Genomic DNA, 72,089 nt, shown 5'->3' with positions numbered 1-72,089 from the left:
GGCCACAACGTCATTTCCCCTTATATTGTATGCTCTCTCCAGTGATGCATACTGGGCGCTGTAGTCGCACAAGTTTATCCCTTCCAGTAGAGTTCGTCTAAATGCCTTAATTAATTCTTGCCTTGATTGTTTGTTTTTCACAGCCCTCCGGTGGGCCCCGAAACTCCAAATGTAGATGCCCAAATTTAAAGAGTTCATGTGCGCTGCACTTGCACTGAAGGATCACAGGCAAGCAGACCCATTTCTTAGGTATTGGGTGGTGCATCCCCCACGGCTGAGGCCGCCGCGTCGCAAATCAAAACCAAAGTGCCTCTGATCTTAGGAACGCTACTACACACAGAACAGGTTTCAAACCTTTTTATTCATGGCATCTGCATTTCAAAGGTGGGTAATAATGTCCCCTATGCGTTTCAAAGCAACATGCTTCTTCTTCATGGGGTGGGCAGCAATTGACGAAACCAGCCACAACGTTATTTCTCCTTATATTGTATGCTCTCTCCAGTGATGCATACTGGGCGCTGTAGTCGCACAAGTTTATCCCTTCCAGTAGAGTTCGTCTAAAAGCCTTAATTAATTCTTGCCTTGATTGTTTGTTTTTCACAGCCCTCCGGTGGGCCCCGAAACTCCAAATGTAGATGACCAAATTTAAAGAGTTCATGTGCGCTGCACTTGCACTGAAGGTTCACAGGCAAGCAGACCCATTTCTTAGGTATTGGGCGGTGCATCCCCCACGGCTGAGGCCGCCGCGTCGCAAAGCAAAACCAAAGTGCCTCTGATCTTAGGAACGCTACTCCACACAGAACAGGTTTCAAACCTTTTTATTCATGGCATCTGCATTTCAAAGGTCGGTAATAATGTCCCCTACGCGTTTCAAAGCAACATGCTTCTTCTTCATGGGTTGGGCAGCAATTGATGAAACCGGCCACAACGTCATTTCCCCTTATATTATATGCTCTCTCCAGTGATGCATACTGGGCGCTGTAGTCGCACAAGTTTATCCCTTCCAGTAGAGTTCGTCTAAAAGCCTTAATTAATTCTTGCCGTGATTGTTTGTTTTTCACAGCCCTCCGGTGGGCCCCGAAACTCCAAATGTAGATGCCCAAATTTAAAGAGTTCATGTGCGCTGCACTTGCACTGAAGGATCACAGGCAAGCAGACCCATTTCTTAGGTATTGGGCGGTGCATCCCCCACGGCTGAGGCCACCGCGTCGCAAATCAAAACCAAAGTGCCTCTGATCTTAGGAACGCTACTCCACACAGAACAGGTTTCAAACCTTTTTATTCATGGCATCTGCATTTCAAAGGTCGGTAATAATGTCCCCTACGCGTTTCAAAGCAACATGCTTCTTCATGGGGTGGGCAGCAATTGACGAAACCGGCCACAACGTCATTTCCCCTTATATTGTATGCTCTCTCCAGTGATGCATACTGGGCGCTGTAGTCGCACAAGTTTATCCCTTCCAGTAGAGTTCGTCTAAAAGCCTTAATTAATTCTTGCCTTGATTGTTTGTTTTTCACAGCCCTCCGGTGGGCCCCGAAACTCCAAATGTAGATGCCCAAATTTAAAGAGTTCATGTGCGCTGCACTTGCACTGAAGGATCACAGGCAAGCAGACCCATTTCTTAGGTATTGGGCGGTGCATCCCCCACGGCTGAGGCCGCCGCGACGCAAATCAAAACCAAAGTGCCTCTGACCTTAGGAACGCTACTCCACACAGAACAGGTTTCAACCTTTTTATTCATGTCATCTGCATTTCAAAGGTCGGTAATAATGTCCCCTACGCGTTTCAAAGCAACATGCTTCTTCTTCATTGGGTGGGCAGCAATTGACGAAACCGACCACAACGTCATTTCCCCTTATATTGTATGCTCTCTCCAGTGATGCATACTGGGCGCTGTAGTCGCACAAGTTTATCCCTTCCAGTAGAGTTCGTCTAAAAGCCTTAATTAATTCTTGCCTTGATTGTTTGTTTTTTCACAGCCCTATATATATATACATATACATATATATATATCGCGCTCTATGGGGAAATGTCCAAAACACAAGCTGCACTCGAAAGCAAGTTGTTATTCCCCACGGAGCTCCCAGAAAGGAGAGTTCACGCAGTGGAGAGCAAGTATGGATTGAGGGTATACGAGTCCAGAGTGGCTCATGTGGTGCTTCTATCAGCATCGGACTGAGGGTGCATCCATCCAGGATTTATAACGGACTTTGACTCCTGAAATGCTATGTGCGAATAAGGATAAGCAGCCCAATTGGGCAAACGATATCGCCATATTATGGAATGCAAGTACCACAATGCACCTTTCTGACTCTAAACGCCCATAAAGAAGGAAATAAATGAAACGCGTCGGCATGAGTCAGGTGTCTGTAATTGACATTTGCTCTCATGTGGCCGTACCAATAAAGGCTAATGGGGAATAGCAACTTGCTCTCGAGTGCAGATCGTGTTTTGGACATTTCCCCACAGAGCGCGATATATATATATATATATTCACTGAAAAAACCATAGGTTTCACACATGTTATAGTTAGCGGAAATTTTACTGATAAAAAACCAATGAAATTCCCCCGTTATAGTTACTGCAGGCAACTATAACTCACGCGACCGCAATCCTCTGCTGATGCTAATACTGTATTTAGACACTGATTTGCCCATGTCTTCTTCCATACATTTTTAGCTATACATATATTACAATTTTTTTTTTTTCATAAAGACACATATGTCATCAGCAGAAGATTGCGGTTGCGTGAGTTATAGTTGCCTGCAGTAACTATAACGGGGGAATTTCATTGGTTTTTTATCAGTAAAATTTCCGCTAACTATAGCATGTGTGAAACCTATGGTTTTTTCAGTGAATTTGCAAGGTTTTTTAAATGCTAATTCCTAACTATAACGTGTGTGAAACCTATGGTTTTTTCAGTGAATTTGTACGGTTTTTTAAATGCTAAGTTACTTTACGCCATTCGTGGCGTGCGCGCCCACTTAACGCAGTTCGTTCCGTGCACGGTTTTTATCAACTATAATAAGCCCTGTACATTTGGTGGCCTTCGGACACCAAAAGCACAGGGGGTGGGGTCAATGTGGATAGTGTTTTTTTTATTTCGATTTTATAATTTAATTATAATTTAATGCAAAAAATTTTTATGTCATTTTTTGTAAGCCTTTTTTAAATAATTTATGTACTATATCCTGCATTATGGAAAGGTTTTTTTTTTATGCATTTTTTTCCGTGCACGTACGGTAAGCTGACGCTACGCGCTTGTAGAATACGCGTACGGTAAGCTGACGCTACGCGCTCTGGACGTAATTAGTGCAGCGCGCCTACGTGATACGTGCGTGCCGTACGCGTATACCCGGAAGCAACGTCGCGGTTACGCAGGGGCGTGTAATGCGCATGCGCGATACGTGATACGTGCGTGCCGTACGCGTACACCCGGAAGCAACATCGCGGTTACGCAGGGGCGTGTAATGCGCATGCGCGAAAGTGACGTAAGCGCTGCGTAAGCGCACCGTAAGCGTCACGTGCGCGCACGGTAGGTCATGTGACTTACAAAGAACACTTTTTATTGGTTGAAATTACTTTCACTTCCAGAAACTTCCCACACCACACCCATTCCCCTCATTACTGCTTGAAAGAACACTTTTCATTGGTTGAAACTACTTTCAGTTCCAGATTCTTCCCACACCACACCCATTCCCCTTATTTCTGCTTGTGATTCTCTAGGAGCAGGAGCTGGATTGACATTGGGATACAATGGCGGAACAGCAGGGCTCTTCTGAGAGTGAGGCCAGCAGCACCACCATGATCCAGAGAAGGAGGAAACAAAAGACTTCTTTTGTATGGGAGTATTTCACTTTTCCAGAGGGGGAGAAAAAGGTGAATGCTCAATTGGTCACTTGCATACTTTGTGATCGTGTTTTATCAAGAGGAAATCCAAGGAAGAAATATTCCTTTGGAAATCACTCTATGACGAGACACCTTCAGGACAAACACCCAAGGACCTTTGCTCGACATACTGGAGAAAAATCTTCAGTAAGTCACCAGAGCCCAACCTCAGATGCTCAGCCGAGTACATCATCGGCAGCTCAGCTGAGCCCTTCCTCTGTTGTTGGAGCATCACCTTCTTCTTTTCCTTTGGACATCAACCCTCGATTTGCGAGTGTTGAAATGAGGTGTACAAAATGTGGTGGTCTTATTGTTTTTGGGGAGGTCAGTCTTCCCCTTATTAACAATAAGATAGACCAGCATGTTTGTAGACGCTCATAATACTCCCATTCTTTCTTTCCTCCATCCCTGTATGAACCCAACGGCTCTTATAAGAGCCAACCTTACCTCACAATTTTTTTTATTTTTTTTTAAGCTTTCCTTTTTGCAAATTTTTTTTTGCCGTGCGCGCACGGTACGCGTAATTCCGCGAATTTCGCGGAATTCCGCAGGTCACCGTGCGCGTACGCTACGCGCATACGGCGATTTTTCGAAAAAAAAAAATATATATTTTTGCCCTTGAGGGTCCTTCTGGGACCCCCTGACCAAGGCTAGGGGGTCAGGAACTGTCGAGCCTGCCCCCTTTTCACATTATCCACCTTTTTTATTCACCCCCCTGACAGTTCGAGAGAGAAAATGGCGGCCGCCGCTTCCTGGTTTCGACCGATTCGAATGTTTACTATGATCTAACAGCCAATCAGAATCGCGCTCGCGCACGGCACCGTACGCGTACCGTAAGCTTACCGTAAGCGCACGGTAAGCGCACCGTAAGCTGCCACAGATATATATATTGATTTAAAGGCTATTTTCTCAGGATCTACTGAACAGATTTACACCAAACCTACAAAAGGCACTTCCTTGACCTGAGGACTACCTCTCTGCCAAATTTCTAGTAATTCTGTTCAGCCGTTCGGGCTGCAGCCCTGTCTAAAGGTCCTATGGAAAAATGCATGGGAAAAACGCGTTTTGGGACCCCCCTTTTATCTCAGCCCCCGCTTGACGAATCCCCCCGAGACTTTCAGGGTAGGAGCGGAGCGTAGCGCCCCACCTATTTTGAGAAATTCACGAGGATTCGTCGACCGGCGCCAAAGTTATTCAAAATAGAATGTTGAGGTTTTCCTATGGAAAAGGGGTCCTAACTATAACTACCTACTGGCGACCGCCAGTAGGTAATATATATATATATATGTCAAACGTTACGGTGATTAACAAAAACGTGGCGCAAACTCTTCAAAGATAATTATATTTTTTTATTCTGCTCCAACGGCAGACAAATGCTTTTCGCCCATGCTGGCTTTCGTCACTGTCGATCAATGCAAAAAAATAAATAAATATATATATATATATATATATATATATATATATATATATATATATATATATATATATATTATCTACTGGCGGTCGCCAGTAGATAGTTATAGTTAGGACCGTGTTTCCATAGGAGATCTCAAAATTCTATTTTGAATAACTTTGGCGCCGGTTGACGAATCCTCGCGAATTTTTCAAAACTAATAGAGCGCTCCGTTCAGCTCCTACCCTGAAAGTCTCGGGGTGATTCGTCAAGCGGGGGCCGAGAAAAAAGGGGGGTCCCAAAACGCGTTTTCCCCATGCATTTTTCCATAGGACCTTTAGACGCAGCTACAGCCCGAACGGCTGAACAGAATTACTTGAAATTTGGCAGAGAGGTAGCCATAAGGTCAAGGAAGTGCCTTTTGCAGGTCTGGTGTAAATCTGTTCAGTATTTCCTGAGAAAATAGTATTTAAAAGCATATCAATATCTATACGCGCGCAGGGTGCGCGCACTGTGCGCGCACCGTGCGAGCACCCTAACGTGCGCGAGCGTTATTCTGATTGGTGGTTACATGTTAGTCAACGTTCGAATCGGTCGAAATCAGGAAGTGTCGGCCGCCATTTTGTTTGTTTTCAGTGCGAGAGTGAAAAAGGAAGGTGGCGAACGTGAAAAGGGGGCAGGGTAGAGAGTTCCTGACCCCCATAGCCTTTGTCAGGGGGTCCCTGAAGGACCCCGAAGGCAAAAAAAATTATTATTTTTTTTAAATCGCGGGGGTGCGCGCACCCTGAAACCCCCCCCCAAAAAATTATATTTTTTTTTTATATCGCGGGGTCCGTGAAAACCAAAAAAAAAAAAACAATAATTTTTAATACGTAGTTTATTGTAAAATAAATATATAAAAAAAATAATAATACATAAATAAATTAGAATTTTAAAAAACGTACAAATTCACTGAAAAAACCATAGGTTTCACACACGTTATAGTTAGGAATTAGCATTTAAAAAACCTTGCAAATTCACTTAAAAAACCATAGGTTTCACACATGTTATAGTTAGGTGGATATTTCACTCGTAAAAAACCAATGAAATTCCCCCGTTATAGTTAGTTCAGATAACTATAACTCACGCGACCGCCACTCTATCACAAGGATGATGTCATCAGTGATGTCATGAGTGATGCCACTGACCATGTCATGAGTGATGTAATATGTGACGTCATCAGCAGTGGATTGCGGGTGCGCGAGTGATACTTATCTGAACTAACTATAACATGTGTGAAACCTATGGTTTTTTAAGTGAATTTGCAAGGTTTTTTAAATGCTATTTCGTAACTATAACGTGTGTGAAACCTGTGGTTTTTTCAGTGAATATATATATATATATATATATATCCAAAAGACGCTTCTCCCCTTCCGGACATCTTGGGACCCGCGTAGAGTGGTGCACGCACCGGCAGGGAAATCCGGTTCGTAATATCAACAAAGCAACATTCCAAATATGTGCACTCTCGGAAACACAGACTCCGTCCACCAAGGTGAAATTGCCGTTTATTCACAAATAAGTGAATAAACGGAAATTTCACCTTGGTGGACGGAGTCTGTGTTTCCGAGAGTGCACATATTTGGAATGTTGCTTTGTTGATATATATATATATATATATATATATATATGGATTTACAGAAAATAAGCTCTCAGTTTAGCTTATAGATCACCTTCCAAACCTCTGTGGGAAAAGCATGAGAAAATATTTTTCTCTCAATCATGATATCCCAGCAGAAGGCTTTTTCACATGGTGAAATCACCTTAGAACATACCACAATTCCTAAAATGAGTATGGTACCATCAACAAATGATTTATAATGTAACTAAAGTCTTAAAACCTTCTATTAACTGCAATGCTTTTTAATGAGGTGCTATCATGTATATTGGTCCCAAGATGGCTGCCAACACTTCTTGGATGAAGTGCTGACAGCCAATCAGATCTCAGGATGAGATGTGTGGTTAGGCTCCGCCCCCACATATATATATGATTTTACTTTTGATTTTCTCAGGAACTACTGAACAGATTGACACCAGACCTGCAAAAGGCACATCCCTGACCTGAGGACTACCTCTCTGCCAAATTTCAAGTAATTCTGTTCAGCCGTTCGGGCTGTACCTTGGACTAAAGGTCCCTATGGAAAATTGCATGGGGAAAACGCATTTTGGGACCCCCCTTTTTTCTCAGCCCCCGCTTGATGAATCCCCCCGAGACTTTCAGGGTAGGAGCGGGGCGGAGCGCCCCACCTATTTCGAAAATTTTGCGAGGATTCGTCAACCGGCGCCAAAGTTATTCCAAATAGAATGTTGCGGATTTCCTATGGAAACACGGTCCTAACTATAACTATCTACTGGCGACCGCCAGTAGATAATATATTCAATAAGGAAAAAACCCATTACAGGAATGTCATAGTTAAGCGCACATTTTCCTCATACAAAACCATTGAAATTCAGCAGTTATAGTTTCCTAAGCTAACTATAACTTATGCCCCCACAATGCACTGCGAATCACCTCACATATTACATTACTCATGACATGGTCGGTGCCATCACTGATGAAATCTCAAATTATATCACTGATGACACCATTTCAGCAGGTGGAACTGTCTCCTAAATGTCTCTGAGATTCAATATAGTAAGCTACTGCATATGTTAAAGTAATACGTTTTCTAAACTAGTAATGAGTGATACTGTTTCTAACATATGTAATCTGAGTGGCTGTGTGACTGTAGAAGTGTGGGAGTGGGTGTCTGAGTGATATATGTGTGTGAGAAGTGTGTGTGAGTGGATGCATAGGTAAATAAGGGTGTGTGTGTGTGAGTAGCTGTATGGGTATGTGAGTGACTGTGTCAGTGGCTATATTGGTGATTTAGTGTGATTGGCTGTATGGTTTAGTGAGTGCCTGTCTTAGTGGCTATATGGGTGGGGGAGTCGGTAAGTGCCTGTTTTGGCTACTGAGTGACTGTGTTGGTGGCTCTATGGGTGGCTTTGTGGGTGCGTTAGTGTCTGTATGGATAAGTTACTAGCTGTTTGAATGGATGTATGTGCATTCCTTCACCTAAGTGCACTTCAACACTGTTTGACGAAGGAGGAGCTTTCCATACGTCAGTGCGTCAGTTTGTCAGCCCGTCAGGATGCCATAGGCGAAGGCCACCACCAAATCCTCTCCCACTGCCCCGTCTGTTGCTCCGTCCATTCTCCCCTTGCTGGCAAATCACATTTTGCCACCTCTACAATTCTCTACCAGACTACATACATATACATATATATATATCGCGCTCTATGGGGAAATGTCCAAAACACAAGCTGCACTCGAAAGCAAGTTGTTATTCCCCACGGAGCTCCCAGAAAGGAGAGTTCACGCAGTGGAGAGCAAGTATGGATTGAGGGTATACGAGTCCAGAGTGGCTCATGTGGTGCTTCTATCAGCATCGGACTGAGGGTGCATCCATCCAGGATTTATAACGGACTTTGACTCCTGAAATGCTATGTGCGAATAAGGATAAGCAGCCCAATTGGGCAAACGATATCGCCATATTATGGAATGCAAGTACCACAATGCACCTTTCTGACTCTAAACGCCCATAAAGAAGGAAATAAATGAAACGCGTCGGCATGAGTCAGGTGTCTGTAATTGACATTTGCTCTCATGTGGCCGTACCAATAAAGGCTAATGGGGAATAGCAACTTGCTCTCGAGTGCAGATCGTGTTTTGGACATTTCCCCACAGAGCGCGATATATATATATATATATTCACTGAAAAAACCATAGGTTTCACATATGTTATAGTTAGCGGAAATTTTACTGATAAAAAACCAATGAAATTCCCCCGTTATAGTTACTGCAGGCAACTATAACTCACGCGACCGCAATCCTCTGCTGATGCTAATACTGTATTTAGACACTTATTTGCCCATGTCTTCTTCCATACATTTTTAGCTATACATATATTACAATTTTTTTTTTTTCATAAAGACACATATGTCATCAGCAGAAGATTGCGGTTGCGTGAGTTATAGTTGCCTGCAGTAACTATAACGGGGGAATTTCATTGGTTTTTTATCAGTAAAATTTCCGCTAACTATAGCATGTGTGAAACCTATGGTTTTTTCAGTGAATTTGCAAGGTTTTTTAAATGCTAATTCCTAACTATAACGTGTGTGAAACCTATGTTTTTTTCAGTGAATTTGTACGGTTTTTTAAATGCTAAGTTACTTTACGCCATTCGTGGCGTGCGCGCCCACTTAACGCAGTTCGTTCCGTGCACGGTTTTTATCAACTATAATAAGCCCTGTACATTTGGTGGCCTTCGGACACCAAAAGCACAGGGGGTGGGGTCAATGTGGATAGTGTTTTTTTTATTTCGATTTTATAATTTAATTATAATTTAATGCAAAAAATTTTTATGTCATTTTTTGTAAGCCTTTTTTAAATAATTTATGTACTATATCCTGCATTATGGAAAGGTTTTTTTTTTATGCATTTTTTTCCGTGCATGTACGGTAAGCTGACGCTACGCGCTTGTAGAATACGCGTACGGTAAGCTGACGCTACGCGCTCTGGACGTAATTAGTGCAGCGCGCCTACGTGATACGTGCGTGCCGTACGCGTATACCCGGAAGCAACGTCGCGGTTACGCAGGGGCGTGTAATGCGCATGCGCGATACGTGATACGTGCGTGCCGTACGCGTACACCCGGAAGCAACATCGCGGTTACGCAGGGGCGTGTAATGCGCATGCGCGAAATTGACGTAAGCGCTGCGTAAGCGCACCGTAAGCGTCACGTGCGCGCACGGTAGGTCATGTGACTTACAAAGAACACTTTTTATTGGTTGAAATTACTTTCACTTCCAGAAACTTCCCACACCACACCCATTCCCCTCATTACTGCTTGAAAGAACACTTTACATTGGTTGAAACTACTTTCAGTTCCAGATTCTTCCCACACCACACCCATTCCCCTCATTTCTGCTTGTGATTCTCTAGGAGCAGGAGCTGGATTGACATTGGGATACAATGGCAGAACAGCAGGGCTCTTCTGAGAGTGAGGCCAGCAGCACCACCATGATCCAGAGAAGGAGGAAACAAAAGACTTCTTTTGTATGGGAGTATTTCACTTTTCCAGAGGGGGAGAAAAAGGTGAATGCTCAATTGGTCACTTGCATACTTTGTGATCGTGTTTTATCAAGAGGAAATCCAAGGAAGAAATATTCCTTTGGAAATCACTCTATGACGAGACACCTTCAGGACAAACACCCAAGGACCTTTGCTCGACATACTGGAGAAAAATCTTCAGTAAGTCACCAGAGCCCAACCTCAGATGCTCAGCCGAGTACATCATCGGCAGCTCAGCTGAGCCCTTCCTCTGTTGTTGGAGCATCACCTTCTTCTTTTCCTTTGGACATCAACCCTCGATTTGCGAGTGTTGAAATGAGGTGTACAAAATGTGGTGGTCTTATTGTTTTTGGGGAGGTCAGTCTTCCCCTTATTAACAATAAGATAGACCAGCATGTTTGTAGACGCTCATAATACTCCCATTCTTTCTTTCCTCCATCCCTGTATGAACCCAACGGCTCTTATAAGAGCCAACCTTACCTCACAATTTTTTTTATTTTTTTTTAAGCTTTCCTTTTTGCAAATTTTTTTTTGCCGTGTGCGCACGGTACGCGTAATTCCGCGAATTTCGCGGAATTCCGCAGGTCACCGTGCGCGTACGCTACGCGCATACGGCGATTTTTCGAAAAAAAAAAAAATATATTTTTGCCCTTGAGGGTCCTTCTGGGACCCCCTGACCAAGGCTAGGGGGTCAGGAACTGTCGAGCCTGCCCCCTTTTCACATTATCCACCTTTTTTATTCACCCCCCTGACAGTTCGAGAGAGAAAATGGCGGCCGCCGCTTCCTGGTTTCGACCGATTCGAATGTTTACTATGATCTAACAGCCAATCAGAATCGCGCTCGCGCACGGCACCGTACGCGTACCGTAAGCTTACCGTAAGCGCACGGTAAGCGCACCGTAAGCTGCCACAGATATATATATTGATTTAAAGGCTATTTTCACAGGATCTACTGAACAGATTTACACCAAACCTACAAAAGGCACTTCCTTGACCTGAGGACTACCTCTCTGCCAAATTTCTAGTAATTCTGTTCAGCCGTTCGGGCTGTAGCCCTGTCTAAAGGTCCTATGGAAAAATGCATGGGAAAAACGCGTTTTGGGACCCCCCTTTTATCTCAGCCCCCGCTTGACGAATCCCCCCGAGGCTTTCAGGGTAGGAGCGGAGCGTAGCGCCCCACCTATTTTGAGAAATTCGCGAGGATTCGTCGACCGGCGCCAAAGTTATTCAAAATAGAATGTTGAGGTTTTCCTATGGAAAAGGGGTCCTAACTATAACTACCTACTGGCGACCGCCAGTAGGTAATATATATATATATATGTCAAACGTTACGGTGATTAACAAAAACGTGGCGCAAACTCTTCAAAGATAATTATATTTTTTTATTCTGCTCCAACGGCAGACAAATGCTTTTCGCCCATGCTGGCTTTCGTCACTGTCGATCAATGCAAAAAAATAAATATATATATATATATATATATATATATATATATATATTATCTACTGGCGGTCGCCAGTAGATAGTTATAGTTAGGACCGTGTTTCCATAGGAGATCTCAAAATTCTATTTTGAATAACTTTGGCGCCGGTTGACGAATCCTCGCGAATTTTTCAAAACTAATAGAGCGCTCCGTTCAGCTCCTACCCTGAAAGTCTCGGGGTGATTCGTCAAGCGGGGGCCGAGAAAAAAGGGGGGTCCCAAAACGCGTTTTCCCCATGCATTTTTCCATAGGACCTTTAGACGCAGCTACAGCCCGAACGGCTGAACAGAATTACTTGAAATTTGGCAGAGAGGTAGCCATAAGGTCAAGGAAGTGCCTTTTGCAGGTCTGGTGTAAATCTGTTCAGTATTTCCTGAGAAAATAGTATTTAAAAGCATATCAATATCTATACGCGCGCAGGGTGCGCGCACTGTGCGCGCACCGTGCGAGCACCCTAACGTGCGCGAGCGTTATTCTGATTGGTGGTTACATGTTAGTCAACGTTCGAATCGGTCGAAATCAGGAAGTGTCGGCCGCCATTTTGTTTGTTTTCAGTGCGAGAGTGAAAAAGGAAGGTGGCGAACGTGAAAAGGGGGCAGGGTAGAGAGTTCCTGACCCCCATAGCCTTTGTCAGGGGGTCCCTGAAGGACCCCGAAGGCAAAAAAAAATATTATTTTTTTTAAATCGCGGGGGTGCGCGCACCCTGAAAACCCCCCCCAAAAAAATATATTTTTTTTTTATATCGCGGGGTCCGTGAAAACCAAAAAAAAAAAAACAATAATTTTTAATACGTAGTTTATTGTAAAATAAATATATAAAAAAAATAATAATACAGAAATAAATTAGAATTTAAAAAAACGTACAAATTCACTGAAAAAACCATAGGTTTCACACACGTTATAGTTAGGAATTAGCATTTAAAAAACCTTGCAAATTCACTTAAAAAACCATAGGTTTCACACATGTTATAGTTAGGTGGATATTTCACTCGTAAAAAACCAATGAAATTCCCCCGTTATAGTTAGTTCAGATAACTATAACTCGCGCGACCGCCACTCTATCACAAGGATGATGTCATCAGTGATGTCATGAGTGATGCCACTGACCATGTCATGAGTGATGTAATATGTGACGTCATCAGCAGTGGATTGCGGGTGCGCGAGTGATACTTATCTGAACTAACTATAACATGTGTGAAACCTATGGTTTTTTAAGTGAATTTGCAAGGTTTTTTAAATGCTATTTCGTAACTATAACGTGTGTGAAACCTGTGGTTTTTTCAGTGAATATATATATATATATATATATATCCAAAAGACGCTTCTCCCCTTCCGGACATCTTGGGACCCGCGTAGAGTGGTGCACGCACCGGCAGGGAAATCCGGTTCGTAATATCAACAAAGCAACATTCCAAATATGTGCACTCTCGGAAACACAGACTCCGTCCACCAAGGTGAAATTGCCGTTTATTCACAAATAAGTGAATAAACGGAAATTTCACCTTGGTGGACGGAGTCTGTGTTTCCGAGAGTGCACATATTTGGAATGTTGCTTTGTTGATATATATATATATATATATATATGGATTTACAGAAAATAAGCTCTCAGTTTAGCTTATAGATCACCTTCCAAACCTCTGTGGGAAAAGCATGAGAAAATATTTTTCTCTCAATCATGATATCCCAGCAGAAGGCTTTTTCACATGGTGAAATCACCTTAGAACATACCACAATTCCTAAAATGAGTATGGTACCATCAACAAATGATTTATAATGTAACTAAAGTCTTAAAACCTTCTATTAACTGCAATGCTTTTTAATGAGGTGCTATCATGTATATTGGTCCCAAGATGGCTGCCAACACTTCTTGGAGGAAGTGCTGACAGCCAATCAGATCTCAGGATGAGATGTGTGGTTAGGCTCCGCCCCCACATATATATATGATTTTACTTTTGATTTTCTCAGGAACTACTGAACAGATTGACACCAGACCTGCAAAAGGCACATCCCTGACCTGAGGACTACCTCTCTGCCAAATTTCAAGTAATTCTGTTCAGCCGTTCGGGCTGTACCTTGGACTAAAGGTCCCTATGGAAAATTGCATGGGGAAAACGCATTTTGGGACCCCCCTTTTTTCTCAGCCCCCGCTTGATGAATCCCCCCGAGACTTTTAGGGTAGGAGCGGGGCGGAGCGCCCCACCTATTTCGAAAATTTCGCGAGGATTCGTCAACCGGCGCCAAAGTTATTCCAAATAGAATGTTGCGGATTTCCTATGGAAACACGGTCCTAACTATAACTATCTACTGGCGACCGCCAGTAGATAATATATTCAATAAGGAAAAAACCCATTACAGGAATGTCATAGTTAAGCGCACATTTTCCTCATACAAAACCATTGAAATTCAGCAGTTATAGTTTCCTAAGCTAACTATAACTTATGCCCCCACAATGCACTGCGAATCACCTCACATATTACATTACTCATGACATGGTCGGTGCCATCACTGATGAAATCTCAAATTATATCACTGATGACACCATTTCAGCAGGTGGAACTGTCTCCTAAATGTCTCTGAGATTCAATATAGTAAGCTACTGCATATGTTAAAGTAATACGTTTTCTAAACTAGTAATGAGTGATACTGTTTCTAACATATGTAATCTGAGTGGCTGTGTGACTGTAGAAGTGTGGGAGTGGGTGTCTGAGTGATATATGTGTGTGAGAAGTGTGTGTGAGTGGATGCATAGGTAAATAAGGGTGTGTGTGTGTGAGTAGCTGTATGGGTATGTGAGTGACTGTGTCAGTGGCTATATTGGTGATTTAGTGTGATTGGCTGTATGGTTTAGTGAGTGCCTGTCTTAGTGGCTATATGGGTGGGGGAGTCGGTAAGTGCCTGTTTTGGCTACTGAGTGACTGTGTTGGTGGCTCTATGGGTGGCTTTGTGGGTGCGTTAGTGTCTGTATGGATAAGTTACTAGCTGTTTGAATGGATGTATGTGCATTCCTTCACCTAAGTGCACTTCAACACTGTTTGACGAAGGAGGAGCTTTCCATACGTCAGTGCGTCAGTTTGTCAGCCCGTCAGGATGCCATAGGCGAAGGCCACCACCAAATCCTCTCCCACTGCCCCGTCTGTTGCTCCGTCCATTCTCCCCTCGCTGGCAAATCACATTTTGCCACCTCTACAATTCTCTACCAGACTGGACCAGACCTTCTATCAGCATTGTCGGTGCTCTGTCACCACCGTGTGAGCAGGAAAGAGGCGCGGTCACAGACAAGGTGGAGCAAGCAACATGGAGGTAAGGTTCAGAGCCGCTAAGGCCCCCAGATTGAGCAGAAGCAGCAAGTGGTAGGTTGGTGCAGATTGCTCTCCCTGTGGAGGCCCTGCCCTGCCCTTGGGAGCCTGGTCTGTCCTACAGTCTTGCTGACCCAAACCTAATTATCCTTGAAGTGCTAGACCAGAAACAGGTCTTTCGTTGTCATCCATGGCGGCATCTTCCTATTACTCCTCCACTTCCCGCTTCCTGCATCGGGGTATTTAGGGGACCTGGGAGCTTTTGGAACCTTTTACTTTCCACCAACTACCCCAGCTCCCTTAATCCCCTCAGTCTCCAGCTCTTCACTGTACCCTTGGTAGTGCCAGAGGAGACCAGAGGACTGGGGAAGGGAGTAGAAAAGAAAAGAAAAAAGAACGGGGAAGAGGAGGTTTATTGCCAAGCCAGTCCTGGCCCCAGGGAATGGCCAGGCCAGGCCAGGCCTGTTGAGCTGAAACTGCATTCCTCACTTGGATAGCTACGCTGCTGCAGATCCCCCCTAGCGGCCAGGCAGCCATACCGTAACTTTTTTTCTCGTATGCCCCTGCAACCTTTTTCATTTTTAGCTCTATTTATAAACACAGCAGTAGCATAGTTGTGGTGTGGTGTGGTGTGCTTTCCTGTTGCTTCCCTGATGGTATTTGGTCTGGGCCTGACAGCGGCATGGAAAAGGCTAGCAGTCTACCATCTTTGTGACCTTATATAAGGCCCTGCAACCGCTGCGACCACTAGTGCTACCAGCCGAACCATTGTGTCCCCCAGAGACTTGGTGCATTGCTAAGTGAGCTAGGAAAAGGGGGCCAACTTGTTGTTTGCTACTCAACGCGAACCTCTGCTCCCTGGAGGTAAATTATTATACCATGATTTCTGGCCTTCTATGAGGGTTGTTACAGCCACAGTCTCAAAAAAGGCAGACAACTGTTAAGAAAATCCTCAAGCTCAAAAGGATGCATCACTCGGTAACGAGATGGTACTTGAGAAAACTCTAGCCCACATTGAGGCACCATCAAGTATGGAACATGTGAAAATGGTCCCTGATCAAGCACCTAAGATTGTTACCGACATTGGGGCACAGCTCTCCCAGTCCCGTATTATGGACTATTTTAAACAACCAGATAAAGTTCAATCCGAGGGTGGGATGTCTTTATCCACACCTGCCCTAGTAACTTTATGCTCACCACCAATAGATCGGGCTGTATGCAATAGCGTGTTATTTCAGGGAGACGAGACAAGAGATTGTTTGCAACAGTCTGCCGATAATACTATCTCCTGTTCAAAAGCTACTGATGTAAAAGATATTCCATCTGAAGGAGGGTACTCTCAGTCAACAGTGGTTAAAGTCCAAGTTCATTTTAAGCCAGTTCCTGAAGTTTGTTGATTAAACATGTCAACAGTTTAATTAATGCTGCCAGCTCAAAATATCCGTCCCCTACAAGCGGAAGGCAAAGCTCAGGTTGTAACTGATTTTTATAGGGATCCAAAGGAATGTAATATCTCAGTCATTTGTTTGGTTCCATCTTTTAAAGAGTCCACTCATGGTTCAATAATTGATTACACCTTTATCTCAGATAAACTGGGTTCTAAAATTGTTGAATATAAGATGACTCTTCAACTCGAAAGTGACCACAACCACCAGATATTAACTTTATAACTACCAATAAGTTATAACCCCAAATCTAATGAGCTTCTAAATATGGTTCATGCTTCATACATCTTGAAAAGGCTGGTATGGCATTCGGATAAACAAGTAGGAATAATGAAGTTTGCTGAAACCTTAATAAAGGATAGTGATCAGGCCAGGTAGAGGTAAGTTCAATGCTAGATAGGTGGAACTATATCACCTCTTCCTTGATGGGAAAATTTCCAGCACGAAATCGAAGAAAAACGAATCCATCACTGACCTCCCCTAATAAATGATATTAATTTCAATTACTTAAATTAAAACGATCCCTCAATAGAGCTGTACGGGAAGTTTTTCCCATAGATACCGGCAATCTTACTATGCTCCTAATAATAAAATTATGTGACTAAGAAGGTCATATAGATGAGAAGTGTGGTTGGCTAAATCACTTAATCAGGGCTTACAGTATTAATATTATGGAGGATGATTGGGGAAGGTTCATTAACAACTTGTTTGGAATACTCTGTCACAAACATGATGGATATCCTGTCTGCCGTATTACGATCTCCACAGGATATAATGGGCTCATAAAACAGTGGGCAGGATATCCGTCACGATTGTAACAGAGTATTCCCCTCCGCCAAGATCTAAATCAGGCCCCAAGTTTCCATAGGAGAAGTGTTTTTTTGAATTGCCTATATCTTTAAATATTCACAAAACTTTCACATAAAAAAGTGCCCTGGTGATTCTAGCTGTGCACGAAAGCTTCAGGGTGATCCGTCAAGCAAGGGATGAGAAAAAAGGGCATAAAAAACAGCATTTTCCATGTTAATTCCCATATGAATTTTAGACATAACTACAGCCCTAACCAAATTTGGCAGAAAGCTGTCTCTTGGTCCAGAAAGCGGCCTTTTTATGAATTGGTGTAAATCCGTTCAGTAGTTTGGGAGATATTAAAGAAAACCCAAATTAGGATATCTAGGGACGCGAAGGCTCCATGAACCCTCCCGACCTTGACTGAGATCTGACTGGCCTTCAATCAAGAAGTGTTGGCAGCCAGCTTGGGACTCGGCTTCAGCCGACTCGCCAAAAAAAAGTTTAAAAAAAGAAAAGGGGGCAGGGTAGGAATACCCTGACCCCTTAGCCCAGGCCATGGGGTTCCCACCAGGGCAAAAAACAGCACTTTTTAAAAACATTTTGCCACACAATTCTTATAGAGCTACAAATTTGCGGCAATTTCTTTTTTTTTAAAGTAAAAGCGCAATCAACCACATAAAACCAACAAACTCACCCACACACTGATATAAATTATGGAGTTAGCAGACAGGTTATTGCTTAACAGTAATTGCCGTGCACGAATCTGGAACACCATATACCACCCACTGGAACAGTGACAGCTACAGTGGGTACTGCTAAAGAATGCCCTGCGCAAACAATAACATCCTCAAAATATTACCATAAACAGATCCACACTCAGTATGGGTCATAGGTCGCACAGCTCTAGTGCACACTGACACACAAGCCTAGAATCTTAGCTAGTTGAAGCGTTAGAAAGAGCTATGGTGGTATACGATTACTAAAATGAACTTTACACATGCCAGTAACTGTAAATATCTTCTAGACCAGAAACAAACCTGTAATACTCACATGTTGATGGGCACTCACAACTCAAATGTGCTCAGAATGGGCATTTTTATTTCGAGGTGCATTGAAATCATATGCATGCTGCCAGCGTGCACAAATAATTTAACCCTCAAAACGGACATAAATAAACCCTAGAAACTGCCAACCATAACAAACATTTCATGAGAATAAGAGAGATTTAAGGGGGCGTGGTGAGTAGGATGCCCGTTCGCAAAATTGCCAAAGGCGGCACAATTAAATTCTACTAGCATAAGACGCCTGGGTTGAAGCAAGCACAAGGTGGAGGGTGGTGATGAGAGCTTGCGGGGGTACAAAGAAACCTAAATATGAAATCCGACATTGGCTCTCTCTCTTATAAAGTCGACTATCTAAAGCACCACATGCCAACCGTAGCAAAAACTCTCACCTCTCTAATCCCGTGAAAAGCCAGACCACTGCCCAACAGCCACAGACAAAACAGGCATTACTGGAGAAGGCAAAGGTATGCCTTGTACACAGGACAACAGCCAAGGGGGGCATGGGAATAGCCCACACACTGACCTTCACCAAACTCAAAACATCCCACGGGGAGCGTTCTGTTATGATGAATGGGCAGAGAGAAACCGCACACACTGCCAGAGATAACCACAGCTGAAGTGGACATTAGCATAACTGCAGCACAGTGGAGTGTGGCAGAGAAGATGCTGTTATAGCTCTCAGAAATGACTAGTAAAGGAGCATGTGTTAGAGCACCCAGCAGTGACTAGCGGAGTGTTATAGCTCCCACTTAGTGGCAGACAAACTGGAGCTACAGCACCCAGAGGTGACTAGCAGAGGAGCTGGTGGTATGGCTCCCACATGTAACTGGAGTTATAATGCCCATGGGTGACTACGAACAGAGCTGACGTGACTATCAATAGCGCCCTGACGTTAGTGACACAGTGAGGAACTGGAGAGATAGAGAAGAAAGGAAGTGACAGAATAAGAAACTAGAACTATCGTATAATAGCGCACACAGACATGGGCGACAGAGGAGCTTGTGCTGCAGCGCATGGGTATATGTGGCAGGTGGGCTGCTGTTATAGAATATACATTCGAACGGCTGCAGAGCTGGTGTTATAGATCAGAGGAATCAGTTGCAGGGAAACTGATTCTACAGAGCCCAGAGTTGTGTCACAATGTGAGGAGATCCAAGTGTAGCGCACACTGGAGTGAATGCAGAGAAGCTGGATGTATAGCTCATAGGAGTGAGTCGCAGGTTAGCCAATGTTAGAGGACACAGAGGTGAGTGGTACCACGAAAAGCTAGATCATTCTGACTAAATTAAATAGGAAAGGTTTAAACTCAGTTGTTTGCATTATCTTGAAAATAAAAGATTAAACACAGAGATTCAAAAAACCTCAGTCTTGGCACACCAAAACATTCTGACTACTTTCAAGATGCAGCCGTATTTAACATATGTAATTTCTGATTTTGAAAGATTTCTATTAACGCGTTTCAGGATGTGCATTGTTCACAGGTTATTTAACTTCCCAATAAATAATGAATGGTCCAGGCAGCTGTCTAATTGTCCATGTGATGACCTGTCTGAACAATCTACTATGCATGTCTTATTTTTTTGTAAATTTTATACATTCCAGAGGAAAAGGTGGATACTCCCGATGCTTAGAACATTAGGCCTGAAACAATGTCGTCCTGCTTTCCTAGTCATGCAATCTTTGGGAGGAAGAACTCATAACCTTATCTGTTACATTGTTTTTAAAGTCCGTTTTTAATTGTAGCAAGAATATTCTTATGTAAGAACTTGTACTGCAAAATAGATTTTTTAATTCTGTGGCTTCTCTTTTTATCCACTAGTAACATGTGTTTTTTGCACCTGACTGTTCTGTATATTTTAATGTGCTTTTATGATTATCTTTTTAATCGAATAAAGCTTGTTTGATTTCATTTGATATGATATCCAAAGCGAAATTTTAAACAGTTTACACATGCACATTCACACTGCGCACCGTTGTGCGTAAATTAACTAAATAGTACAAAGGGTTCATTCACCTGCTACACATACCTCACTGCCACTTGCTGAAGGGTACCACTTATTCGACATATATATTTACATATATATATATATATATATATATATATATATATATATATATATATATATATATATATATTATCTACTGGTGGTCGCCAGTAGATAGTTATAGTTAGGACCATGTTTCCATAGGAAATCTCAAAATTCTATTTTGAATAACTTTGGCACCGGTTGACGAATCCTCGCGAAATTTTCAAAACTAATGGGGTGGTACGCTCCGCTCCTACCCTGAAAGTCTTGGGGTGATTCGTCAAGCGGGGGCTGAGAAAAAAGGGGGGTCCCAAAACGCGTTTTCCCCATGTATTTTTCCATAGGACCTTTAGACACAGCTACAGCCCGAACGGCTGAACAGAATTACTTGTAATTTGGCAGAGAGGTAGTCCGCAGGTCAAGGATGTGCCTTTTGTAGGTCTGGTGTAAATCTGTTCAGTAGTTCCTGAGAAAATAGCATTTAAATCAATATATATATCTGTAAGCGCACTCCGTGCGCTTACCGTAAGCTTACCGTACGCGAGCTCAAATCTGATTGGTTGTCACATGACTGTAAACATTCGAATCGGAAGAAATCAGGAAGTGTCGACCGCCATTTCGTGTGTTTCACAAAGAAAAAAAAAGGGAGATAACGTGAAAAGGGGGCAAGGAAGAGAGTTGCAGACCCCCTAACATTTGAAAGGGGGTCAAAGAAGGACACAAAAGTACGAAAAAAACATTTATTAATTTTAAAAAAAAACACGGGGTACGCGTACGGTAAGCTTACCGTACGTGTACGGCAGAAAAAATAAAATAAAAAAAGAAATAAAATTCAGATTTAAGTGTTTAGATATTAGGGGGCTCTAAAAAGAGCCGTTGTGTTTATGAAGTGATTTTTTAGTGGTACCTACAAGTAAGTACCGATGCAGAGTCTAAGGTTCAAGAGGAAGACTCTGTTCCCTTCATCAGTGAAGTGCACACCATCTCCTCTATAAATGTCTTGCATGTTGTAACGCAAGTTGTTGTGGTAAATGGAACCCATACCATAGTCTCGGAGGAAAGCAGAAACAGATTTGTTGACGTGCTTTCTTGCTTTGTCAATCTGTGGACAAAAATGATTGGACCAGTTCCATTTTTGCCTTTGGCATATGTTAGAATACGCAAAGGCAGTTTTAGGGAAAAGTGAAAACAGTTGTGCAAAGGTCTCCTTCATAAGCATTTCCAGACCTACCCCAGTCAAAGTGCCTAGGTCATTGCCACCACAGTGCACTATTATGAGGTCAGGGTGTTGGATTTGCATGAAGGATTTCACCAATGGCATCAATTGGTGCCACTTTAACCCTATCTGACCAATCCATTTAATGTCTACATTTGGCAAAGCAAGATCTCTCACCATACCTGTTTTCTCTGCATACTTTTCACTCCAGAAGACATAGCTGTGCCCTACAATCCACACTGTGAACATCTTCCAAGGAGATCTGGATGCACTCAGGAGGTGTATTTCAGTAGAATGGGAAAAAGAAATGAAAGACAGTTTGGAAATGGAGGCATACATATTTTTTTAAAATAAAAAGAACTCATTGGCTGTTTCACACCATTCTACACTAAAAACTAGGCTGCATGTGTAAATTTATAGAAGCATGTTTTGTATTGGTACAGAAAAATGTGTTACCAAAGAACATTACTATGGATTTGCTGTTAGGTTTGAAAAGTCAAGCACTCTTGCACTTTGAAAATGAAACATTGTGTGGTGAACTGACTCCACACAGCAGTGTTCCATGAGCTGTTGCTATGGTAGCAGGCAGAATTCAAGTTGGGGGAAGGGTACTAGGCAGAAGTCAAGTTGGGGGAAGGGTACTTTTGGAAAAGGGTTGGTTTTCAACCAATAGAAATGTGTGATTACATTTCAAAAAAAGGGGGAAGCACTGAGATTTGAAATTAACATGTATATGTGTGAAAAAAGAGAGGGAAACATTGCCATTATCTGGTTCTGCTGAGAGGAGAGAGGTGTACAGAACAGAGATCCTGGCTCTGATAATCTGCTGTTTGAGTGCCACATTTCTTTCACAACTAACTAATTTTAAAGGTGAGTTATGAGTTTGAGAGGGGATGTATGTGGTAAATTAAGAAATGAATAATAGAATTGGAATTCCTTTTGTTGAAGTTGTGTTTATCATTTTGTGTTTTGGGAGAAATTTAAATGTAAGGAACATGTAAAATATTATGGACTATGTTTTCACCATAAATTAAGGTGCACTGGTATAAATGAGGAATACTGTTTTCTGCATAGAATCAGAAGATGACTCTGTGTACAAAGAGGAATTGTTGTCAGAGATTTATTTCGTATTACTCTGGTAATTTTACATTTGCATTAGTAGGAAAGGGGCAGCTATTTTTCTGCAGAAGCAGACTCTTAGCACACACCCAGCTGCTTATCCTGTAGAATCATGCATAGTATTCACAACCGAGTGGGGTTTGAGGTTGCAGTGAGTAATGCAAATACATTCAGCATCACTAAGGCTGGTTGCCCTTGCTGGAGTGTAGTCATTCACCCAGGTTACACATGTTCCTGGTCTCAAAAAGCTGTTTGGACATGTGCTGTTTTCAGATTCTGAAAAGTGGATTGAAAATGTGTCAGACAGTAAAAGTACTTATCACTTGCCAAAAAAAGAGTAGTAAGTGTGCTTTCAAATTGGCAAAGAAATTTCGTTTTCTGCCTAATTTCTAACCATGACTCTGTGTGCAAAGAGGAATTGTTGACAGAGATTTATTGCGTAGTACTCTGGTAATTTTACATTTGCATTAGTAGGAAAGGGGCAGCTATTTTTCTGCAGAAGCAGACTCTTAGCACACACCCAGCTGCTTACCCTGTAGAATCATGCATAGTATTCACAACCGAGTGGGGTTTGAGGTTGCAGTGAGTAATGCAAATACATTCAGCATCACTAAGGCTGGTTGCCATTGCTGGAGTGTAGTCATTCACCCAGGTTACACATGTTCCTGGTCTCAAAAAGCTGTTTGGACATGTGCTGTTTTCAGAATCTGAAAAGTGGATTGAAAATGTGTCAGACAGTAAAAGTACTTATCACTTGCCAAAGAAAGAGTAGTAAGTGTACTTTCAAATTGGCAAAGAAATTTCGTTTTCTGCCTAATATCAAACCATGACTCTGTGTGCAAAGAGGAATTGTTGACAGAGATTTATTGCGTAGTACTCGGGTAATTTTACATTTGCAATAGTAGGAAAGGGGCAGCTATTTTTCTGCAGAAGCAGACTCTTAGCACACACCCAGCAGCTTACCCTGTAGAATCATGCATAGTATTCACAACCGAGTGGGGTTTGAGGTTGCAGTGAGTAATGCAAATACATTCAGCATCACTAAGGCTGGTTGCCCTTGTTGGAGTGTAGTCATTCACCCAGGTTACACATGTTCCTGGTCTCAAAAAGCTGTTTGGACATGTGCTGTTTTCAGATTCTGAAAAGTGGATTGAAAATGTGTCAGACTGTAAAAGTACTTATCACTTGCCAAAAAAAGAGTAGTAAGTGTGCTTTCAAATTGGCAAAGAAATTTCGTTTTCTGCTTAATATCAAACCATGACTCTGTGTGCACACAGGAATTGTTTTTAGATATTTAATTTGTGATGGTTTTATTGTGATTTTCACTTGTAGGAAAGGGGTACATAGTATTTTAAGATTTGAAAAGATAATACAAAATATAGTAATATATTTAAATAAAATAAAGGAATTTTTTTTAGTTTTTTTCAGGTATTGCTGAAGAGCAGTGAGCAAAATTTAAGATGCCTACAAAATCCAGACTAAGGAAAAACCACAAAAAAAATCTATATTTGAAGACAACTGGAGGACCTAAGTTAGTTGGAGATGCTCATGTTGGGAAAAAGAGAAAGTCTTCTGGTAAGCAGACAAAAGATTTTTTAAAAAATATCTTCAAAAAAAGGAAAAATGTACAAAATGTCTGTACTGGAAATAATGTTTTAAATAGAAAACAACAGGAAAAAATTGAGCATTTAGTTAATGCAAATATACCTTCAGAAACAATAAAGATTAACTTAAAAAGAAAAACAGCGTTTAAAGAGATTCGTAGAAAAATGTTTCAGAGAAGAGTTATGTCCAATTTGATAAAGGATGTGAAGAAATATAAGAAAAAAGCAAAATTTTATAAGAGAAAAAAAGAAATTGAAGCCATTGTAGTAAAGGCTTTAGAATTAAAAAGGAAACTATTCATTTTAATTTTGAACAGGATGCGTACATTAGATAAAATGGTCAATGTACTGAAATCGCAAAGCAAAAGGAAAAGACTAGTGAAAAGAACAAACTTTTGTAAAGTGTTTTTAGGAGAATGGATGCATAGTTGAAGTAGTGAACCTTTTTTTAATGAAGAGAGTTATCTTCAAAGTAATAGTTTGCTGCATGCAGTTGACACCAGAGGTCGTGCTTATGAAGTGAAAAATGGTTGTATAATGGAGAAGGAGAAAATGGTTCCAAGAGATGAGGAACAAGTGATGGCGGATGAGGTTATGGGGAGACGTCCTAAAGCCCCAGTGTATACTTGGAATTTTAGTAGTATTTGCACTGTGCGTCAGGAATCTATTGATAAATTTCGTGAGTTTCTAAGAGAATATAGTAAAAAAAGTGTTAAACAGAAGATTAAGGTGCTTCAAAGTCTAGATCCATGCAGAGTGAGAGAGAATACTGGTTTGCAGGGACATTCTCTGGCTTGTCTATCTAGAAAAGTGTGTAAAAGTGTTTTTCATCATTTTAGGATGCTGGCTGTTCATCATACTGAAATGAGAAAGTTTGTGAGACGATTGTATTTTGCTAAAAGTCCAGCAATAAAGTTAGATGAATTGAATAGGGCTCTGTTCCGTGGATCGGTATCAGATGTAGAGAAGGTTACTGATGAAATTCAGTTTAGTTACTTTGGTCCAGAACAAGACAGTGCAGGTAATGACACAGTTATTGAGGAAGATGTGGAAGAGAATGTAGAACCCTCTGTAAGTAAGAAATTTGATGATCAAATGACAAAATTTGCAATAATCTCTAATGAAAGACCAAATATTACTTGTATTTGTTGCCGCAGAACTCATTATAGAAATCAAACCAGGAATGTTGATCTCTACAGAAAAAGTGAAAATGAAGATAATTATAAGTGGAAGGATTTTGCAACATATATATTTCTTGAAAATTGTTTTGAATTGGGTGAAGATTAGCGTATTTGTAAATACTGTTATAACAAGTTAGAAGAAAATAGAATGCCGACCAGAGCTGTACATAATAATTTAGAATTGGATGCTATTCCTGCCGAACTTTCTGAATTAAATACATATGAGTCTATACTCATTCAATGTGTTCATCCGTTCCAGACCATAGTACGTATGGAGCCCAAAACTGGTAAATTACCTCCTTCAGATTTACTGAGAGGTTTAAAAGGTAGAGTGGTGTATTTGCCCTTGGATTTGAAAAAAAATATGGAAACTATTGATGCAGATACTTTGGAAAGTGAACCATTAGTTATTCTGGTTAATGGTGTACCTACAAAGAATAAGAAGATTTGGCAGGAGCTGGTAGATGTAAGGAAAGTACAAAGAGCAAATTTGTATTTGAAAAGGAATAACAAATGGTATGAATCAATTTATATAGAAGAAGAAGAAGAAGATTAACAAGAAGACACAGAAACACCAACTGGACAAATTGAAAAAGTGGACAAGTCAAAGGAAGAAGAAATTTATGAACATTTTAGCATACATCCTCTTCATTCAAAAGAAGTTATGGGAGACACTATTGATCTGTTTCAGATGAAGAAAGCAAAAGGAACTCCCGTGAGTGTATGGGAGGAGAGCTTGGAAGCTCGATGTTTTCCCCAGCTGTTTCCTACAGGAAAAGGAGGACGATACGATGAACGTCCAGAACAGATTCCAGCTTCTGAGTATCGGACTACAAGACTATATGCAGAAGATCCAAGATTTCGACAAAGTATTCCTTATTTGTTCCATCTTTTATTTGAAAGCGACTTTTCTGCATTATCTTATGCAGTAAATCACATTTTAAAAAGTGGAGTACATTTACAAAATGTGTCTGCTAAGGATTTTATGGAGAAAGTGCAGCACCGAGATGATCATTTGGAAACACAACTGATCAATCTGATGGCTTGTTAGCGTGGGACAAATGAATATTGGTACCGACGCCATGGTGAATTAAAATGCATGTTACGGAATTTAGGAACTCCAACATGGTTCCTTACCCTAAGCTGTGCCGAGTACGCTTGGGATGATTTACTGGATTTTCTACGAGAGGCAAATTCAAACATTAAAAACATCGAATACAAGACAGCAGGAGAACTGTGCTCATTGGATCCGGTTAATGTTTGCAGATATTTCAATCATAGATTTGAGGCCATGATGTGCTTCATCTGCAATAAAACAAATCCACCTCTTGGAGAAGTTGTGGATTTCTTTTGGAGAAAAGAGTACCAAGCAAGAGGTGCTCCTCATATTCATATGCTGTTGTGGATCAAGGATGCCCCAAAATTTGGAACAGATACTGATGAAGCAGTGTTATCTTTCATTGAAGAATATGCAACATGTGCTATACCAAAAAGCACAGAAGAGAAAAAGTTAAAGGAGCAAGTTTTACGTTTCCAAAGTCATCGGTGTGGAAAATACTGTCGACGGAAATACAAGAGCAAAGATAAATTCTACACTAAATGTCGATTTGGATTTCCTAGACCTGTTCTTTCAAAAGGAAGAGTAAACAGTTTTATGTCAGCTGTGAGACATACTATTACAAGAAAATCACCTAAGAATACCTACAACCTAAAAAGAAAAGAAGAATCAAAAAATATAAATGACTACAACCCAGTCATTTTATCCATGTGGAATGCTAACATGGATATACAGTATGTAGCTGACAATTCCATTGCTGTTGCAAGATATGTAACGTCTTACATTACTAAATCAGAAAAAACTGAATTGAAAGAAATGTGGGAAGTGATTTCTCATGAGAAGACTGTCAGTAAGAAGCTATACAGTTTCAGTTTAAAGATGTTATCGCATCGAGAAATTGGATCCTACGAATGTTCAGATAGGTTATCTTCTGCAAGTCTCTACTCGAAATCAAGAAGAATAATTTGGGCAAGTTTAGGCCTTGCAGCAATGAGAAATCGGGTACTGAAATCTGTTGGAGAAATAGAATATTTGGCCGAGAATGACCCAGAAAGTACAGATATTTTGAAATCAAACATGTTGGACACATATTACCCAAAGAGAAGTCATCATCTTGAGAACATGTGTCTCTATGAAGTGCTGCAGAACTACATTTATTCACGGAAAGCCACAGAAGACATCAACAATGGAAAATATAAAGTCATTGGTGAGGAAGGATGTTTGGTGAAGCAAACAAAAGGAAGTTTGATAAATCACAGGAAGCTCAGTTGCGAAACTACTGACAAAAAGGAATTTTACTACTTGGCTCTTTTACAGCTGTTTAAACCATGGCGTTCAGAGGACGAACTACTGGGAGAATTTCAAAGCTATGAAGATTCCTTTAATGCTTGCAAAGACAGCATAGAATGCAGTACTTTCATAACTTATGTCCAAATGTTAAATGAAGAAATTGAACAGGAAACTACAATTGCAGCTAAAGTAGCTAGAGACAGTTCTCAAGACAGCCAAAGTTCTGGAACACTCAGTCAAGATCCCCTAGGACAACCAATCGTAGAAAATGAAGCTGCAATAGCTATGACTGAAGTGGAAACGGCTATGAATCAAGCTCAAGAAGAATTAATAGACTTACCAAATTTGGAAAGACAACTGAATGAAGAGCAGCAACAAATTTATGAAGAGATCAGAAACAAAATTGATCACGGATTACTACATGAAAAAAAAGAGTGCTCATGCACATCATTTGAACCAATCAGGATGTATGTAAGCGGACAAGCTGGAACTGGAAAAAGTTTCTTAATAAAAGTCATCAGAAGCTACCTACAGCAAAAAACGGATTCAACTTTGTCTTGTGTGGTTACTGCTCCAACTGGGTTAGCAGCATATAACATAAAAGGAATCACCTTACATCGTTTGCTAATGTTACCAGTGGAGCATGAGAACAAAATACAATACCACAAGCTAACTGGAGAAGCATGCTTGGAAGTTTCAAGAGTATTGAAGAAGATGCAAGTTCTCATTATTGATGAGGTGAGCATGGTATCAAACTTAATGCTTGCCTTTGTGCATTTAAGAATGCAGCAAATTCTAAGGAGAGACTATGACGTGTTATTTGGTGGAAAACATGTCTTAGTTTTTGGGGATCTTCTACAGCTTACTCCAGTTAAAAGGACAACCAGTGTTTAATACTGTGACACATGAAGACACAAAGAAATCATTGGGAAGCATTGGTAATGCAAATATTTGGTCCTTCTTTGAGTACAAGGAACTTACTACTAAGATGAGGCAAGCAAACGATGAAGAATATGGAAGTATTCTGAAAGATATCAGAATTGGACTACTCCTACTCACTGAAGCTGGCACGAAAGCATTACAGAGTCGGTTGCTACATAATTTATTCCCAAAGGAAGAAATAGTTGCAGAGAAAATATACAAGAACATTGCAGAAAAGAAAAGTGTAATCTGCTTAATGCCAACTCTACGTGAATGCTCAATATTCAATGAGGAACTTTTGAAATTGGAAAAGGAAGAAATTAGGATATTGGAAGCAGTGGACAAAATTCAGCATGAAAGAATTACTATTACATTAACAGGCAAAATGAAAAATAAATTGGATTCACTAGAGAAGAATATTTCCAAAACTGCTGGATTAGAAAAAAATCTATATGTTTGCATGAACTGTAGAGTATTTTTAAGGAGAAATTTGGATGTTGAAAAAGGTTTAGTGAATGGAGCTATGGGAAGAGTTGTGGGTTTTATTAATTACCAGAAAAAAGATGGAATTGAATGTTTAAAAATAAAATTTGATCAGATAGAAGAAGTTATAGACATTTGTCGTTGTACAGTTCGTTTCATGCTTGTGAAAGACTTATATGTACGTAGGAAGCAGTTTCCGTTTTCTCTAGCATATGCTGTAACTATTCACAAGTCTCAAGGATTGACTGTAGATTGTGCTTTTGTGAACATTGGTTCAACTGTGTTCAAAGAAGGTATGGCTTATGTTGCTTTGTCACGAGTGAAAACATTATCTGGTTTATTTATGATAGACTTTGATGACTCAAAAGTTAGTGCTGATGCAAATTGTGCAAAGGAGTATAATAGATTAAGAAGAACCTATGCTCCTCATTTAGGTCAGTATCCTGTGTTGGAAAAACGTGTTGTTTCTCGAAAAAGGAGAATTGAGAATATCTGTAATGAGGATGTAGAGAGGAGAAAAAAAAAGAAGAGTGATGTAATTGCAAGCAAAAAGATAAAGGAAAATGTTGAAGAGGTTGTTGGTTGTCATTTTGAAAATAGCTCTGGTGTCAACTGCTACGCTAATGTAGTGCTGAATGTTGTATTTTATCTTGAAAGTTTGCAAGAGCAGATAATAGTAAATCAGAGAAAAAGATTCTGTTCTGAGTTGAGTCTCCTTTTTGAAAAGCTGAGTAATGATAAAACTAAAATAGAAAGTGCTACTGAAATTAGAAAACTTTTAGATGTATGTTCAGGATGTACACAGTTTTCTCAAAATGTACAGCAAGACGCACAGGAATTCTTGATGTATTTTCTTCAGGTACTGGAAGAAGAAGGTACAAATTGAAAATATGTTTGGTCTCTCTTATAAATGGGAACATAGTTGTGAAAACTGTTTCAATACATGTGGCTCTAATGTTGATTCAGAAAGGTTTATTTATTTAACATTGCCAGAGAGTAAAACAGTCACTTTTGCTAAATTAGTTAAAGATGCTAATCATAGCATGGAATGCGGTGAGTGTAAATCTGACATGTTTTCAACGTTAATTTTAAAGGAATACGGACAGTATGTAATTTTAATGATGCAACGATGTAGAGCTGATGGTTCAAAATTGGATACTTTAATAAAGAAGTTTACAGGACAGCAATTATCAATTTCAGGAAAAACTTTTGTAACAGTTGCAATAATTTTCCATGATGGACCTACTGTAACTTCTGGTCATTACACAGTTTATTTAAAATGTAAAAAAGGCTGGACAATGTGTAATGATTGTCAATTGGTTTTTAAGCAACGTTTGCCTTTTGATTTAGCAAATTCCTATCTAATCTTCCTGAAACCTAAATTTTAGAGAGAATTGGCAACATCTGTACAAAACAATTTTACCATTTTATTGGATTACCATTGGAATTTTTAAATAAAAAGATTTTTAAAATTACCATTTGGCCTAAAGGAAAGGTAACCGATTGTATTGTGGACTTATTTAATTCCTAATTAATCTTTCGGAAACCAACATTTTAGAGAGAATCGGTAACATCTGTACAATTAAAATTTTGGAATTTTATTGGATTACCATTGGAAATTTAACCAAAAAAGATTTTTCAAATTACCATTTGGCCTAAAGGAATGGTAACCAATTGTATTGTGGACTTATTTAATTCCTAATTAATCTTTCGGAAACCAAAATTTTAGAGAGAATCAGTAACATCTGTACAATTTAAATTTTGGAATTTTATTGGATTACCATTGGAAATTTAATCAACAAAGAATTTTAAAATTACCATTTGGCCTAAAGGAAAGGTAACCAGATGTATTGTGGAGTTATTTGAGATATATTATTTTTGTGATTATGCTTCTGTAACAAAATTGTCAGACGGTATTTTTTAGAAATAGTTATTGTTATTAGATGATATTTTTTTGAATATTTTGCATTTCTATAATGTTATGTTTAAGTGAGAAGAGATTCTGGGCTTTTTTAAAACAATCTTTGAGATTGTTATTTTTTTTTTGCCCGCTGTTAAGTGATGAATGCAATTGCTTTCACGATTTATAGTGAAATGCAATATATTCTGAAAACAGCAAAAAAAAGGCAAAAAATTGTTTTTGGAAAATATGTAAATACGTGTACTGTATTATAAAATGTTTTATTAAATATTAATACTTTTTTCTTTTTTTTCAGATTGAGAAAGAAAATTTTTGAAAAATAAAACAATTTTTTCAAGCAATTTCAATAAATTTTAAATTGATAATTAAATTTTTGGGTGGGTCAGGTAAGTCAGAAATTTGATGGTCTCTTTTTTCCACTTCTCCTCAAACAGATTTTCAGTATTTCGTTATTAATCCCTCAAGGACCTTGTAATGTGGTAATTGTTTTTTAGTGTTTTTTTTAAAAAAAAAAAAAAGAATACGCGTACGGTAAAAAAAAAAAAAAGTATTTAAGAAAAAATTTAAAAAAGTTGAGAGGTAAGGTTGGCTCTTAAAAGAGCCGTTGTGTTCATGCAGGGACAGAGGAAAGGAAGAATGGGAATATTAGCTGGTAGGACAAATGTGCTGGTCTATTCTGTTGTTAATTAGGGGAACACTGGTCTCCCCACGAACAATTAGACCATGGCAATTTGAGCACAGCATTGTAACCCTCGCAAATCGATGGTTAGTTTCCACAGGACCAGAAAAAGGTGAATCTCCCCCCACAGATGAAGGGCTCAGCTGAGCTGCCGAAGATGGACTCGGCTGAGCTGCTGTGGATGTGCTTGGTCGACTTACTGAAGGGTTTCCTCCAGTATGTCGAGCATGTGTCCTAGGGTGTACATCCTCAAGGTGTCTTAACATAGTGTGATTCCCGAAGGAATACTTCTTGTTAGGATTACCTCTAGAAAGTACACGCTGGCAAAGCTTGCAAGTCACTAAAGCAGCATTTACTTTTTTCTGGCCCTCAGGAAAAGAAAAATACTCCCATATAAAAGAGCTCTTCTGTTTCCTCCTTCTCTGCCTGATGGTGGTGCTGCTGGCCTCACTCTGAGAAGAGGAGTGCTGATCTGCCATCGTATCCCAAAGACAACTCAGCTCCTTCTCCTAAAATCACAAGCAGAAATGAGGGGAATGGGTGTGGTGTTGGAGAGTTCTGGAACTGAAAGTACTTTAAACCAATCAAAAGTTTTGTTTCTTGATCACATGACCCACCGTGCGTGTACGTTACGCTTACGGAGCGCTTACCGAGCGCTTACAGAGCGCTTACGGTAAAAGTACGCTTGCGCGTTTAAAAGACACGCGCACGCGCGCATGCGCATAACAGGCACGCCCCAACACTTCCACGTAACGTGCGCGTGTAACGTATGCGCTTACACGCCGCGTACGCAGTACGCACGGCTACGTAAATTGCGTAACCATACGCAAAAAGAGTAGAAATATTACGTACATTACGCAAAACGTACGCTTACCGTAAGCTTACCGTACGCGCACGTAAAAAAAAAAAAAAAAAAAAAAATTGGAAAAAAAGAATCACTATGTAATACTAATATATCTTATCTGTTTGGTAAAAAAAAAATGAGAAAAAACAATATATTGCAGAATTTTGAAAAATTAAGCATAGTGTTTAAAGAGAATATAAAGTAAAAATAAAAAGATGTAAAAAACCTTCAAAAAAAAAAAAAAAATCACACGTTTAATATAAGAATTTGTATTTAAAAAACCATACAAAAACACTGAAAAAATCATGGGTTTCACACACGTTATAGGTAAGAATTAGCATTTAAAAAACCATACAAATTCACTGAAAAAACCATGGGTTTCACACACGTTATAGTTAGGAATTAGCATTTAAAAAACCTTGCAAATTCAGTGAAAAAACCATGGGTTTCACACACGTTATAGTTAGGAATTAGCATATAAAAAACCTTACAAATTCAGTGAAAAAACCATGGGTTTCACACACGTTATAGTTAGGAAATAGCATTTAAAAAACCTTGCAAATTCAGTGAAAAAACCATAGGTTTCACACACGTTATAGTTAGCTGGACATTTCACTCGTAAAAAACCAATGAAATTCCCCTGTTATAGTTAGTTAAGCTAACTATAACTCGCGCACCCGCAATCCACTGCTGATGACGTCACATATTACATCACTCATGACATGGTCAGTGACATCACTCATGACATCACTGATGACATCTCAAATGACATCACTGATGACATCATCCTTGTGACAGAGTGACAGACCTCCTCTCACCCTAATATAACCTTTGAAACACACATTCAAAAATAGAGACTAAAATTATCAAAAAAATGGACATACCAATACCAGTTACAACAACCTCTTGAGTAATTCTAAGATCCACATACACATCCACTCATTCACGAACAGTTCTGTACAGTCACTCATACATGTACTCACTCATCATATGTACTCATACACCTATACATCCTGCTACACAATGCCACTCATCCCCAGAGTAACTGACACACATACTCACTCATGAAAATAAAGAATCAAACATAGATTTATTAGCATATACAGTTATACACACACCACCACACTTACTTCTACGGAAACTTACACATACTTAGTCTTTTAAACAATCACTTATAGAAACACATACTTATTCATACAGGAACTCTTTCAATCTCTCACTCTCACATATACTCACTTATATACACCAATAGTCACATATACTAGTTTAAAACATATGTAGTTACTCATAAAGACACTATTGAGACAGTCATTCACTCACTAACACACCCATACACACACTCAACCACCCATACAGTCCTGCACACATGCTGTCTTCAACACATACAACCAGTGAGTCACTCATTCATGCACCTATGCACTACGTAATACCCCCCACCGAACCATGCAGACACTCAGACTGATACTCAAAAAACCACCTAATATCCTATATAAACACCCATGTAGCTACTCACCAACCCATGCAGCCACTTATACACAAAGTGAGAGACTGATACAGATAATTACATATTTAAACATTACTCAGTAAGCCATATATTCACTAAGATACACTTAATCAGTCAGTTATACAATTAATTTTTCAAAAACAAACCATCCATTTAGACACTTATATACCCATTTATTCTTCCATCGTCCGTGAGATATACATATATAAAACATATTTAATTTTCAGAAAAATACACATTCACTGGATGATGTCATCAGTGATGTCATTTGAGATGTCATCAGTGATGTCATGAGTGATGTCACTGACCATGTCATGAGTGATGTAATATGTGACGTCATCAGCAGTGGATTGCGGGTGCGCGAGTTATAGTTAGCTTAACTAACTATAACGGGGGAATTTCATTGGTTTTTTACGAGTGAAATGTCCAGCTAACTATAACGTGTGTGAAACCTATGGTTTTTTCACTGAATATATGTATATATATATATATATATATATCCACAAAAAGTTTGCCCTGAAGCAAGGACGCAACTTCCCAGCTGAATCTTAGCCTTTATTGTTGAAAATCGGCATTTTCAGCTCCAAACAATTACAAATTCCTGACGCGTTTCAGAGCCCCCAGGCTCTTTCTTCAGAGGATGACACTGCCAAACCCTCTGCTTGGACTCAAAACTACAGGTACCAGCATGCTGCAATCGTGACTCACATGAGAAGCCCACGTGGGCTGTATATATAATGCATGCAGTCAATGGCGCCTACCTTGCATTTCAGTTTGGCAGTGTCATCCTCTGAAGAAAGAGCCTGGGGGCTCTGAAACGCGTCAGGAATTTGTAATTGTTTGGAGCTGAAAATGCCGGTTTTCAACAATAAAGGCTTTTGAAAAGCGATTCAGCTGGGAAGTTGCGTCCTTGCTTCAGGGCAAACTTTTTGTGGATTTATACTCGGCAGCCCGGCCGAGAAGGATGCCTCACCATGGAGTCAAAATGGGGCCACAGAGGTTTGAACATTCATGACCTTTAGGCGCAGCTGAATCACGGAAAAAGAAAACTGGGGATTTCTTTCCGAAACCCACAGTGGTATTTTATTCGTTTAAAAGAAAGGATACTGTTACCGAAACTGAACCCACTGGGGGAATACTCTGCTTGGACTCAAAACTACAGGTACCAGCATGCTGCAATCGTGACTCACAGGAGAAGCCCACGTGGGCTGTATATATAATGCATGCAGCCAATGGCGCCTACCTTGCATTTCAGTTTGGCAGTGTCATCCTCTGAAGAAAGAGCCTGGGGGCTCTGAAACGCGTCAGGAATTTGTAATTGTTTGGAGCTGAAAATGCCGGTTTTCAACAATAAAGGCTTTTGAAAAGCGATTCAGCTGGGAAGTTGCGTCCTTGCTTCAGGGCAAACTTTTTGTGGATTTATACTCGGCAGCCCGGCCGAGAAGGATGCCTCACCATGGAGTCAAAATGGGGCCACAGAGGTTTGAACATTCATGACCTTTAGGCGCAGCTGAATCACGGAAAAAGAAAACTGGGGATTTCATTCCGAAACCCACAGTGGTATTTTATTCGTTTAAAAGAAAGGATACTGTTACCGAAACTGAACCCACTGGGGGAATACTCTGCTTGGACTCAAAACTACAGGTACCAGCATGCTGCAATCGTGACTCACATGAGAAGCCCACGTGCGCTGTATATATAATGCATGCAGTCAATGGCGCCTACCTTGCATTTCAGTTTGGCAGTGTCATCCTCTGAAGAAAGAGCCTGGGGGCTCTGAAACGCGTCAGGAATTTGTAATTGTTTGGAGCTGAAAATGCCGGTTTTCAACAATAAAGGCTTTTGAAAAGCGATTCAGCTGGGAAGTTGCGTCCTTGCTTCAGGGCAAACTTTTTGTGGATTTATACTCGGCAGCCCGGCCGAGAAGGATGCCTCACCATGGAGTCAAAATGGGGCCACAGAGGTTTGAACATTCATGACCTTTAGGCGCAGCTGAATCACGGAAAAAGAAAACTGGGGATTTCATTCCGAAACCCACAGTGGTATTTTATTTGTTTAAAAGAAAGGATACTGTTACCGAAACTGAACCCACTGGGGGAATACTCTGCTTGGACTCAAAACTACAGGTACCACCATGCTGCAATCGTGACTCACATGAGAAGCCCACGTGGGCTGTATATATAATGCATGCAGTCAATGGCGCCTACCTTGCATTTCAGTTTGGCAGTGTCATCCTCTGAAGAAAGAGCCTGGGGGCTCTGAAACGCGTCAGGAATTTGTAATTGTTTGGAGCTGAAAATGCCGGTTTTCAACAATAAAGGCTTTTGAAAAGCGATTCAGCTGGGAAGTTGCGTCCTTGCTTCAGGGCAAACTTTTTGTGGATTTATACTCGGCAGCCCGGCCGAGAAGGATGCCTCACCATGGAGTCAAAATGGGGCCACAGAGGTTTGAACATTCATGACCTTTAGGCGCAGCTGAATCACGGAAAAAGAAAACTGGGGATTTCATTCCGAAACCCACAGTGGTATTTTATTCGTTTAAAAGAAAGGATACTGTTACCGAAACTGAACCCACTGGGGGAATACTCTGCTTGGACTCAAAACTACAGGTACCAGCATGCTGCAATCGTGACTCACATGAGAAGCCCACGTGGGCTGTATATATAATGCATGCAGTCAATGGCGCCTACCTTGCATTTCAGTTTGGCAGTGTCATCCTCTGAAGAAAGAGCCTGGGGGCTCTGAAACGCGTCAGGAATTTGTAATTGTTTGGAGCTGAAAATGCCGGTTTTCAACAATAAAGGCTTTTGAAAAGCGATTCAGCTGGGAAGTTGCGTCCTTGCTTCAGGGCAAACTTTTTGTGGATTTATACTCGGCAGCCCGGCCGAGAAGGATGCCTCACCATGGAGTCAAAATGGGGCCACAGAGGTTTGAACATTCATGACCTTTAGGCGCAGCTGAATCACGGAAAAAGAAAACTGGGGATTTCATTCCGAAACCCACAGTGGTATTTTATTCGTTTAAAAGAAAGTATACTGTTACCGAAACTGAACCCACTGGGGGAATACTCTGCTTGGACTCAAAACTACAGGTACCAGCATGCTGCAATCGTGACTCACATGAGAAGCCCACGTGGGCTGTATATATAATGCATGCAGTCAATGGCGCCTACCTTGCATTTCAGTTTGGCAGTGTCATCCTCTGAAGAAAGAGCCTGGGGGCTCTGAAACGCGTCAGGAATTTGTAATTGTTTGGAGCTGAAAATGCCGGTTTTCAACAATAAAGGCTTTTGAAAAGCGATTCAGATGGGAAGTTGCGTCCTTGCTTCAGGGCAAACTTTTTGTGGATATATATATATATATATATATATATATATATATATATATATATATATATCCCCAAACACCTCCTCCCAAGGAAAGAGTAGAGGCCACACGGGGGACAGTCAGAAAGCACTTTAATAGGCTGATTTCGGCATAATGCATTTCGGCCACCATGGCCTTCATCGGACGCCTTTGAATGTTCAGGCGGCTTGGAAATTACTAATTTTGAATGTCCTGCTGCTTCCCCATAGGTGGGGATCCGCTCCGCCCCCTTCCCCGTGTATGCTCACCAACACCGCAATTGGAAAAACTGCAGGTCCCAGAGTGCATCAGGTAGGTGCTGTAGGGGGGATGTACTATCCGAAGTGGAATGGCGGTACTTGCAGGACAATCAATGGTGTAACAGCAAGCCTATGTCCTGTTTAAATAGTTCCACGGTGTTTTTGTTAGTCCTCAAACACCGCTGCAGCCTCATGTTCCAGGTCATTTTATAGGCAGGGGCAGGAGTGTGAAATACAGCCCGCCCTACATCTCACTGTCGTCCAAATGCTCCTGGAGGTAGAGGCGTGCCACGGCCTTCCCGATACCTCGGGACACCCACGAATGCTGCTGTAGCAGCTGCCAGTAAAGTCCGTAGCCAACTTGCGCAGCAGGAGCCTCCAAATCACGTTGCTGGCAACCGTGAAAATCTCCAAACACCTCCTCCCAAGGAAAGAGTAGAGGCCACACGGGGGACAGTCAGAAAGCACTTTAATAGGCTGATTTCGGCATAATGCATTTCGGCCACCATGGCCTTCATCGGATACCTTTGAATGTTCAGGCGGCTTGGAAATTACTAATTTTGAATGTCCTGCCGCTTCCCCATAGGTGGGGATCCGCTCCGCCCCCTTCCCCGTGTATGCTCACCAACACCGCAATTGGAAAAACTGCAGGTCCCAGAGTGCATCAGGTAGGTGCTGCAGGGGGGATGTACTGTCCGAAGTGGAATGGCGGTACTTGCAGGACAATCAATGGTGTAACAGCAAGCCTATGTCCTGTTTAAATAGTTCCACGGTGTTTCTGTTAGTCCCCAAACACCGCTGCAGCCTCATGTTCCAGGTCATTTTATAGGCAGGGGCAGGAGTGTGAAATACAGCCCGCCCTACATCTCACTGTCGTCCAAATGCTCCTGGAGGTAGAGGCGTGCCACGGCCTTCCCGATACCTCGGGACACCCACGAATGCTGCCGTAGCAGCTGCCAGTAAAGTCCGTAGCCAACTTGCGCAGCAGGAGCCTCCAAATCACGTTGCTGGCAACCGTGAAAATCTCCAAACACCTCCTCCAAAGGAAAGAGTAGAGGCCACACGGGGGACAGTCAGAAAGCACTTTAATAGGCTGATTTTGGCATAATGCATTTCGGCCACCATGGCCTTCATCGGATGCCTTTGAATGTTCAGGCGGCTTGGAAATTACTAATTTTGAATGTCCTGCCACTTCCCCATAGGTGGGGATCCGCTCCGCCCCCTTCCCCGTGTATGCTCACCAACACCGCAATTGGAAAAACTGCAGGTCCCAGAGTGCATCAGGTAGGTGCTGCAGGGGGGATGTACTGTCCGAAGTGGAATGGCGGTACTTGCAGGACAATCAATGGTGTAACAGCAAGCCTATGTCCTGTTTAAATAGTTCCACAGTGTTTCTGTTAGTCCCCAAACACCGCTGCAGCCTCATGTTCCAGGTCATTTTATAGGCAGGGGCAGGAGTGTGAAATACAGCCCGCCCTACATCTCACTGTCGTCCAAATGCTCCTGGAGGTAGAGGCGTGCCACGGCCTTCCCGATACCTCGGGACACCCACGAATGCTGCCGTAGCAGCTGCCAGTAAAGTCCGTAGCCAACTTGCGCAGCAGGAGCCTCCAAATCACGTTGCTGGGAACCGTGAAAATCTCCAAACACCTCCTCCCAAGGAAAGAGTAGAGGCCACACGGGGGACAGTCAGAAAGCACTTTAATAGGCTGATTTCGGCATAATGCATTTCGGCCACCATGACCTTCATCGGATGCCTTTGAATGTTATATATATATATACGTATACCCTTTGCACCATTTAGGTAATTTACGCACAACGGTGCGCGGTTTGAAGTTACGTGTGTAAAATGTTTAAAAATATATATGTATGTTTGTTAACTACTGCTGGTTGCTAGTATTTAGTCATAGTTAGGATCTAGTTTCCATAGGAAAAGCATATTTTTTCCAATAAATTTGGCACCGTTTGATGAATCTTCACGAAATTTACAAAACTAGTATAACAGTCAATTCAGTTTGTATTTTAAAAGTTTCGGGGTGATTTGTAAAGGGGGGGATGAGAACAAGGGGGTCTCAAAATGATTTTTCTCCATGCAATTTTCAAAAGTGATATTAGACACTACTACAGCCAAAACCACTGGAAGGAATAACACCAAATTTGGCAGAAAGGTAGCTAGTGGTCCAAAAAGCAACCTTTCCGTGAATTGATATGAATCCGTTGAGTAATGTTTGAGCAATGAATGAAAATCCATATTTGTATATATAGGGATGCAAAAGCTTCCCGAACCCTCCTGATCTTGTGCAGAGATCTGATTGGCTGCGAACACTTCAACCAGTGTTGGCGGCACCATTTTATGTTTGGAAGCCATTTTGAATCATGATCGAAACTGATCCTTTTGTTTCCGAGAAACTGCTTTTCATAAGTTTCATTTCTTTAAGGTTGGGCCTTGCTTAACTAATGAATGTACTGTTCATATTAGTGCATACCTTTCTTGTTAGATAGAGGCCCTCTCCCACTAGTCTGGTGATGGGGCCGATTAGAACGTCTGAGATCATGTTCTTTGAACTTCATTGCTTAAGCAGTACCTGCTTGGAAAATTCCACTGTGGGTGTGTTTAGCCCAGCTATGAAATGTACTTAATGTGTATTTATGCTTATCGATTTTAGTCCCTCTGCAGCACTCCTAAGCGACTCAGCAGATCGGGCTCCGCTCTGAGTGTATTTGAATTAACGATTATTGGTTTGTATTCTCTACTATCTGACGGACTCTTCATTTGGTAGAAGGCAGAGAGGTGGTCGTGAGTGACCCGGGTGACCCGAATGGGGTCATTTCCTTCACCAGGAAGTGTTGGCAGCCATGTTGGGACTCATCTTCATCCGAGTCCCAGACAAAAACATTAAAAAATTTAAGGAGGCAGGTTAGGAATACCCTGGCCCCCCAGGCCGTTTGGGGGGTCCCAAAGGACTCCTCCGGGGAAAAAAAAGCATTTTGTGCTGAAGTTGCACTGGATCCACATCTCCCTCTGAAAGAAAAAGAGCACAGGCTCCTGCTCTTCTATAATGTTTAGCCAGTCCCGGGGGCATGAGGAATTATAAAACAGAGGGTAACGCAAGAGGCCCATCCTAGGGCTTATAAGACCTCCAGGGGCCGCCACCTCTCCAAGTCACTGCTTTTATTTTGTGGGGGGTGCCATGTGCTGCACCCGTGCCTTGGGAACTGCCACTTCCCCAGGGCAAAGCACTATATATAAATGCGGAGGGGGACCACGTGGGCCCCACGATGCCCTGGGCCACCTCCCCAGGGCAAATAAAGCTACATTTATGCATGGCATGTGTGGTCCCCTCACAGCCCCTGGGCTGCCACTTCCCCGGGGCTAAACATAAAATTAATGCGGGGCCTGCACAGCTCCCCCGCAGCCAGAGTGGCCTCCGCCTCTCTGGGGCATTTCATTCAAATTAAGAAGGGGCCGTGTAGCCCCCACAGCACCAACGACCACCACCTCCCCGAGGCTAACTAGTACAAAAGAGGGGGTCTGTTTGGCCCCCCTTATGCCGATGCAAACCCCCAGCACCGGCTCCTGCTACCTCCTGAGGTGCCCATCCTCGGGAGGTAGCTGTTTGCTTTTTCTTCTCCCACCAAGCAAAAGCAAACATAACTGCACTTTAAAACAGCTCCTGCTTGCAGAAAGCAGAGTTTTCATCTGTTTCACTGCACGCAAACATGCGGGTTTGCTGAGACATCATCACATGCCCCACCCTCTTTCTCAACCACTCTGCAACTGGCATACTACTGGTTGGAGTATGAAGTCCCTTTGGGTGCTGAGGGTCCTTAGGGCAAAGAACCCCTATTGCTGCCACCAGCAGGTACCCCACAGTGTGATTTCTGAGACCTTGTCGAAGGCCCCACCCCCTTTCTCAACCACTCTGCAAATGCGCCACCTGGCGCACTACTGCTGCCCTCTTTTTTTGCCACTTTCTGTTTGTTGATGACCTTTATTTAACTCTTTTTGCTCTTTTCTGATCTTTAGTTTTCCACTTTCTGCTAGTTTCTGACCTTTAATCTGCCTCTTTCTGCTAGTTTCTAACTTTTATTTTGCCTCTTTCTGCTCATTACTGACTTTTATTCTGCCTTTTTCTGCTTGCTGCTGACCTTTATTCTGCCTCTTTCTCCTCTTTGCCCCCAGGACCTCGGGGGAGCCTCAAGGCCCCAGCCATCCCTGACGGCTCCTCACCTCCTGCGGGAGCTGGCATTGCTCTTGCACGCAGGGAGATGCTAGAAATGCAGCTTCCTGCGTATAAGAGCAATCTTTCATTTCATTCCATGCCTGTATGTCTGCAGGCAGGGAAAGAGATGAAATCCCCGCTTCCAGCAAGCGAGAGCATTTTGATAGTGCACGCTTGCTGGAAGCACAGTGGGCTCTGAATTAGTGGGGGCTGTCAAAGCTCCAACCTAGTCAGAGTAAACAGCTATGTCCTGGGAGTCGACACCCTGGGATATAGAGGATCCAGTCCTGGGGATGGCAGTCCCCAGGGCCATTAATGGCTCCAGGAAGGGGGTTCTTCTGTTTTCTCGGGCGGCCCTAGGGAGATGGTGGCCCCTGGGACCATAAATGGCCTGGGAGGGGGGCTGTGGACCCCCCTCACTCTTAATTTGAAAATATAATTGCCCCGGGTAGGTGGTGACCTCTGGAGCCTGGGGGAGTCCCCACACCCCCTATGTATTTTTTCCATTGTGGCCCCAGGGAGGTGGTGGTCTCCAGGGCCTAGGGGTTTGGTGAGGCCCTCACGAGTAAAATTAACAAAAGCCCCAGCCAGGTGGTGGTACCCGGGTCATAAAAATGCCCATGGTTAACCTTCCAATAATTTAATAATAGAGGAATGCCTCCGGGACCTGGCCTACTTGGGGGCTTCATTACAAACAAGTTCGGGATACCACGCTTGTTTTTTTCCATTTTAGTTCACGCCTATATTCACACTTTTTTCATGAAAATCGCTGTGAATTTTTACTACCATGTGGGGATCCCAGTGGGACCGCAAGACCAAAACTTGGAGGTCACAGTATTCCTACCCTGCCTCCTTTTCTTTTTCTTTTTTGCAATTTTTTATGGGGGTCAGCAAGATGGCTGCCAACACTTCCTGGATGAAGTGTTGGTGGCTTAGCAGAGCTCTGCAGATCTCTGCACAAGCTCTTCATTATTCACGATGCTGTCGCGATCCTAGATATACAAATTTGAATTTCCTTGAATTTCTCAACAACTACTAAACAGATTTACACCAAATAAGTGACATCATGATCTGCATAACCAAATCTACCTTACTACCAAATTTGGTGTAATTCTGTCCAGCGTTGGGCTGTGGTCGTGTTCTATCCTCCTATAGGAATTAACATGGGAAAAGCACTTTTTTTGACCCCCCTTTTCCTCAGTTCCCGCCTGACAGATCAACCCGAAACATTCCATGCACAAGACTTACAATGACACTTTTTGTTAAAATGTCATAAAGATTCGTCAAATGGCGCCAAAGATATAGGCAAGTCAAAAAACGCTTTTCTTATGGAAACATTGTCCTACCTATAACTACATACCGGCGACCACCAGTAGGTAAAATATATATAACCAAAGGTTGCAGGAACCTTATATTTAGGCTGGCATTTCACTCATACAAAACCAGAGAACTTCACCAGTTAAAGTTAGTTGAGCTAACTATAAATCACACTCCCGCAATGTACTGCTTATGACCTTATATATTACATCACTCATAACTGGGTCAGTGACATCACTCATGACATCACTCATGACATCACTCATGACATCATCTATTGACCCTGAGTGTTTTTAAAAAGTTTATGAGTGTTAAATATATATATACCAAGGTGTATTGGTCAATCAGTGGGTGTATGAGTGCATGTATGGATGATTCAGCGGGTGCATGACTGACTGTAGAAGTGAGGCATCAGGTGTCTCAGTGAATGTATGGGTAAGTGACTAAGTTGTGCAAATGTCTGTAGCAGTCTCTCAGTTGGTGTCTAAGTGGGTCCTGTGCTCTCCATGCCACTGGAGTCAAGATATCCTGGCTGATGAGGGGTGAAACCCCACAACTGGTCCTAGGATGGTTGTTCCCAGTCCAGGGAGGACCTGGCTTTCTAGTTCAGGCTGGACTGTTCTTATTGGGCACAGGGTCAAGACTGATTTGCATATGGCTGGGTCCCAACTGGAATGGCATGGTAAGCAAAAAAACGATGGATTTAGGCCCAGATATCTGTACTGGGGTGAATGTATGACATTGTGCTGCATTCTGTCCATCAATTGTTCTTTTTTCATTTGTCACCCCGAGTGGGACGGGTATGCCCAGACATTGGTCCCGTGCTCTCCATTCCACTGCAGTCAAGCTATCCTGGCTGATGAGCGGTGAAACCCCAAAACCGGTCATAGGATGCTTATTTCCAGTCCAGGGAGGACCTGGCCTGGTAGTTCGGGCTGGACTGTTCCCATTGGGCACAGGGTCAAGACTGATTTGCATATGGCTGGGTCACAACTGGAATGGCATGGCGAGCAAAAAAATGATGGATTTAGGCCCAGATCTCTGTACTGGGGTGAATGTATGACATTGTTCTGCATTCTGTCCATCAATTGTTCTTTTTGCATATGGGTGAGTAACTGCATATGCGAAAGACAGTATAGGTGAGTGTTGGAGTATATAAGTTACTGTATGTGTGAGTGAGCGATTGCAAGAGTGGCCATATGGGTGAGTGTGTGCTTGTGTCAGTGACTGGGTAGATGAGTGAGTGTGTATCAGTATGTGTATGAATAAGTGAGTGGGTGTGTGTATAACTGTATAGGTGAGTAAGTGGATGTGTAATTGACTCTATGGCTGAGTGATTAGGTATGTGAGTCGATCTATGGGTGACTGACAGTGTGTGAGTGGCTGTATGGATGCATGAGTGGATATATCAGTGGCTTTATTGGTGAGAGAGTTAGTTATGAGTGACTGTATGGGTGAGTGTGTGCTTGTGTCAGTGACTGTATAGGTGAGTGAGTATGTGTTAGTATCTGTATGAATAAGTATGTAAGGGTGTATAATTGTATAGGTAAGTAAGTGGCTGTGCGATTGACTTGATGGGTGAGTGAGTAGGTGTGTGAGTAGCTCTATGGGTGACTGACAGTGTGTGAGTGGCTGTATGGATATATGAATGGATATATCAGTGGCTATATTGGTCAGTGAGTTGGTTTTGAATGGCTGTATTGGTGACGGAGTGGATGTGTGTGTAGACCTATGAATCAGTGAGTGGGTGTGTAAGTATAGGTATGGGTATGTCAATGGTTTTGAGAATGGTAGTGTGGAAGTTGGAGTGGGTGTGTGATAGGTTATATTGGGGTGTGAGTGGGTGTGTCAGAGACTCTGTGGATGATGTCGTTTGAGATGTCATCAGTGATGTCACTGACCATGTCATGAGTGATGTAATGTATGAGGTCATAAGCAGTGTATTACAGGGGCGCAAGATATAATTAGCTCAGCTAACTATAACTGCTGAATTTATCTGGTTTTGTATGAGTGAAATGTCTTCCTAACTATAACGTCCCTGTAACATTTGATTTTTTCAGTGAATTTTAAGGTTTTTTAAATCTAATTCCTAACTTTAATGTCCCTGTAACGTCCAGTAAGTCCCACACAGTGGGTTTCCTGAGAAGGTTTCAGTGGTCACGTTCCCTTTCTCCACCACTCTGCATACGCACCACCTGGCGCACTACTATGTGGGGGATGAAGCCCCCTTGGCTCTTGAGGGGCCTTGGGTGCCGACTAGCCCTTCTGTTACCTGCAGTAATACCAACACAGCTGCATTTCTGAGAGGGCATCAGAGGCCAAGCCTTTAGTTATTTATTATTTTATACTTCAAAGGGAGGGGGGCCAAGCATCTAAAGAGTGACCCCCCTCTCAGGCCATTTTCGGCCCAGGGACCCCATGACCCTGGTCATACACATTTTAAAATGTATTTTCCATGCAGCACCCCTTCCAAGTCCGATTTTGGCCCTGGGGACCCCATTCCCCGGGGCCAGGCCCCATCCTCAAGGCCCTCCGGGTCCCTACCAGCTCCCCACCACCTGCAGGAGCCGGCATTGCTTTTGGAAAGAGGGAGCTGCTAACATGCAGCTCCGTTTGTCCTAAAGTAATTCTGTCCCACTTCGTAGAAGCGAGAGCATTTTTAATGCTCTCTCTTCCACAAAGCAGAGCAGTGCATGCTATGGCTTGATGGCGGCACTGAAAGCTGCAATGTCCCATGGGTCGACACCCCGGGACATTGCTGGAGCGGGCCCTGGAGGGTGGCAGTCCCCAGGGTCATGAAGGGCACCTGAAGGGGGGCAGCGCGGCTCCCCGCCTTTATTCAATTTTTTTTCCTGGGGATGTGGTGGTCCCTGGGACTGCGGGGGATGCCATAGAGCCTCTCCCACATTTTTCTTTTTAATAAAGTATGTGCCCCGGGAAGGAGGTGGTCCCTGGGGCACCGAATTACTTTAAAAAAAGTGGGAGGTTGCGGGCTCTCCCACATTTATAATGAAATTGGTCCTGGGGAGGTGGCGGTCCCTGGGACTCTGATAAGCTCTAGGAGGGGGCCCGCGTGCCCACCTCTTATTTTTATTGTATGCCCCAGGGACTTGGACCACCCAGGGCTTATTTGAAAGCAAGCGCAGAAGGACGCAGTTGCTTTTTGTAAAACATTTTGCAGCAAAATCACTATATGTGAGGTCATAAGCAGTACATTGTGGGGGCGTAACTTTTAGTTAGCTTAGGTAACTATAACTGCTGAGTTTTTCTGGTTCTGTATAAGTGAAATCTGACCCTTATTATAACGTCCCTGTAACTTTTGTTTTTTCAGTGAATTTCTAAGGTTTTTTAAAATTCTTTTTTAACTAGTAGTCACATTTGCAGAGTGGTGGAGAAAGTGGGCTGGGTCTCCAACCAGCTCTCAGAAATCCCACTGTATAGGACAGGATACCAGGAGGGCTTCTTGGCCCCCCAGGTCTCTCAGCAGTATAGTGGACTTCATCCCCCAACCAGTAGTGCTCTATGAGCCACGTTTGCAGAGTGGTAGAGAAAGGGTGTGTGGCCTCCAAAGACCTCTTAGCAATCCTGCTGTGTGGGATTTACTGGAGATAACAGGAGGGGCACACTATTAGTAGGGGATGAAGTCCCCTTGGTTATAGAGGGTCATTGGAGGCCAACTACCCCACCTGCTACCTCCAGCAAGTCCCATACAGTAGGTTTGCTGAAAGGTTTTCGGTGGCCATGCCCAATTTCTCCACTACTCTGCAAACATGCTTCCTGGTGCACTGCTAGTTGGGGATGAAGTCTCCTTGGCTCATGAGGACCCTTGGGGGCCAAAACACCCTCCTGTTACATCCTGTGAGACCCACATAGCTGCTGAGAGGTCATCAGAGGCTATGCCCCCTTTCTCCACCACTCTACAAACGCACCTCCTTGGCACTGCTGCTTGGGGGACGAAGTACACTTTAGTCCTGAGGTCCTCAGGAGGCAACGGGACCTCATTCCCTCACCAGCAGTGTGCCGAGAGGCATTTTTGCAGAGTGGTAGAGAAAGGGGCAAGGCCTCTGACCACTTCTCGCTTCACAGCAGGCAGTGAAACACACACTTTTGTGCTCTCACTTGCTCAAAGCAGAGCACTTGTTTGCTATGGCAAACTGAAATGTCCCAGGGGTGGACATTGCTGGAGCCGGCCCTGGGCGGTGGCGACCCCCAGGGCCATGTAGTGGTCCTGGAGGGGAGCAGCGTGACCCCCCTGTATTATTGAAATTTGCCTCGGGGAGGTGGTGGTCCCCAGGGCATGTGGTCCACAACGGACCTCCAGCCACCCCAGCGTTTCTCTTGCAAACAGTATGCCCTGGGAGGTGGCGGTCCCCAGGGCAGTGGGCGGGGGCAGGGCCCCCTGCTTCACTATATTATAACAAGCCCAGGGGAGGTGGCATTCCCAGGGGCTGCAGGGAGGCCACGTGGCCCCCCGCATTTCAATATGTATAGCCCTGGGGAGGTGGCGGTGCCCAGGACTGCGAGGGTCCCCGCATCAGTATTTACACATATCCCCAGGTCCTGGCCCACCCGGGGGCCTATAGCAGGCGGTCAGTAGTTTATTAGTCTAAGAAAACCATAAACACAATTCAATCATGCAATACAAAAAGATTTAAAATGAATACAAAAGAATATAAATAATTTGTCATTCATCTACTTCAGCTATTGGTCATCTTGTTGTTAAACCCTCAAATTGTTTGACTTTTCTTAATTTACTATATAGATAAAAATACCAAATATAGATGTAAAATAGGTCGAGTTAGCTGGTCGAGGACTGACCTTTTCTCTAACTGTTAAAGTGAAAATTTGCAGTGCTGCTGTTGGGATTCTCATAGATAAATCACTATAGGCAATTAAAGTGCTTGTGTGCAGCTCCAAAGCAGGTTTGTACACAATACTAAATGGGCAATGGTTTTCCCCCTAAAAGAGTGCAAAACTGCGCATCAATAAAGTGCCACTGTGCCAAAACAAAAAAAAACGCCAAGTTAGACTTTTTTTACCTTAAGCTAACGGGATAGGGAACAGCTACTATAGGGGTCCCTAGCAGTCCTTCCTTGGGGTTTACCTACTCATGTGGGATTTGTCTTAAAACGACAGTTTTATCACAGCCTAATATCAGATTCAAGGCCCCCCTGAGGTTTACTCAACACTCGACCTATATGCTAATAAACATTTTTAAATTGGTCAATAACTCAACTAGTTTAGTATTCAACATTGTGGTACTTAGGTCCTTTGACTTCACAAGTGTGGTCCTACAAGACCTGATTCTCCTGTCACGAAACTCTCGTCTTAATAGAGTCCTTTGATGCTCAATCAGTATTGGACAGAAACAGACAATGTGACGCAAAGATTCAATCCCCTGATGACATAGATTCAGCCTCTATTTTGCCATGAGGTCTTGTGTGGGTACCTCGCCAAATTTAAGGGGCAAAAATGGCTGTTTAATCTTCCGGTGAAAAGGTGCTGGGGCCTATAGTAAATGAAGCGTGGGAGTCCGTGCTTCATTTTTAGAATTTTCGATGGAAGTCACGGATCCAATGCGACTCCCACTGAAAATGTTTAAAAAACATTAAATGCTTTACTGGCCTTGGTGGGTCCCTGTGGGACCCCCCAAGAGGCCTAGGGAGTCAGGGTGCTTCTACCCGCCCCCTTTTCTTTTTTTTAAAGTTTTTTCTTGTCATTCGGTTCTTCCAAGTCACAAGGTTTGAAGTGTTGGCAGCCAATCAGATCTCAGCACGAGATCTGGAGGAGTTGCGGATCCACTGTGTCGCTATATATTCAACTGGAAATTTCTTTGCATTTCTTTACATTTTTCAGCAACTACTGAACCGATTTACACTAACCTGGGCAAAATGAACTCTGCTGCGCTAAGTGGAGCTCCGCAAGTGGTGGAGTGGGTTAGAAAAATGCGGCTCACGATAATTTTCAGCGCCGGGTGTTTGTCCACGCTGTGAAATTATGGCATACGGCACCATGCACAGCGTAAGCGGGCACAAGCAGGCTCTGCTTCTTTACTGATACTTGAACGGAGCGGCAGCTTTCTCAACGTGAACACAAGGTTTCTCAACACAAGCGGTCGTGAGCATACGCGGCTACTCGCATTGAGAAATCCGACTGTCCACGTTGAGAAATCTCGCCTGGTGGTTGATTTCCAACTGTTTATGTGGTGTCTGTTGAATTTAAACATCATTTAGGGCATGGGTACTCACAAACTTTCTGTTGGGGCCAAAATTGCAGTGCGGTTTGTGGCTGAGGGCCACACCGGTAAGGGTGGGGTCAGTGGGGGTGGGGTCAGTGAATGGGCGATGCTAGAGTAAACAAATATCAAACCCGTTTCAAAAAGTTAGAAAATGCTACAATGCTGTATTTCAAAAACAGATGTAACTACAAAGAGCACATTTTGATAATACATTTTTATTAGAAGACAATAGCAATCTTAAGAGGCATTGCATAGATTCATAGACACTTTGACCTCAATTCCATCACTGTCTCTCTCTCTCTCTGTCAGTCAGTCTCTCTCTCAGTCCGTCAGTCTCTCTCTCAGTCAGTCTCTCTCTCTAAGTCACTCTTCTCTCTCAGTCAGTCAGTCCCTCTCTCAGTCAGTCAGTCTCGCTCTCTCAGTCAGTCTGTCTCTGTCAGTCTCTTTCTGTCTGTCAGTCAGTCTCTCTCTCTGTCAGTCATTCTCTCTCTCTCAGTCAGTCAGTCTCTCTCTCTCAGTCAGTCAGTCTCTCTCTTTCCCTGTCAGCCTCTCTCTGTCAGTCTCTTTGTCAGTCTCTCTCTCTTTATCAGTCTCTCTCAGTCAGTGAGTCTCTCTCTTTCTTAGTCACCCAGTCTCTTTATCTCAGCCAGTCAGTCTCTCTCTCTGTCTCTCTCTTAGTCCATCTCTCTCTGTCAGTCTCTCTCTGTCAGTCAGTCAGTCTCTCTGTCGGTCAGTCTCTCTCTGTCAGTCAGTCTCTCCCTGTCAGTCTCTCTGTCAGTCAGTCAGTCTCTCTCTCTCAGTCAGTCTCTCTCTGTCAGTCAGTCAGTCTCTCTGTCTGTCAGTCTCAGTCAGTCAGTCTCTCTGTCAGTACCAGTCAGTGAGTCTCGCTCTTAGTCAATCTCTCTCTCTCAGTCAGTCTCTCTCTGTCAGTGAGTCTCTCTCTCTCAGTCTCTCTCTCAGTCAGTCTCTCTGTCAGTCAGTCTCTCTCTCTCAGTCTCTCTCTCAGTCAGTCTCTCTCCCAGTCCGTCTCTCAGCCAGTCAATCTCTCCCTCAGTCAGTCAGTCTCTCTCTCTCCCTGTCAGCCTCCCTCTGTCAGTCTCTCTCTCTCTGTCAGTCTCTCTCAGTCAGTGAGTCTCTCTCTCTCAGCCAGTCAGTCTCTCTCTCTGTCTCTCTCTTAGTCTGTCTCACTCTGTCAGTCAGTCAGTCTCTCTGTCAGTCAGTCTCTCACTGTCAGTCAGTCTCTCTCTGTCAGTCTCTCTGTCAGTCAGTCTCTCTCTCAGTCAGTCTCTCTCTGTCGGTCAGTCAGTCTCTGTCTATCAGTCTCAGTCAGTCAGTCACTCTGTCAGTCTCAGTCAGTCAGTCTCTCTTAGTCTCTCTCTCTCTCTCTGTCTCTCTCTCAGTCAGTCGCTTTCTCTCTCAGTCAGTCAGTCTCTTTCTCTCTTAGTCAGTAAGTCTCCCTCCCTCTCTCTGTCAGTCTCTCTCACTCTGTCAGTCTCTCTCTCTGTCAGTCTCTCTCTCTCTGTCAGTCTCGCAGTCTGTCTCTCTCTCTGTCAATCAGTCTCTCTCAGTCAGTCCATCTCTCTCTCCCTCAGTCAGTCAGTCTCTCTCTCCCAGTCAGTCAGTCTCTCTCAGTCAGTCAGTCTCTCCGGTCAGTCAGTCTCTCCGGTCAGTTAGTCTCTCCGGCCAGTCAGTCAGTCTCTCAGTCAGTCAGTCTCTCTCCACTCTCTCTCTCCACTGTCTTTCTCTCTCCACTCTCTCTCCACTCTCTCTCCACTCTCTATTTACTCTCTCCACTCTCTCCACTCTGTCTCCACTTACTCCAGACACTCTCTCTCTCCACTCTCCACTTTTCTCTCTCCTCTCTCTCTTTCTCCACTCTCTCTCTACCCTCTCCACTCTCACTCTACTCTCTCCAGTCTCTCTCTCTACTCGCTCTCCACTCACTCTCTCTCCCCTCTCTCACCACTTTCTCTCTCTCTCTCTCTACTCACTCTCTTTCTACTCTCTCTCTCTCTACTCCCTCTCTCCCCTCTCTCTCTTCTCTCTCTCTCTCTCTCTCTCCACTCTCTCTCTACCCACTCTCTCTCTCGCTCTTTCTCTCTTCACTCTCCACTTTATCTCTCTCTCCACTTTCTCTCTCTCCCCACTCTCTCTCCACTGTCTCTCTCTCCTCTCCCTCTCTCTGGGGACCTTGGGCACTTTACTTGCAAGGTCTGTGGGCCACCGAGGAAGGCCTGCTGGGCCGCTGGCGCCCTGCGGGCCATACTATGAGTACCACGGATTTAGAGCATGGATAGCATTGGATTAAAATGCAGAATTTGTTGCTTTTTTGGTATATCACTTTTTTATGTGTGTTAAATAAATGCCTTTGTTTGATGTGTGTGGTTGTTGTAACTTGCTAACCTTTTTGAGCCCTGTAGATTTACCTTTTTGGCATTGTTGCATTAAAGCTGTGTTGTTTAGCATGCCTCCTTTGTCTGTCCAGTGTGTGAGTGTGTTTGTAATAGTGGGCCAGCATTTGCCTTGGCTGAGCTTCCCTATGTGGCCAGGTGCCATTTTGTAAAGTCTGCCTCCATATAGGCCTGCTTGAATTCATTGTTTTCCATGCCTCCTACTTGTTGTTGTGAGTGACCATGTGGCTGGTGGCCATTTTGTGGTGGTAGTTAGTGTGCTTTTATCATAGGCATGAATGTCTTTTCTTTGTTCCTCTTGGCTTATTGCTTCTTGTTGTGGTAGCCCTGCCATGTGGCTGGCGGACATTTTGTGAAGGCAGCCAGTGTGCTTTTGCCATAGGGCTGCATTGTCTGTCTTCCCTTTCTTGTTGTTGTGGCCTGGCCATGTGTCTAGCCATTGTGTGAGTGTGTCTGTAATAGTGGGCCAGCATTTGCCTTGGCTGAGCCTCCCCATGTGGCGTGGGGTAATTTCGTTAAGTTTTTGTCCAACTCCATATAGGCCTGCTTGAGTTAATTGTTTTCCAGGCCTCCTGCTTGTTGTTGTTGTGAATTGTGAATGTCCATGTGGCTGGTAGTCATTTAGTGGTGGCAGTTAGTGTGCTTTACTGTGTTCTTTTATAAAGGAAACATGTTGCACAGTTCTCTTTATTTTTTCCAACTTTTGAAATCAATTTGCAATATATCTTTAATTCACTAGACCAGTAGTCTGCCAATCGGCCTTTCAGCCAGTAGGCCCAGAGCTACTCATGGGTGCATGAAACGACTGTTTCTGTGGTGTCTGTTGAATTTAAACATCATTTAGGGCATGGGTACTCACAAACTTTCTGTTGGGGCCAAAATTACAGTGCGGTTTGTGGCCGAGGGCCACATCGGTATGGGTGGTTCAGTGGGGGTGGGTTCAGTGAGCGGGTGATGCTAGAGTAAACAAATATCAAACCCATTTCAAAACATTAGACAATATGACAATGCTGTATTTCAAAAATAGATGTAACTACAAAGAGCACAAATTTGATAATACATTTTTACCTGTTGCCACTGCGCTCTATGCTCTCGCTGCCTCGCTGCCTCGAGAAACCTCCCTGCTATTTCCTGACCGGCGCAGCCGAGTCAGCTGCTGGCGCCGGCAGGCTAGGAGGGTAGACATCTTGGGGGCACAATCACGAGAGCGGTCCAGTTGTTGGACGCTTACGTCACGCAATCTATTGAATATAAGGATGGCACTCTCCCGTCCGCGCAGCGGGCGGGCGCAGCGGGCGCGCCTAAGGCAAGCCCGTCTGCGCCCGTCCGCGGCCGGCAGGGGCCCGGGGCCCGTTACTCTGCCCAAATTACATCTTATGCCCCCAGAGATCTGATTGCTTTACACTCCCTCTGGCCGCTGGAACCCTCCAGTCATTCTAAACTACTCCAACTGGGGATTTTCAACGCTCGTAGTGTTTTTCCAGAGCTCAGGGCCCTTTCATCCTCCATTATCCTTGAACACACTGCCTCCTTTCAACCCTCTATAATCCGGCCTGCTAAGTCACCTGCCAACCTGGAGCTAGCAGTCTCATACCTCAACACCCGGTCTCTTGTCAGTCACCAACACGACATTTACCATCTTTTGGACATCTTGTTCCTAACTGAGACCTGGTTGAATGAGGACTCCTCCCCCGACATTTTGGCAGCTATCCCTCCGGGGTATTATATTCTCCAAGCCAACCGACCAACTGGCAAATCCGGAGGTGGCGTAGCCGCTATTATTAAACTCTCTCTCAGATTCTCTTCCCTCGCTTTACTCACTATTCCCCAGGCTGACTGCCTGGCTATTGGACTCGAATCCTCGGTGTCCCCTCTTACCTGTGTCTTGGTATACCGTCCCCCTCAACCCATGCCTAACTTCCCTTCCCTCTTTGGTGACCTTCTATCCCAGCTTACACTTAATAACTCCAAACTCCTGGTCCTAGGAGACTTCAACTACTGGCCTTCTGACCCTCATGAAAGCCCTCACTCTTTGGCTTTCACCGATCTATTAAATGGCCTTAACGGCCATCAACATGTCCACACAGCCACTCATTCTAAAGGCCACACCCTGGATCAGGTCTGGACTTACAATCTTGAAATCACGTCACTCATGATTCTTCCTTGTTCCTGGTCGGACCATTTCTTAATCTCTCTCCTTCTTCTGGTCCCTCCGCCGCCTCCCCGTAGTCGAGGTGTTAGCCTCCTGGCCCGCAACTGGAACAAAGCTAACATCGACCTCTTCCTCTCCTCCTTAACATCTTCGGCCCCGCCCGGCCTAGGTCCCTTAGACTCTCAGGAAGCCGCACTTGTCGACTGGCTGGAATCTGCCAGCGACAAAGTCGCCCCCCCTAAGTCTATTCGATGTAAGCGCCCTCATGATGCACATCGCTGGTTCTCAGACAGCCTTAAATCTCTTAAACTAAGACTTCGCCAAGCTGAGCGCCGCTGGCGCCGAAACTACGACCCCTTAGCAAAAGCCCACTTCCTAAATCTATCCGGAGAATACAAACATGCAATTTCAGTTGCACAATCTGCCTATTTCTCCACAAAAATTCTCAACTCTGCGCAAAAATCCAAAGACATCTTTGCTATTGTGGAGGAACTCTCACATCCGGACAGAGTGACCATCAAACCCCTTCCCTCTCAGGCACTCTGTGATTCCCTCAACCACTTCTTTGTGGACTAAATTAGTAAAATCAAAAATAGCATTCCTTCTGGGGCCCCAGAGATGTCCCTCCCAGAGGCCGCCCCTTTTCTCAACTCTTGCGCCCTGACACAGCTCCCTCCTTTACCCAAAGAAGACTTCTTCCCCCTGCTCCACAACAAAGTCTCATCTGGTTCCCCCACTGATTGCTGCCCTCCAGCAATTCTCCGGACCGCCTTTTCAACCTGCCCAGGCCCTCCACTGGCCCTCCTGAACCACTCTCTCCTGCTCGGCGTGGTCCCCAGTCAGTTTAAGAACACCGAAGTGGTCCCCATATTAAAAAAACCCAACGCCGACCCTACGGTCTTGGGCAATTTCCGCCCTATTTCCCTTCTACCCTACCTGAGCAAGGTACTTGAGACGCATGTGACCAGCGCCCTCAGCTCCTTCATCGAGGACTCCAATTTTTTGGATTCCCAGCAAGCTGGGTTTAGACCTGCCCATTCGACAGAGGCGGTTATCCTCTCTGTTATGGAGGAACTTCGCAGAGGCGCTGACTCCAACATCAGCCAAGCCTTGGTGCTCTTAGATCTGTCAGCGGCCTTTGACACGGTCGATCATACCATCTTAGTCGACCGTGTCAAAGAGGCAGGCATCAGCGGGACGGCCCTCAATTGGGTTTGTTCCTTCCTTGCGGACCTCCATCAATCGGTCCGTCTTTCCCAGTTTACGGCAACCCGGACGAGAGTCACCTGCGGTGTGCCGCAGGGTTCATCCCTGTCACCCCTTCTCTTTAACCTTTACCTCTCCCCCTTGATCCGCTCCTTCCGCGGCAGGAATGTCACTGCATTTAAGTATGCAGATGACATACAGCTCGTTTTCAATCTCGACTCCTCGGACGTAGCGGCTCAAGACTTCCAGTCCACCCTTTGCCATATCAGTAATTGGATAAGCACTCACCATCTTAAACTCAATCCCGACAAGACGGAGCTTGTTCTTGTCGGAGGCCTATCCAACCCCTGGAACTCCACCTTTTGGCCCCTCTCCCTCGGCCCTCCCCCCCACCCTGCTGACAAAGTAAAAAGCCTTGGGGTTTACATCTCCCAGGACCTCTCATTGAAGCACCAGGTTAGTGCTACCGTGTCCTCCTGCTTCTTTCAACTCCGGAAGATCCGGAAAATAGCCCATTTTCTGACTACTGAAGCCCTTACCCTGGTTCTGTTGGCGTTAGTCATCTCTCGGATCGACTACGCCAATGCCCTGTACGTCGGCATCCCACAATATCAAATCAATAGACTGCAGCTGATCCAGAACCAGGCAGCTCGCCTTATCCACCACCAACCTAAACATCACCACGTTCGTCCTCTCCTTAAGGCCCTCCACTGGCTTCCTGTCTTGGAGCGCTGCAAGTTCAAACTTGGCTGCCTGACTCATAAATCTCTGGCAGGCATCGGTCCGTCCTTCATTTCCTCCCTCTTGCATCCCTATACCCCCTCCAGGAACCTCCGCTCCTCTCATCTTGCGCTTCTTCAAATTCCCCGCTTCAAATGCAAAAAACACGGAGGTCTTAGATTTTCCTTTCTGGCACCCTCCTTTTTGGAACTCCCTGCCGCTGGAACTGAGACTCTCTCTTTCTCATCTTCACTTTAGGTCTCTCCTAAAAACTTACCTCTTCCATGGCATCTACTCATAAATCCTTTTCTCCCCGTCTTCTGCCTCCTGCTGAATTAAGTAAATAGCGCCAAGAAACCGTCCGGTGTATGTCGCGCTTTATAAGTAATTTTTACATTACATTACATTTTTATTGGCAGACAATAGCAATCTTAAGAGGCATTGCATAACTTCATACACACTTTGACCTCAATTCCATCAGAGTCTCTCTCTCTCTGTCAGTCAGTCTCTCTCTGCCAGTCTCTCTGTCAGTCAGTCAGTCTCTCTCTGTCAGTCAGTCAGTCTCACTCATCAGTCTCAGTCAGTCAGTCTCTCTCTCTTTCTCTCAATCAGTGTCTCTCTCTGTCTGTCAGTCAGTCTCTCTCTCAGTCAGTCAGTCTCACTCTCAGTCAGTCTCTCAGTCAGTCAGTCTCTCTCTCAGTCAGTCAGTCTCTCTTTCTCTCCCTGTCAGCCTCTCTCTGTCAGTCTCTCTCTCTGTCAGCGTCTCGCAGTCAGTGAGTCTCTCTCTCTCTGCTAATCAGTCAGTCTCTCTCTTTCTTGGTCAGCCAGTCTCTTTCTCTCAGCCAGTCAGTCTCTCTCTCTGTCTCTCTCTTAGTCCATCTCTCTCTCTCTGTCAGGCTCTCTCTGTCAGTAAGTCAGTCTCTCTGTCAGTCAGTCTCTCTCTGTCAGTCTCTCTGTCAGTCAGTCAGTCTCTCTCTCAATTAGTCTCTCTCTGTCAGTCTGTCAGTCTCTCTCTGTCAGGCTCAGTCAGCCAGTCTCTCTCTGTCAGTCTCAGTCAGTCAGTCTCTCTCAGTCTTTCTCTCTCTCTCAGTCAGTCTCTTTCTCTCTCAGTCAGTCAGTCTCTTTCTCTCTTAGTCAATCAGTCAGTTAGTCTCTCTCTCTCTGTCAGTCTCTCTCTCTCTGTCAGTCTCGCTCTCGGTCAGTCTTTCTTTCTCTACGTCACTCTCTCTCTCCATCAGTCAGTCTCTCTGTCAATCAGCTTCTCTCTCAGTCAGTCCGTCTCTCTCTCCCTCCGTCAGTCAGTCTCTCTCAGTCAGTCTCTCCAGTCAGTCAGTCTCTCCAGTCAGTTAGTCTCTCCGGCCAGTCCGTCTCTCAGTCAGTCAGTCTCTTTCTAATCTCTCCACTCTCTCTCTCCACTGTCATTCTCTCTCTACTCTCTCTCCACTCTCTATCTCTCTCTCCACTCTCTCTCCACTCTCTCTTTACTCTCTCTCCTCTCTCTCTTTCTCCACACTCTCTCTCTCCACTCTCTCTCTAATCTCTCCATTCTCTCTCTCCACTCTCTCTGCACTTTCTCTCTCTCTCTCTCTACTCTCTCTCTTTCTACTTTCTCTCTCTCCACTCTCTCCCCCTCTCTCTCTCTGCTCTCTCTCTCCACTCTCTCTCCCTTTCCCCTCTCTCTCTCTCTCTCTCCACTCTCCACGTTTTCTATCTCTCCACTTTCTCTCTCCACTCTCTCACTCTCCACTTTCTCTCTCTCCTCTCCCTCTCTCTGGGGGCCATGGGCACATTACTTGCAAGGTCCGCGGGCCACCGAGGAAGGGGCCCACGGGCAGTACTATGAGTACCACAGATTTAGGGCATGGATGGCATTGGATTAAAATGCAGAATGTGTTTCTTTTTTGGTATTTCACTTTTTTCATGTGTGTTAAATAAATGCCTTCGTTGGATATGTGTGGTTGTTGTAACTTGCAAACCTTTTTGAGCCCTGTGGATTTTCATTTTTGGCATGGTTGCATTAAAGCTGTGTTAATTAGCATGCCTCCTTTGTCTGCCCCGTGTGTGAGTGTGTTTGTAATAGTGGGCCAGCATTTGACTTGGCCGGGAGCCATTTTGTAAAGTCTGCATCCATATAGGCCTGCTTGTGTTCATTGTTTTCCAGGCCTACTGCTTGTTGTTGTGAGTGACCATGTGGCTGGTGGCCATTTTGTGGTTGTAGCTAGTGTGCTTTTATCATAGACCTGCATGTCTTTTCTTTGTTCCTTTTGGCTTATTGCTTCTTGTTGTGGTTGCCCTGCCATGTGGCTGGCGGATATTTTGTGAAGGTAGCCAGTGTGCTTTTGCCATAGGGCTGCATTGTCTGTCTTCCCTTTCTTATTGTTGTGGCCTGGCCACGTGGCTGTCAGCCATTTTGTGAAGGCAGCCAGTGTGCTTTTGCCATAGACCTGCATTGTCTGTCTTCCCTTTCTTGTTGTTGTGGCCTTTCCATGTGGCTGGCAGCCATTTTGTGAAGGGGCAGCCAGTGTACTTCTGCATTAGGCCTGCAAGCCTTCTTTGTGGTGGCCATGCCTTCTTGCTGGTTGTTGTTCTGCATGCCAATTTTTCTTCTTTCATCCAGCAAAGAAATGTAGCACAGTTCACTACATTTTCTAATATGTTTGCAATATTATTGATTTGAATTGATTAATTATGTGGGCTAGTCTGCCAATGGGTTTTCCAACCAATAGGCCCAGAGCTACTCATAGGTGCATGAAACAACTATTTTTGTGGTGTCTGTTGAATTTAAACATCATTTAGGGCATGAATGGCATTGGATTGAAATGCAAAATGCGTTTTATTATGGTATTTCACTTTTTTCATGTGTGTTAAATAAATGCCTTTGTTGGAGGAATGTGGTTGTAACTTGTAAACATTTTTTAATCCTGTGGATTTTCGTTTTTGGCATTGTTGCATTAAAGCTGTGTTGTTTAGCATGCCCCCTTGGTCTGGCCAGTGTGTGAGTATGTTTGTAAAAGTGGACCAGCATTTGCCTTGGCTGAGCCTCCCCATGTGGCCAGGGTAATTTTGTTAAGTTTCTGTCCAGTTTTTGTCCAACTCCATATAGGCCTGCTTGATTTAATTGTTTTCCAGGCCTCCTGCTTGTTGTTGTTGTGACTTGTGAGTGACCATGTGGCTGGTAGTCATTTTGTGGTGGCAGTTAGTGTGCTTTACTGCGTTCTTTTATAAAGGAAACATGTTGCATAATTTCTCTATTTTCTCCAACTTTTGAAATCAATTTGCAATATACCTTTAATTCACTAGACCTATAGTCTGCCAATCGGCCTTTCAGCCAGTAGGCCCAGAGCTACTCATGGGTGCATGAAACAACTGTTTCTGTGGTGTCTGTTGAATTTAAACATCATGTAGGGCATGGGTACTCACAAACTTTCTGTTGGGACCAAAACTACAGTGTGGTTTGTGGCCGAGGGCCGCACCGGTAAGGGTGGGGTCAGTGTGGGTGGGGTCAGTGAGCGGGCGACGCTAGAGTAAACAAATATCAAACCCATTTCAAAACATTAGACAATATGACAATGCTATATTTAAAAAATAGATGTAACTACAAAGAGCACATTTTGATAATACATTTTTATTGGCAGACAATAGCAATCTTAAGAGGCATTGCATAACTTCATACACACTTTGACCTCAATTCAATCAGAGTCTCTCTCTCTCTGTCAGTCAGTCTCTCTCTGCCAGTCAGTCAGTCAGTCTCTCTTGTCAGTCAGTCAGTCTCACTCATCAGTCTCAGTCAGTCAGTCTCTCTCTCTCTCTCTCTCAGTCAGTCTCTCTCTCTGTCAGTCTCTCTCTGTCTGTCAGTCAGTCTCTCTCTCTGTCAGTCAGTCTCTCTCTCTCAGTGTCTCTCTCTCAGTCAGTCCGTCTCACTCTCAGTCAGTCTCTCAGTCAGTCAGTCTCTCTCTCAGACAGTCAGTCAGTCAGTCTCTCTTTCTCTCCCTGTCAGCCTCTCTCTGTCAGTCTCTCTCTCTGTCAGTGTCTCGCAGTCAGTGAGTCTCTCTCTCTCTGCTAGTCAGTCAGTCTCTCTCTTTCTTAGACAGCCAGTCTCTTTCTCTCAGCCAGTCAGTCTCTCTCTCTGTCTCGCTCTTAGTCCATCTCTCTCTCTCTGTCAGGCTCTCTCTGTCAGTAAGTCAGTCTCTCTGTCAGTCAGTCTCTCACTGTCAGTCAGTTTCTCTCTGTCACTCTCTCTCTCCATCAGTCAGTCTCTCTGTCGAACAGTCTCTCTCTCTCACTCAGTCTGTCTCTCTCTCCCTGAGTCAGTCAGTCTCTCTCTTTCAGTCAGTCAGTCTCTCTCAGTCAGTCAGTCTCTCCAATCAGTCAGTCTCTCCGGTCAGTTAATCTCTCCGGCCAGTCCGTCTCACAGTCAGTCAGTCTCTTTCTAATCTCTCCACTCTCTCTCTCCACTGTCTTTCTCTCTCTACTCTCTCTCCACTCTCTCTCTCTCTCTCTCTCTCTCTCTCTCCACTCTCTCTCCACTCTCTCTTTACTCTCTCCACTCTCTCTCTACTCACTCCGCTCTCTCTCTCTGCACTCTCCACTTTTTCTCTCTCCTCTCTCTCTTTCTCCACTCTCTCTCTCTCCACTCTCTCTCTACTCTCTGCACTCTCTCTCTACTCTCTCCACTCTCTCTCTCGACTCTCTCCCCAGTCTCTCTCTCCACTCTCTCTGCACTTTCTCTCTCTCTCTCTACTCTCTCTCTTTCTACTTTCTCTCTCTCCACTATCTCCCCCCTCTCTCTCTCTCTCTCTCTCCACTCTCTCTCCCTTTCCCCTCTCTCTCTCTCTCTCTCCACTCTCCACGTTTTCTCTCTCTCCACGTTCTCTCCCTCCCCACTCTCTCACTCTCCACTTTCTCTCTCTCCTCTCCCTCTCTCTGGGGGCCATGGGCACATAACTTGCAAGGTCTGCGGGCCACAGAGGAAGGGGCCCGCAGGCCGTACTATGAGTACCATGGATTTAGGGCATGGATGGCATTGGATTAAAATGCAGAATGTGTTTCTTTTTTGGTATTTCACTTTTTTCATGTGTGTTAAATAAATGCCTTTGTTGGATATGTGTGGTTGTTGTAACTTGCAAACCTTTTTGAGCCCTGTGGATTTTCATTTTTGGAATGGTTGCATTAAAGCTGTGTTAATTAGCATGCCTCCTTTGTCTGCCCAGTGTGTGAGTGTGTTTGCAATGGTGGGCCAGCATTTGACTTGGCCGGGAGCCATTTTGTAAAGTCTGCATCCATATAGGCCTGCTTGTGTTCATTGTTTTCCAGGCCTACTGCTTGTTGTTGTGAGTGACCATATGGCTGGTGGCCATTTTGTGGTTGTAGCTAGTGTGCGTTTTTATCATAGACCTGCATGTCTTTTCTTTGTTCCTTTTGGCTTATTGCTTCTTGTTGTGGTTGCCCTGCCATGTGGCTGGCGGATATTTTGTGAAGGCAGCCAGTGTGCTTTTGCCATAGACCTGCATTGTCTGTCTTCCCTTTCTTGTTGTTGTGGCCTTTCCATGTGGCTGGCAGCCATTTTGTGAAGGGGCAGCCAGTGTACTTCTGCATTAGGCCTGCAAGCCTTCTTTGTGGTGGCCATGCCTTCTTGCTGGTTGTTGTTCTGCATGCCAATTTTTCTTCTTTCATCCAGCAAAAAAATGTAGCACAGTTCACTACATTTTCTAATATGTTTGCAATATTATTGATTTGAATTGATTAATTATGTGGGCTAGTCTGCCAATGGGTTTTCCCACCAATAGGCCCAGAGCTACTCATAGGTGCATGAAACAACTATTTTTGTGGTGTCTGTTGAATTTAAACATCATTTAGGGCATGAATGGCATTGGATTGAAATACAAAATGCGTTTTATTATGGTATTTCACTTTTTTCATGTGTGTTAAATAAATGCCTTTGTTGGAGGAATGTGGTTGTAACTTGTAAACATTTTTTAATCCTGTGGATTTTCGTTTTTGGCATTGTTGCATTAAAGCTGTGTTGTTTAGCATGCCCCCTTGGTCTGGCCAGTGTGTTAGTATGTTTGTAAAAGTAGACCAGCATTTGCCTTGGCTGAGCCTCCCCATGTGGCCAGGGTAATTTTGTTAAGTTTCTGTCCAGTTTTTGTCCAACTCCATATAGGCCTGCTTGAGTTAATTGTTTTCCAGGCCTCCTGCTTGTTGTTGTTGTGAATTGTGAGTGACCATGTGGCTGGTAGTCATTTTGTGGTGGCAGTTAGTGTGCTTTACTGCGTTCTTTTATAAAGGAAACATGTTGCACAGTTCTCTTTATTTTCTCCAACTTTTGAAATCAATTTTCAATACACCTTTAATTCACTAGACCTGTAGTCTGCCAATCGGCCTATCAGCCAGTAGGCCCAGAGCTACTCATGGGTGCATGAAACAACTGTTTCTGTGGTGTCTGTTGAATTTAAACATCATTTAGGGCATGGGTACTCACAAACTTTCTGTTGGGGCCAAAATTACAGTGTGGTTTGTGGCCGAGGGCCACACCGGTAAGGGTGGGGTCAGTGTGGGTGGGGTCAGTGAGCGGGCGACGCTAGAGTAAACAAATATCAAACCCATTTCAAAACATTAGACAATATGACAATGCTGTATTTAAAAAATAGATGTAACTACAAAGAGCACATTTTGATAATACATTTTTATTGGCAGACAATAGCAATCTTAAGAGGCATTGCATAGCTTCATACACACTTTGACCTCAATTCAATCAGAGTCTCTCTCTATCTGTCAGTCAGTCTCTCTCTGCCAGTCAGTCAGTCAGTCTCTCTTGTCAGTCAGTCAGTCTCACTCATCAGTCTCAGTCAGTCAGTCTCTCTCTCTCTCTCTCAGTCAGTCTATCTCTCTGTCAGTCTCTCTCTGTCTGTCAGTCAGTCTCTCTCTCTGTAAGTCAGTCTCTCTCTCTCAGTGTCTCTCTCTCAGTCAGTCCGTCTCACTCTCAGTCAGTCTCTCAGTCAGTCAGTCTCTCTCTCAGACAGTCAGTCAGTCAGTCTCTCTTTCTCTCCTTGTCAGCCTCTCTCTGTCAGTCTCTCTCTCTGTCAGTGTCTCGCAGTCAGTGAGTCTCTCTCTCTCTGCTAGTCAGTCAGTCTCTCTCTTTCTTAGTCAGCCAGTCTCTTTCTCTCAGCCAGTCAGTCTCTCTCTCTGTCTCGCTCTTAGTCCATCTCTCTCTCTGTCAGGCTCTCGCTGTCAGTAAGTCAGTCTCTCTGTCAGTCAGTCTCTCACTGTCAGTCAGTTTCTCTCTGCCACTCTCTCTCTCCATCAGTCAGTCTCTCTGTCAATCAGTCTCTCTCTCTCTCACTCAGTCTGTCTCTCTCTCCCTGAGTCAGTAAGTCTCTCTCTCTCAGTCAGTCAGTCTCTCCCAGTCAGTCAGTCTCTCCAGTCAGTCAGTCTCTCCGGTCAGTTAATCTCTCCGGCCAGTCCGTCTCTCAGTCAGTCAGTCTCTTTCTAATCTCTCCACTCTCTCTCTCCACTGTCTTTCTCTCTCTACTCTCTCTCCACTCTCTCTCTCTCTCTCTCTCCACTCTCTCTCCACTCTCTCTTTATTCTCTCCACTCTCTCTCTACTCACTCCACTCTCTCTCTCTGCACTCTCCACTTTTTCTCTCTCCTCTCTCTCTTTCTCCACTCTCTCTCTCTCCACTCTCTCTCTACTCTCTGCACTCTCTCTCTACTCTCTCCACTCTCTCTCTCCACTCTCTCTCCACTCTCTCTCTCCACTCTCTCTGCACTTTCTCTCTCTCTCTCTCTACTCTCTCTCTTTCTACTTTCTCTCTCCCCACTATCTCTCCCCTCTCTCTCTCTCTCTCCACTCTCTCTCCCTTTCCCCTCTCTCTCTCTCTCCACTCTCCACGTTTTCTCTCTCTCCACGTTATCTCTCTCCCCACTCTCTCACTCTCCACTTTCTCTCTCTCCTCTCCCTCTCTCTGGGGGCCATGGGCACATTACTTGCAAGGTCTGCGGACCACAGAGGAAGGGGCCCGCAGGCCGTACTATGAGTACCATGGATTTAGGGCATGGATGGCATTGGATTAAAATGCAGAATGTGTTTCTTTTTAGGTATTTCACTTTTTTCATGTGTGTTCCATGTTGTTGGATGTGTGTGGTTGTTGTAACTTGCTAACCTTTTTGAGCCCTGTAGATTTTCCTTTTTGGCATTGTTGCATTAAAGCTGTGTTGTTTAGCATGCCTCCTTTGTCTGTCCAGTGTGTGAGTGTGTTTGTAATAGTGGGTCAGCACACTACATAATGCTTTTCTCAAGCATGTCTTTGTTCCATTTCATGAGTGCCGCCACTAAGTATGGATTAACACACTTAGGGAACACGTCACTTCTTATGGTTCTGTTAACATTTTTTTTTCGCCCGCTGTATATTGAAGCCTTGACCACTTAATACAGGGTCTTCTCGAACAATATTATCAGGTGTTGATAACTTAGTAATTCTTGTAATTCCTCTCACTTACCACACAGGGTAATTGCTCTTTACAAATACAGACCATGCGAACACTACTAAATCGAACGCTGAATCGCCTTTTAGGCATTTATTTTACAAGCACTCGGCGACTTGTTGACTATTTCAACATGGAGTCTGCCATTTCACACTCAAACACGTGATCACGCTCCAGACCCTGCGATCACGTGGCACCTCAGGACTAGAAAGTCGCGTATTGACGGCATGCCGTTACTCGCATTTGGAGTCCGGCGTGAGGAGGAAGCTGCGTCTTTCGGCAGCGCATTTTATACAGTCCAGAGGTAAGGAGACATAGCATACTCTGACTTGTACACGTTAGAACGTGTAATAGAAGATTTCCAAAAATACAAAGTGAAATCTCGCTTAAACTACAATGCTACAATCCACTAAAGCAAAGACATGCTATATTTGTCTTTCTCTAAAATTAGATTGGGACCACAAGTTTAAAAAAAAATAAAAAATTTGGGAGTCTTCGTGATATCGAAGTGCAGCCCTCATTAGGAATTCCCCTCACGCCACAGGATTAGTGTGGCTTGGAAATATCGTCGCACTATAAGTACGTATATACTCACGGTTCGTTTAAACAGAGTGTCATCACTTGACAGCTTTTATTTTAAGCTCGAAGTCTGAGAGATCAGCACAGAATTTTATTTACACGGTTTTGTGTTTCTTTTCCTCCCTTCTCTCCTTCCTATATATATTTACAGACCGCAATACGAAAAAAGAGTTCAGGTCAGTGAGTCCTGATTGAATAAGTTGGGTAGGGTAAAGAATAATCTTGACTTTCTTAACATTTGGACTATATTATTGCGTTTAAGGTTGTGTCACTGGGAGACCCCTGTAGAACTTAAATTAAAGAAACCAATGGAACAATCCATATAGAAAATATTTCCTACCACATAATCAGCCATTAGCACGCGCATTTCTCACCATTCAGCACTAATGAATATTTCGGTATAACTTTTTCTCAAAGTGTGATGCGACACCTGATTACATGTCATGGATGGCACCTTTTGCATGAACAAACACCGAACTATGTGGTGTTAACACATCAATTAGCACATTGTCTTTGTAATCACCCTGGGAGCACATTTGTTTGTAACAATAACAAATGTTTGCGAGGAATCATAATGACAACAAACTAATGTAAAATATCATATCACTCTCTACCTAGCCATGAACAAGTCGCATGTACGATCATACGAAGGCGACAAAACACGTGTTGGCTTGGGAACTACTGTACAAACGGAATTATTAAAAAGAAGAAAGATACAAGAAAGAAACCAAAGATTGATTTATTGTGTTTCATGTGTAATCTAATTCACTAACTGTAAAACTGAAATTTTGCGTGTGCTTGGGTACATATACATGATGCACAATGCCTAACCGGGTCCGTTACATTTGTATTTTTGTTTTCTTCTTCTTCTTTCCTATCGTTCCTGAGTGTACTGTACAGTAGACCATGAAATCCCTTATTGTTGTCAAAGTCTCACAAATGGCTACACTGTATTGTTATGTTCTTTTAATAACGGAGGTACTAAATGTATTAATATTAATAACACTGATAAGTGTGACCACACACTAAGATATATATTATATTTGTTTGTTTGTTTGTACTAGTAGTAATTGAATCACAACAATGAATGCCACATTTCACTGATGTTCTTCTTGCTTCTTTGCTTTCTAGGTGACAAAAGAGGAGGAGACAACATCACTCATTGTACTGCCAGACAGAAGTCCTACTGCACACGACGCCAGAAAATTGACCTCCCCAGTTTGGGACTTTTTTCGGGTAGCAAGAAGGAGGTGAACATTACTATATACTTCATTTGTGGACAAGGTGTTAGTAGGGGTAATCTTGGTACAAACTATGGTACCGGAGGCCAAACAACCCATCTGGGAAAACACCACTTAATCCAGTGGGAGACATTTTCTCTGTTACACAAAGCTCCCCTGTCCCCAGCAGTACAGTGGTACTGCCCACATCATCATTAGCAACATTGCAATGGCACAAGAGTCAGGCTGAGACACGAAGGGGTGCAAGGCAAAGAGTCTGGCGTCAAGAATTCACCTGCATCAGAGGCACCAGTAAAGAAAAAAATTCAGGCTACCATTCTCAGCATGTTTAGGTCAGAGGGGCAGTACGAACGCAACTACCCAACGGCACGCTTGTACAATGCAAAGCTGGCTAAAATGTTAGCGCTGGACTTCCCACCTTTTTCTTTTGTGGAAGGGGTAGGTTTTCTTGAATATGTGGCAGCCATCTGCCTGAAATGGAAGGTTCCCAGCCGGTCCTATTTCGCCAGATTTGGTGTTCCAGCACTACATCATGACGTGCTGGAATTGCTTGGACAAGCTTTGTAGCAGAGTGCTGTTCACACTATCTACCTGACAACAGACATATGAACCAGTTGCCAAGCCATTGATTGCAGGTGCATCACTACACACTAGATCTCTTTTGTGGGGGTTTGAGAAAAGATATCTGCAGGAGTTGACACTGCTGAGATTTTTAATGCCATTCGGAAACATGCAACTGTGGCCATGTTCGCCAAGGAGAAATCTCATACTACTTCAAACATTTTGGAAGACTTTGACAGCAAGGTTTTGAATGGTTGCGACCAAGAGGGCTTAACATTGGTTTTGTTGCCACAACAATGGCAGTAATATAGTTAAGGCCATGGACGATGGTGACTTATTCAGGGTCCTGTGTTTGGCGCACTGCATTAACATCATTGTTCAAGACTTTCTAAAAAAAGAAGACAGAGTCAGCAACTTACTGACCACCTGCAGAAGAATCTACACACATTTCAGCCATTATTTGAAATCCCGGAAGCAGCTGAGGATCATTCAACGTGATAATAGAATGCCACTTAAAGCACTCATCTAGGAGGTGGCAACATGCTGGAACTCAACTTATTACATGCTTGAATGTCTGTTTGAGCAGTAGAGACCGATTAATGAATATGTCATGCAAAGAGGGGATGCTACTGTCAAAGGCATGATCATTGAGATGGACCAATGGGGCCTAGTTAAATGCCTGACAGAGATGCTACTTTCTTTTGAGGTATTCACATGTGAAGTCAACAAGGAGGATTGTACTATGGGCCAAGCTATCCCATTGTTGCACATGCTACAGGAACAGCTGAAGGGGGTGTCTGCAATGTATGCAGGTGTGGAGGAATGAAAAGAAGCATATGAGTTGGTGGAGAGTTTAACCCTTCACGTATCTGAAAATACAAGGGTGCAAAGAGGCATTGCGTCATCCAACCATTACATTTGTGCCACAATTCTTGATACACGGTACAAACCATTACTGCACACTTTCATTCCTTTTTCAGACGGGGATGTTGCCAGCTCCAAAACTTGGATAGCTATGCAAGCCAAGCTGCTAGTAAAAGAATGGCCGGTAATTGGAGGCTCCCTCCTCCAGGGTACAATAAGTACTGCAGGTCAGCCTTCAAGTTCAACTTCAGAGATTTAGCCCCAAAATTGGCACAGGAATGGTTTCTACAGGCAGGGCTTAAGTCTAGTGCTGAGTCAAAAGTAAAAGCGGACAAGCAAAGTGGAGCACCCATGAACATTGAGCGGATGGTCCAGGCCTATCTGGATGACCCAACAGAGGTCAACTTTGATCAAAACCCATTGCTGTATTCGTATGGGAAAAGGCACCAATGGCCAGTGCTCAGCAGGCTGGAGATAAACTAACTGGCATGCCCTGTCGCAAGTGTCTCTTCTGAGCGTGTCTTCAGTGCTGCATACAGTGCGAAGGACCAGTCTTTCACCCCAAAATGAGGAGAAGTTAACCATGATCAAAATGAATCAGCACTTTATACCACCAGATTACACCATACCTGAAGTAGCACAGCAGGAAGATGATGATGGCGACTCATGTCATGGAAGTAGTGTGTTAGGTGACCTTCTTCTGGGTGAACCACCAGAGTTTGAGGATGAGCTCTACTTCCCTGAGAACTAGGCTATCAAGTTACTATCTTTCTTCCTTTGACGCCCAAAATAAAGCCCCCCAAAAATATATAGCTAAGGAATATTATTTACTTTATTCTCTGTGTGTGTCACTGTCTTTCTGGTTCGAATCCCAACAAATCCATCACCACCGGCTTACTCTTTTATTGCCGAAATGGAGTTGCAACTGTGTGCAGTCAGTGAAGAAGTAAGTTCACTCCTCCTGATTCACCCTAAATCCATTTCCCTCAAGCCAGACATTGGATGGAGAATAGTACAACAAATGTGAAATGTGTGCCCACCTCAAGTCCCTCCAAACCTGACTATATATCAATCCTCCTTTCCGAGCCTAGATGGACTGCCCCGGAAGAACAGGTAAATGATGGTATGCATTGCACACTGACTCTGAGGGATTTGTGCTTGTTGTGCATGATGTCTACTAGTATTCTACACACAAAAAAGTAACTCAAGTCTACTGCAGGCCGATCCATTGCATTTTTGAGTCTGAACTCACTTGGGACACAACAGAGTTGGACACCATGACCATACCATACTCGCAGTCAGTCAGTAGGATTGGACATGATTGATGGAATAACTCAGGGCGTTTCATGAACAGGTCTAAAAAGTAAACAACAACACCAGATCTACATGTCTGTATAGTGGTGGAAGAGAGTATGGTGCATTGATTTTATTACTTAATTGTTACTTAATTTGGAAAATGCTATGCTGCTGTATGTGTATGTGATCTCAGTGCTGTCTGGCTTAAATTCTAAGCTAAGTGGAGGTTGGGTGAGGGGGCCTGCTCCTGTTGTTGGAGTTAACTGCTGTAAACAGACATGATTTAGTCATGCCGCCTCTGAAAGTCTTTTTGTTGCACTCCTCCTTAATTTATGCAGTTTAACTTTTTTCCTCGATTTTTCAATATCCTTTTTGTTTTTTCATCTACAGGCCGGCCTTTACCCTGTGCTATACTGGGAAAAACAACTCACACTTACCTTACCAAACCACATCCGCCAAGCAGGCACCCAAGACTTACAGACGGACAGTCCAAGGAGGTACCAAGAGGAATGAAGAGATGCAACTCCCAATTTGGCAATAATTATAGTATCATTTCATTTGATTCATTTTTTCTCTTCAATCGTTATGACTGTGTGTGTTGTTGTTTATGTTAGCTTATATATTTGACTCTTACAGATATTTTTTAATTTTCTTTGCTATCTTTCAAAGGAAGCCCGGTACAACAACAAAACATAAAATGTATGTAACTTGTGTCTCTCTCGGGGCAGACAGGCAAGGCAATTGAATAATAATTAAAAATATACTAGCTTTTACTAGTCTAGTACTACACTCATAAAGTCATCATCATACATGCATTTATTTTTTCTCCCTTAACAGATTCATGATGGTCAGCTGCCAAGATTATGTGTGTTGTGTGTTGTCCATGTGCTTGTCTTTGTCAAACCTTTCCCTCAAATCCCCCTTTCCAACCATTTATCAAACCCTAACCCTCTTCCCCGGGGCTGTGTGATTTATATAGAGGTGTGACTAAATGAAATTTACACCAATTATTGATCATACACTTGCTGGGGCGGATGTGGTGAAAGCAACACTAACTCAAGGCAGTGTGAGGATGTTTATCCACTTCTCTATGCGCACCACCCGGAGGAGCATGCGGCGCTCTAAGTTTAGATTTAGGACTACTAAATTGAGAAAAATCCTAATTTTAAGACTTTCGGTATTCACAGAAGGCATTTAGGAGTCCTAAAGTTAGGAGTCCTAACTATACTACTACTAAACTGAGAAAAATCCTAATTTTAAGACTTTCGGTATTCACAGAAGGCATTTAGGAGTCCTAAAGTTAGGACTCCTAACTTCTGTGAATACCGAAATGAGTAAGTGCCTTCTGTGAATACCAAAATGAGTAAGTGCCTTCTGTGAATATCAAAATGGTAGTAAGTTTAGGATTTTGTCTTAAGTTAGTTCTGTGAATCGGGCCCATAGTCTATCCTATCAAAAATAATAAAATATCTGGTTGGGCATTTTGTTGGTGCCAATTTTCGAAAAGCCTCTCAAGAAGAGGACAACCCAAAGGACTGGACTCTGTGGCTAGAGCTATTGGTGAATCTGAGTTTTAAAACTTTTTAAAAAGAAAAAGAGTGGCCAACTGGGTGGGCAATCAGACATGAGGTCTCTTGAGTCCTCTCTCTTTGGTTGGAAAATGTAAATGTGCCCTCCTCCTCATCATATTTCCTTCCATCCACGGTGCACAGTAATCAGTTGTTCACAATCAACTGCTGCTAATAATAACAGTACTAGGCCTAGAAAAAAGAAAAAGTAAAAATACACCACTTTGGGGTTTCCAACGTGACCATCATTTTAAAGCCTTCTAATCTCAACAAACCTGCGTAGAATACCTTAGTTGGGCATGCAATCTGCACAGCAGAGTAGAAGTACTAGTAGTAGTAAAGGACCAATGTGTTCCCTGAGTCTTACAGTAGTACCACCACTAGGCAGTCCACAACATATAAGGGAAAAGGGAAAGCTGACTGAAAAACCAGAATAAATTATAAAGCAAGCTGCAGACAGACTAATAGTAGTACAGAGTCAGAGGCAGTTAGATTGATGTAAAAAAAAAAGACACTAGAAATATAAATAACTAAGTTGGTAGGTAATGCAGGGATATTAAGAATTTAGAAACAGATACATCGAATACGATTTGGTAAAAAATAGAATTAGGAAATGGAAATAATAGTTTACAAAAAATAAAGTGCAGTAAGTTAGAGAAACATAATTATGAATATTACCATCAGGAGGACTTACTGGGGCTAGCAGCAGAGGCATCTGCAGCAGAGCCATCTGTAGAGGAGCGATCCTGGGAGGCACCTCCAGCTCCCGCCTCGGCAAACCCCGTCATTTTCTTGCCCCTGGATTCTGATCATGTAAGACATAATAAAGAGACAAACGTTGATTGGTGTGAAACAAATAATAAATATTTTAAAAATCGCTCCAAAAAGATTTTTTGGCAGGAAACGGCAATTGCAATAAAATTGACCTATCTAATCAGATCAACTAGTAGTAGTAGACTAGTATAACGTTCGTGGACCGTCCTATCTCTTTATTATTCCACTGTTCCATTCTGATTCTAGAATCCTAAAACTAAGTACCACCTAACCCGCCTATTACAAAGACTTTGGAATGAATTGCCAAAAATTAGATTTGCTTCTTCTAAGTTCTGATCTCATTCGAAATCATCAATGAATCAACCCCTTTATCGGGCCAATTCACTAAGTCTGCATTTATTTTAGTCCTCAAAAATGCATAGATGGATTGTTGGTTGGCTGCTGATGTGCTGAGTTGCTATATTATTCACTCACTAACAAACTACAAAAG

The sequence above is a fragment of the Triturus cristatus genome, chromosome 2_2 (assembly GCF_964204655.1).
Source record: "Triturus cristatus chromosome 2_2, aTriCri1.1, whole genome shotgun sequence".
NCBI lineage: Eukaryota > Metazoa > Chordata > Amphibia > Caudata > Salamandridae > Triturus > Triturus cristatus.
This window is presented reverse-complemented; position numbering follows the sequence as displayed.